This window comes from Hylaeus volcanicus, chromosome 9 (assembly GCF_026283585.1).
Source record: "Hylaeus volcanicus isolate JK05 chromosome 9, UHH_iyHylVolc1.0_haploid, whole genome shotgun sequence".
In the NCBI taxonomy this organism is placed as follows: Eukaryota; Metazoa; Arthropoda; class Insecta; order Hymenoptera; family Colletidae; genus Hylaeus; species Hylaeus volcanicus.
The window spans coordinates 61550-133001 of NC_071984.1; the positions used below are offsets into that span (position 1 = coordinate 61550).

At 36.9% G+C, this 71452-nt stretch overlaps 7 protein-coding genes and 1 long non-coding RNA gene across 24 annotated transcripts in view; 4 read left to right on the top strand and 4 right to left on the bottom strand.

Annotated features, from left to right (window-relative positions):
• The window catches only part of LOC128881866 (uncharacterized), a 26351-nt gene extending 22712 nt beyond the window's left edge, over positions 1-3639 (bottom strand). Inside the window, exons 1-4 of one of the 2 annotated variants that reach the window (XR_008458204.1) lie at positions 3475-3639; positions 2597-2616; positions 2300-2521; positions 1882-2210 (exon numbers count right to left, since the gene is read on the bottom strand). Coding sequence is in view for 1 of the 2 variants with exons in the window: in XM_054133245.1 (XP_053989220.1) it covers positions 2094-2210; positions 2300-2443 (261 nt within the window). In the remaining variant the exon portion in view is untranslated. Of the gene's footprint in view, positions 1-1881; positions 2211-2299; positions 2522-2596; positions 2617-3474 lie in introns of those variants that run through there. The other variant, XM_054133245.1, reaches the window with a different exon arrangement.
• A 5388-nt stretch (positions 3640-9027) lies between these two features.
• Positions 9028-11776, bottom strand: LOC128881867 (uncharacterized). Of its 3 annotated transcripts, none has more exons than XR_008458206.1 (3): positions 11175-11776; positions 10679-10992; positions 9028-10602 (listed from the first exon to the last, which is right to left on the bottom strand). It is a non-coding gene; the product is annotated as an uncharacterized LOC128881867 (long non-coding RNA). The 3 variants fall into 3 exon arrangements; XR_008458207.1 differs by having other exon boundaries at positions 11126-11776; XR_008458205.1 differs by having other exon boundaries at positions 10679-11052; positions 11126-11776.
• Positions 11777-44916: 33140 nt separating this feature from the next.
• On the top strand, positions 44917-45372 carry LOC128881951 (protein lin-28 homolog B-like). The gene has a single exon (XM_054133424.1). It carries the CDS (start codon positions 44917-44919, stop codon positions 45370-45372), a length of 456 nt encoding a protein of 151 aa, XP_053989399.1.
• Positions 45373-49816: 4444 nt separating this feature from the next.
• Positions 49817-51253, top strand: LOC128881741 (cytochrome c oxidase subunit 5B, mitochondrial-like). The gene is made up of 3 exons (XM_054133032.1): positions 49817-49987; positions 50138-50211; positions 50860-51253. Exons 1-3 carry the CDS (start codon positions 49903-49905, stop codon positions 51067-51069), a joined length of 369 nt encoding a protein of 122 aa, XP_053989007.1. The 5' UTR covers positions 49817-49902; the 3' UTR covers positions 51070-51253.
• A 443-nt stretch (positions 51254-51696) lies between these two features.
• Positions 51697-57562, bottom strand: LOC128881877 (cyclin-dependent kinases regulatory subunit-like). Of its 7 annotated transcripts, none has more exons than XM_054133265.1 (4): positions 56994-57484; positions 56483-56612; positions 55993-56120; positions 51697-52455 (listed from the first exon to the last, which is right to left on the bottom strand). In XM_054133265.1, the coding sequence occupies exons 2-4, from the start codon at positions 56539-56541 to the stop codon at positions 52373-52375; spliced, it is 270 nt and encodes an 89-aa protein (XP_053989240.1). In that variant the 5' UTR covers positions 56542-56612; positions 56994-57484; the 3' UTR covers positions 51697-52372. The 7 variants fall into 7 exon arrangements, with proteins under 7 accessions (XP_053989240.1, XP_053989239.1, XP_053989236.1 ...); XM_054133264.1 differs by lacking the exon at positions 56994-57484 and adding an exon at positions 57544-57562 and having other exon boundaries at positions 51698-52455; positions 56483-56702; XM_054133261.1 differs by lacking the exon at positions 56994-57484 and adding an exon at positions 57517-57534 and having other exon boundaries at positions 51698-52455; positions 56483-56988.
• On the top strand, positions 52472-55762 carry LOC128881876 (piggyBac transposable element-derived protein 4-like). The gene is made up of 5 exons (XM_054133258.1): positions 52472-53015; positions 53222-53284; positions 53382-53411; positions 53675-53795; positions 53901-55762. Exons 4-5 carry the CDS (start codon positions 53678-53680, stop codon positions 55352-55354), a joined length of 1572 nt encoding a protein of 523 aa, XP_053989233.1. The 5' UTR covers positions 52472-53015; positions 53222-53284; positions 53382-53411; positions 53675-53677; the 3' UTR covers positions 55355-55762.
• A 5455-nt stretch (positions 57563-63017) lies between the features above and the next one.
• Positions 63018-68636, top strand: LOC128881853 (putative uncharacterized protein DDB_G0289263). Of its 2 annotated transcripts, XM_054133223.1 has the most exons (3): positions 64325-66038; positions 66399-66922; positions 67274-68636. In XM_054133223.1, the coding sequence occupies exon 3, from the start codon at positions 67439-67441 to the stop codon at positions 68582-68584; it is 1146 nt and encodes a 381-aa protein (XP_053989198.1). In that variant the 5' UTR covers positions 64325-66038; positions 66399-66922; positions 67274-67438; the 3' UTR covers positions 68585-68636. The 2 variants fall into 2 exon arrangements, with proteins under 2 accessions (XP_053989197.1, XP_053989198.1); XM_054133222.1 differs by lacking the exons at positions 64325-66038; positions 66399-66922 and adding an exon at positions 63018-64273.
• Positions 68637-69047: 411 nt separating this feature from the next.
• LOC128881854 (PSME3-interacting protein) overlaps positions 69048-71452 on the bottom strand; it is a 3870-nt gene continuing 1465 nt past the window's right edge. For 6 of the 7 annotated variants that reach the window (XM_054133224.1, XM_054133225.1, XM_054133227.1 and 3 more), the window contains 5 exons: positions 71345-71447; positions 70980-71078; positions 70640-70859; positions 70444-70511; positions 69048-70284 (listed from right to left, as the gene is read on the bottom strand). In XM_054133224.1, coding sequence (XP_053989199.1) covers positions 69965-70284; positions 70444-70511; positions 70640-70859; positions 70980-71078; positions 71345-71441 — 804 coding nt within the window. In that variant the 5' untranslated portion in view covers positions 71442-71447 and the 3' untranslated portion in view covers positions 69048-69964. The remainder of the gene's footprint in view (positions 70285-70443; positions 70512-70639; positions 70860-70979; positions 71079-71344; positions 71448-71452) is intronic. The other variant, XM_054133230.1, reaches the window with a different exon arrangement.

The window sequence follows — 71452 nt, forward strand, 5'->3', positions numbered from 1 at the left end:
GATCTGTTTCCTCGATGAGGCGGGCAAGCTCTTTGAGCGTGTGCTCGCTGCCCGCCTGTCGGGGATCCTCTCCGATGGTGGTCCCCGACTGGCGGACTGCCATTACGGTTTCCGCGGGGGCAGGTCGACGCTTGATGCGAAAAGTAGGAAACTCCCGGACAAGGACAGAGAGGGCGATACAACAATTGCAGGAGCGACGAGGACAGGACGATTAGGCTAGCATGATTTTTCCCCAGGATATTGCTTCTTTGCTTCAATATCTTGGAAAAACTTCGTTGCTGTGAAATCTTGATGATTTGTATGGCAATATGGCTGTCTCGCTATCGCGCTTTCCGTTATGGCACTGTCCTCGTCTGTTCTGTTGTTACTATATCGTCAGTCTACACACAGTTTGCCACGTGGTTTAGATCAGCATGGCCAACTGTTTTTGCCCCCGGACCGAATTGAAAAAAAAATATTTTCACTGGCCGGATGAAATATTAAAATTGAAAAATGTGAAGGAAAACACTTATTTCTTTATGTAAACAAAATATTATTATGAAATTTGTTTATGAATAATTGTTAGTTAAGCAATACAACATTCATTTCTAATCGAACTGAATTAAATTAACGTTTCCTATATAAATAGGAGAATGATACAAAAACAGAGTATAATTGGAATTTTTGTACCTTTACTCAATTGTTCCTAACTACGGTATTTGTCCATAGATTTTATTCAACAAAAGCTTGCTTTCTTCGTAAAAGTGCGATCTATACGTAAACAATAAGAAATTGGACATAATTTGACAGTTACTAATTTTGCATGGCGATGGAAGAAATTGTTGTGTTTTAATTTAGCCGAAGAAATTGAAGGTTTCTCATATGTGTTGGCCCGTCACACTTGAACTATTGAACCGATTGGAAAACAATGTCAAACGCACTTGTTGGTAATTCGATTACCTTTGATATGGCAACTTGCGCGACCCAATCGGACGTTTCTAATACGATATATGGCCTAAAATGTGAAGATATCTAAAAAATAATCGAAAAAAAGTTCAAAAATTTGTATAAAAAAAACCTATCCATAGAAAAGTTTTGAACGGTGTTTTGCCGCTGCACAGCCATTGCTCGCTATATTTCGGTCAGTCAAGGCCGTCGCTACGGGATTCGCCTAATCGGCGCCACGCGCTATCGGTTTTTGTATTACATTTACATGTTCTAGATAAGCAATTCTTCATTTTTAATATTTCATTTATACTGGAACTTAACAAAACGGAGACAATTTTCCACTGTTTAAATTTTAATCATTAATTTCCCGTTTTTGTATCTTCAATTTTCGACTTTTGTTAATTTGATATTGAGGAAACTTTATTTAAATCTAACTTGAATTATTTAACAATTAATTCAATCTATAATTGCATATTTTATTGTTAATTTTAAATGAAAACTGCTACCTGACAAATTTCTCTTTAGAGCAGAGTTTAGCCCCCAAACACTAACTTAAATAAAAAAAGATTAAAGCGCGTGGCGACGATTGTGCAGAATGCATGACAACGGCTCTGATTCACCGATATAAAACGAGCGAAACCTGCGCGCCGGCAAACAGAATTCGTGCGTTCTAAATTAATATTTTCTGGATCTGTACGAACTAGAAAACGTTACAACATTCGCGGCGGGTGATTTTCTCTTCAGAAATGTTTGCAGAAACCTATAATGCATAGTAAATTCGACCTAGGTGAATAACTTTTCATTAAAATACAAAAGTATTTCGTGAAAAGTACTTGCGTCGGCAACTTTTTGAACTTCGGCGTTCATTTACAGGCATTCAAAAGAGCAGATAATTCTGAAGGAATATGTCTTCAGATTTGTATTTAGGACGAGGAACCCTATTAGAATCACGTAGTGGATATCGTGGAATTTAAAAAAAGTTTAAATTTGTTGGACACTGTAATCTATACATATACTAAGGGAGCCGCGGGTCTAAAAAGTTGGGGAACTTCTGGACTAGGGTGTATATGGGAAACACAAATTAAGGTAATATACACTTGATAATCTTACCCATATTTTATTTTATTTTTTTTAAAACTTTGCGTTATATAAATATATTTATTTACCGGCCCCTGTCGTCTCTCTTGTTGGGTTCTCGCGGGTGGAGGCCGCGTTAGTAGTACATCTCTTCCCGCGGTCTTTCTGCGGCGTCTATTTTGCCGCTGCCGCCGCCGCCTGTTACTCTGAAATTAGTATGGCGGAATATATTAATTTTAACTACTAATAAAAAATTATTGACATAATTTTGGTTAACGATTATTTTTAAACGTACCACATTCTTGCGTTGCGGCTGCTCCATAGCCGCCACGAAAGTTGGCGGTGGCGGCGGGGCCTGTGGTATGCCCACGACAAATAGTGGGGGTGGCGGCGGGGGCTGCGGCATACCGAGCGTGAAATGTGGCGGTGGTGGTGCCATTAGAAATGTCACTTCATACTGTTGTCCATATCTGGTATACTGGTTATCCCAGAAGGACAACCTATCAATGCCTTATAACTGTTGGAAAAAGAAATAAAGATTAATATAAAGTTTTTACAATATTTTTCAATTACTATAAATAAGTAATCATACCTTCCTCCAGGCTGCTCATTCTGTAATGAAAACAAAAAAGAATATTAGATTGTATTCTATGTAGATATTCAAACAAAGTTTCAATTTTTTAATAACATACGCACGCGAAGTGTGCACCGAATTCTTTAATCAGAATTTTTTCCTATGTAAAGAAGGGTATGTAGAACAATCTCTGAAAGTAGGAACGCGCAACTCTCTCTCGTTTTCAAAAAATAAATATTAAAAAATATCTAAATTTCGATTGACGAGTGTCGACCGTACCCGTGTTGGGGATGTCATAGAAGCATCGTGGCGCAGTCGGTGGAGCGTCAGGTTGCGAAGTGAATATTTTGCCCTGAACGCGGTTCCATCCCGGTAGGAGACACTGATTATTTTACGTTTTGGTATGGAATCTACCTTTCTATTGTATAAAGATTATTTTAATAAAATATCGTGTAATTTTTATGTTTTTTATCGCATTGAAAAGGGAGTCAGGATGTGGAAAAGAGTTTCTACAAGCTTTTATAAAAATTATTTACAGCATAATTACCATTTGTCCTACCCTAAGAATAAAAATGTAAAATTTACGCTGTAAATAATTTTTATAAAATCTTGTAGAAACTCTTCTCCACATCCTGACTCCCTTTTCAATGCGATAAAAAACATAAAAATTACACGATATTTTATTAAAATAATCTTTGTACAATAGAAAGGTAATTTCCATATCAAAACGTAAAATAATAAGTGTCTCCTACCGAGATCGAACCGCGTCCAGGGCAAAATATTCACTTCACAACTTGGCATAGTCACTACATACGTTTCTATACACAGGAAAAACTTCTGATTACAGAATTCGGTGCACACTTCGCCATGTATTGTCAGTATCCTTAAATAATTACCTTAAATATTCAATGTCACTTCGTTTTTAGTTCTTCGCATTTCGACATTTTCAACTGAAGTGACGTACGATCCTGACGTTCGCGACGACACCTCCAGGTCCCCTTTGGCCAGCTCCCTTGAAGCCCGGGTGGGGGGCATGCCTGCGTTTGGGGGTCCTCGAAGACTTGTCGATGCCTCCGAAATTTTCTTTACGATCGAAAGAACCGTTACTTCTAATACTTCTAACTGATTATTCATTAAATAATTTTGTACTAATTTGCTACGATGACAACTACACACAACTTTATACAACTTCAGACCACATACGATTGTGGGTATTTCTGCTTAAGGGGTTAGTCGCAGTCAGGAAGAGGAAAAACGACATTTCTTTGTAATTTTTTTTTAGTTATTCAATAATAATTTGCATAAGTAACAATTAAGTATATAACAAAGCATGTTTTAAAGAACTAAAAAACATTTTTTGTTTTAGATCCGTTTAATTTATATCGTCATAACAGCCGATTACGTAGACGATGATTTAAAAACATAGATTTGCGGTGAGCAAGATTTCTCTACACTAGTTTACCTGAAAACAAAAACAGAGATAGATTTCGAAAATAGATTAGTCTAGCGGGTCCTTGAACAAAGGATTTTGGAAAAAATCAATTTAAAACAAGATGGCCTACATTTGAAGTTGATTTTCAATTTTTTCACTAAAATTAAGCGATTCAATACAGGATAAAAAAAAAGTATACAAGAAAATAAAAAATCCTTTGTTCAGGGACCCGTTAGTATAATATATTTTCTAAATCTACCTTTAGTTTTGTTTTCAGGTGCATTAGTTTGAAGAAATCTTGCTCACCGCAAAGCAATTGGCCACCCACGCCATTGCCTGTTATGACGAAATGAATTAACCTTTTCTTAAAACAAAACTTTTTTTATAATTCCTTAAGACATACTTTGTATTATATTTACACTTCATTAATAAAAATTATTATTTAATACCTTAAAAAAAACACACAAGAAACTGTCCGTTTCCATTTTCCTGACTGCGACTGACCCTTAAACTTCAAACAATCTAGATAAAACTTTTCATTCATTATTTTCCAAACGAATTTTCCAGCATCATCGTTTGTCCCAATACAGGCACGAGATACGTCACAAAAACAACTTTCCTCCAATCGTCAACAGTACAACTAGGCCAATCGTTAGAGAATTAAAACAGCGTTTTGGTGACAAAAGTAGTAACAGCAAACCGATTGTGCAATTACATAAAAGGGATGCGTAGATGAATAGGTATATGTTTTTCACTCTCAACTCTGTTCCGTTTTCTTGTTATAAACAATTTAATTCAAGAAAATCTTGATTTTTGTCGTTTTTTGCTTATAAATTTTAAACTAATATAGCAATATAAATAAAGGAAATATATTACACCCTAACGCTAGAAGCACAGTTATAGATTTTTGATTGCGTATTGTTTGTTTTGTCTTACTATGTGACTGTGCACAGTGTATAAAATATTGTAGAGGCGAAACGGCTAGTCGTAGTCGCGTAGACTGCTAAAATTGTTGTCCAAAGAACTCCAAACGACTAAATGACTTTACTATTCTAAAGGTTGAAATTGCGCGCTGTAAAAACCGTAACTGAAGTTCGAAAGAAAGTTAATCGCGAAAATAAGTTAATTGGCACGTCCATGTAATAAACGATCCGTCGAGGATTTCTACCGTGTCGTTCCGCGTCGGACAGAACATGCCCCCCCCCCCAGCCCGGTAATCGCTACGAGCAATCAATGAATGTGTTACACGACGTCGTATGTGCTCGTATGAGCCTCTATCATGTTTGGTGTTACTGCCACGGAGATTAGCCTTTACTCGTCCAAGATGCCAGGTCAGAGGCGGAAGATTATCGTCCTTTAGCATCACGATAGTCCTCTCTCTGGTGGGTGCCAGTGCTCTACTTAAATGACCCATGTACGATGCGATATGTCGTACGACAGATCGTACGGACACCGCCAGTTTTGTCATTCTGAAATAAAAATACTAACTTCTGCAATTTTTATCAGAACTTTGCGGAAGTAACTTCAATCGATTCCTGATGTTTTTGCGATGAAAATGAAACCGCACATGACATAATTTGGCCAATTATTAACGAAATTACATAAAAGATCTGATTGCATAATTGAAAAGTTGTTTCGTTAAAAATAGTCCGATTTACGCGATGTGAGATATCATTTTAATTGGGAGAACACCAAGAACCCAATGGCACCACGGTCACGTTGATACGATGAAGAATAAAGAATTTGGTTTTATGAAAAATTGATGAGTCGATTGCCCGTTCATCCCGAGACTGTCGAGCGAGCCCAGGTAGGCGCTCGGCGCAGAACAAAAGATACGGGCAGTCAATCGTAAAATGATGTACTGCTGTACATAAAATGTTTATATTTTTCATCAGATTGTCGCGAAAATAGTATCAATGGAATCCTTATGCTTTCCCGATAAAAATAATATCAAACACCACATAATCGCGGTAATAACCTTGTACCAAATGTGAAAGGTTGCATCGTGAAAAGTTCCGGCGTACAACAGATAGTATCGTCTATGGGACGTTTTAGAGTTTCGTTCGTTTTTCAAGCTTTATGCAAGCCTGTGCAACACATGGGTCTCACTTGGCGAAAGTGCCGCCTTTCGCTGGGCTCACGGCACAGGCCATGCTGTTATAACCTGAGTCCTTCAAATCCCGTAATAGTCTTGCCCCTACCATTGACCTCTGTCTCTCTCAGAGTCTGTTTTTTTTAACACAACATAAGAACATCGGGTGGCCCGGCTCTGGACAACTAGTTTGCATCAGGGGGGCCAAGCACAGTTGCGGGAAAGTGAAACCACGTTTTTAGTTGGTGAACCAAAACCACGCGGCGCTAGTAGGCATCACATACATATATCTAGCGTATCGGTGAGTACTACCAACACCAGTATGAAATTTTCAATGTCGGTGTCGGTCGCCGTCGGTTTCCGTCAGTACTCGTCGTCATTTGCAAAGTAACAATAGGTCATTGTCACTGGCACAATGGTACATTCACTCACCTGGCGAGCGTGGCGGTGATCTGATAGCCAGCGTGATTTGATTTTCTTGTGACATTTAACTGTGTTTTTTGTGTGTTCTTTGTGTACTTTTCTGTGTTTGTTTTTCTGTATGTTTTTTTGCAGTTTTGTGAAGTGGCACCTAGAGAGTGCCAAGTGAGAGGATGTACCTCACAGGAAACCCAGCTTCGCCAATTTCCCGATCTGATGAAAGATAGGGAACGCTGCCTTCAGTGGATAGCAGCGTGTGATAATACCTGCCTCCAGAACATGCCATCATTGAAAAATGTGAAAATCTGCGATGTCCATTTTGAGGATGTTTATAAATTAAATGTCCGACTGAGTACTTCAGCAGTTCCAACGCTTCATTTGCCAAGTATGTATACATAAAATAAGCATATTTATAGGGTCGTATTCACAGTCGCGACTTAAGCATTGTTTTAAGAAGTTCTTAACTAAGTTCGCCATTCTTTAAATTGATTTCTTCAGAGAAATGAACTTGTTTTTTGGCAAAAAACAATTTCATTTGCTCGAAAACTTGCATGTTTTATAAAAACAATATGAAAATGTATATTGTTTGCGCATGTTTCTTTTTAATTAAAAGAATGGGTTATGAGTATGTGCGTCATTTTAAAAGTTCAATGTTTTGAAGGAAATGAAATGTTTCTTTTGCATGGTTTTAAACATTTCATTTCCTTACAAAATTAGAACTTTTAAAATGAATATTATAATTACATTGTAATTGCGAGTGTGTATCTTTTTCTTCTTCGAAGAAATGAAATGTTTTTTTTTTGGCAAAAAACAAGTTCATTTGCTCGCAAGGAGAAATTTTTTAAATAAATAGTTTATTAATAAGTACTTTTTATTTCAGTTTCAGGAATTATATCTGGTCTAGCGGAAGGGTCAGCATCAAATATAGGATTTCGAAAAACACTCAGTTGTCCAATGAACTGAGCAGCTTAGCTTATTTCTCTATTATTTCAGGTATGTATATGTTAATCCTCATAAAAAACTTCAAAAAAGTAAAAAAATTACGCCAAGTACATGAAAAAGTGAAGGACTTAAAGAGTAATCATAGAAAAATAGAAGATCCCCCTAAAAAAATTCAAGAAAGTAGAAAAAGAAGTGAAATCGAAATGAGTGAACGAGCCAGTACATGAAGGTGCTTTCCAGCAAAGTGCAAAGGCGACACTGTATAACACAATGATAAATTCGTGCTTTCCAACTATGCGCAGCTTAAATGCTGTGTTCAACAGTGCAGACGTTCAGATCCTAATGACAACTCATGTAAACTGACTGCTCCGCACTTTGGCGGTGACATGAAGAAGTTAAATAGCCTATCATCCACAAACTGAGACTGTTTAGACATTTGCCTAGATATCCGTGGTTTGGAAGTCAAATGCTTGGCGTAGCCAGCTAAGCCATTCTCAGATCATCAAGACCCATACTTTCTCTCTCGCAGGCTTTTACATAATTTGTCAATTTAAGACTTTGACAATATGAGTAAATTTCTATTGCATTGCGTTTTAAATTATTTCTAAGATCATTCATCGACATCGATACCTTTCCTCCCACAGGTTTTCAGATAATTTGTCAGTTTAAAACGCTGACAATATGAGTACATTTTCATTGTTTTACATTTTAAAATAATTCTTATTCATCAAAACCTTGACCTTGCCTGGCCACGTCAAGCTTTTGACTTCCAGGCCGCGGAAATCTAGGCAAATTTTTAAACAGTCTCAGTTTGTGGATGATACGCTATTTAGCTTCTTCATTTCACCGCCAAAGTGCGGAGCAGTCAGTTTACATGAGTTGTCATTAGGGTCTGAACGTCTGCGCTATTGAACACAGCATTTTAGCTGCGCATAGTTGGAAAGCACCGAATTTTTCATTGTGTTATACAGTGTCGCCTTTGCACTTTGCTGGAAAGCACCTTCATGTACTGGCAGCTCATTTCGATTTCACTTCTTTTTCTACTTTCTTGTAGTTTTTTATGGGGATCTTTTATTTTTCTATGATAACTCCTTGAGTCTTCCACTTTTTCATGTACTTGGCGTAATTTTTTTACTTTTTTGAAGTTTTTTATGGGGTACGCGGTAGCGCCAGCGCCAGGTACATATACGGGGAGGCTATTTTTCATGTACTTGGCGTCGATGTATAAGAAAGTCGAGTATATAAAATTTGCAAGGAGCGACTCTCTTTCGTTTCCGAAAAATAAATTTTTAAAAATATCTAAATTACGATTGACGAGTGTCAATCGTACAAGTGTTGGAGATGTAATAGAAACAGCGTTATAAACTACAAATTATAGCTACAATTAGCGACCGGAAACTGGAACTTCAACATGAGCTTTTAATAACCAACAATGAAATAAATATATAGGAATTTTAATAAAAAAAGATAATATAAAGAATTTAAAGAAAAAAATAATGTATAAAATATAAAATAATATCTCGATATTAATCGTATAATTTCTAATCCTCAATAAACAATAATTATAAATGTTAAAATTAATCTTACTCCATAATAAAAATAAAAGTTTATTAAATCTAAAGATACAAAAAGTATCGATAAAACTATTAATATAACATTAAATAATAAAATATAAATATTTTCATATAAATTTAAATTTAAAATATAGATATATAGATATAGATAAATATAGATATATTGCTTATTTTCCATTATTAAATTTATATTTATACTACACTTTTACCATTTATTCTTTCCAATAACACTTATACATCATTATGCGTATGCTTTTGTCTATCTTATTACGTTCATACTAGCTATACCTACTTTTTTCATCATCGAAAAAGACAATTTTTTCAATCTATTGTAATCAATCCAAGTTAGTTTACACGTACATAATATTTCTTACCAATTTCTATATATACACACCTACTTAAAAGAAAAATGTATGACCGCGGACATTTTTTAAACTTACTACGATACTGAACCATGATGAAAAGCGTATTAGACTACTAGCGCAACAACCGCAGCAGAGACGACAGCAGCGCTGCAGTGGACAGCGTGATAGCGGAGCAGCCATATTGCCATACAAATCATCAAGATTTCACAGCAACGAAGCTCATCAAGTTTTTTGAAGCGAGGAAGCAATATTTTCTCACGATTCTTTTTCTAAAATATTTTTTACATCACTCCGCATGCCACTCTAACGCAGGATTTTGCAATTTCACCTTTAAAATATGATAAAAATATGTTTTTAAGGAACAAATTTTTTGTTTACATATTTTCGAAACAAACTCTTGATAGGTCGATAGATTTACTTCCCCTGATTACGAAATGCATAATCATGATGTGTTTGTTTTCATTATTATGCATAAAAAACGCGAAAAACTGTTTCGTAGTTCACCTATTCTCCGTTGCTCTTCGTTGGTGGCGCTAGTTTGGCTCCTGCGCAACTTTAAATATCAGTGTAATCGCAAAAGATGGGTAAGATTTTATTTGAATAATAGACGACGAAAAGAAACACCATACAGTGATTTATAGCTGTTATCGCTTAGGTTCTTTCTTACTTGCTAAACGCTTCTCAGTCTAAAATATAGGGTGACGTTCGAATATACAAATACTACATCTGCCTTTAACTCATTACAAGGGAAAAATATGTCCCTGGTTAGGACGGTCGATATGCGAACGTCACATCTCATAACAATTGTAAATTCCGGTGCATATCAGAATATACAGGGTGTTTCTTTTAAGTGAGTACAGCAGGATATCTCGGAAGATATTGTAGTTATTACAAATCTGTTCCTACAAAAGTTGTTTGGTATGACGGGCTACATCATGTAGTAATAATTGTTCTTTTGTGGGTGGAGTAATAGAGGAGATTTGGAGGTCAATGTAATTTTTTTAAATGGAATGCTATATTTTGTATACAAGAATGTAGTAGAGTATCGAATTCTAAATAAAAAAGTGTTGACCTTTATTAGCCCTAAACCTAATAGGTAACGAGTAATTTTACTTTATTACTTGAAAATTTTCTTAACGTAAGCGGCTGAGAGCTAGCAAACGCTGCTGAGCAGCGTCGGTTGTGTCCGTATCAAATTACTGCAATTATAATATTATAAATACATATTGAATATTTTTGTTAAAGATATTAAGTATCAATTAAATTTTCACTTACTTGTTCAATAATTTTTTATCCTTCTACGTGCTCACCATCGTTGGAAATACACATCTGTAATTTTCTTAAAAATTGTTTCTCAACAGCTTTTAAAATTTCCTCCGATACTGACTTACATGCAGTCATAATTTTTGTTCGTAAATCATTTACGTCTTCTACTGGTGTTTGATACACTAGTCCTTTTAAATAGCCACGCCCAATCCATTTATTTTCAAAATTAATATTCAATCAGTTACGAACTGTTGTAGCGAAATGGGGAGGAGCTCCGTCGTGTTGAAACCAAAGACTTTGTTTTTGTACTATTGGCATTTCATCTAAAACATTAGATAATTCTGTTTCTAGAAATCTTAAATACGAAGCTGCATTCACGTTTCCTTAAAAAAAGTAGGGTCCAATTATTTTGCGATTATGAATACCGCACCACACTATTACAGATTTTCGGTGTACCTTTGCCGCTCGAAGTACATCAAAAACTGTTACGAGGCCTAATACTAACATTTCCTGCGACTCCTCACGTTAGCCATACGTGGGTTCGTCCGCATATCACCTTCCTGAGGCTCCTTACGTTAGCCATACGTGGATTTGTCTTCGATAACCAACCTCCTGGAGCTCCCTACGTTAGCCATACGAAGGTTCGTATCCGCGTCTACTTCCCCAAGGTACCCAGTGTTACCTAACAACACTGGTCAAGCCATTAACAAAAAACCATATTCCAATAGAAAAGCCCCGGCTACGCCGGCAGCCCCCTCTGGCTCGTAACAACCACGTAAGCTTAGATTAAGAAAATTCGAAAATATTGTATTGATACCCACAAACATATGAAAATACAGGGTGTCCCGAAAATATTGTAACACCTTGAAAGGGGTGGTTCGGGAGATGATTTGAAACAACTTTTTCCTTAGCGAAAATATTGTCCGAGGCTTCGTTGAGGAGATATTAACGGAAAACATTGACCAATCACAGCGCGCGTATGCTGTTGGACCGCCCGTGGTAGGCGTGGACTACGAGCTAGGCGACCGCCCTCCGCCGCTATACTCGCGCTCTGATTGGTCGGCGTTTTCCATTAATATCTCCTCAACGAAGCCTCGGACAACATTTTCGCTAAGGAAAAAGTTGTTTCAAATCACCTCCCGAACCACCTCTTTCAAGCTGTTACAACATTTTTGGGACATCTTATATTTTCATATGTCTATGTTTTAACCGACTTCGAAAAGGAGGAGGTTACTCAATTCGACATATATATATATATATATTTTTTTCGTTTTTAATGTATGTTCATACATTTACATATAATGACAGCTGATTTCATGCTGTTCCCAGTTGGAAAAATTTATGAATTTCTTAATATTTATAACTACTGTTACTGCAAAATTCCTATTTTTTTTTATGCAACTCAACAAGAAATTAACCGATCCAGATGGAGCCTTCCCATTAAGTTGCACCTATTTGCAACAACATATTGCACAGAGTGTAAAACAATGTTTGCTTTTGGCAAACAAGGTCAAGGTGTCGATGAATAAGAATTATTTTAAAACCCAATACAATGAAAGTGTACTCATAATATTGTCAGAGTTTCATATTGACAAATTATCTGAAAGTCTGTGAGAGAGAAAGTATAGGTATTGATAATCTAAGAATGCCTTGCCTGGTCACACCAAGCATTTGACTTCCAGGCCACAGAAATCTAGGCAAATTTCTAAACAGTCTCAATTTTTGGCAGATACGCCATTTAGCTTCTTCATTTTACCATCAAAGTGCGGAGCAGTCACTTTACATGAATTGTCATTAGGATCTGAACGTCTACTGATGAGTCTACTGACTCAGGATCAATGAAGGATCCGGCACTTGTGGTACGTTTTCAAAGTGGAGATTTTAAAGTTACGGATCAGTTTCTACATTTGCTCCCTATAATTGATGGCACTGCAAATGTTATGTTTAATGCAATAATTAATTTCTTTGTGAAGCACGACATTCCGTATAAAAAAAAACATGGTTAGATTTGCATGTGATGGTGCGAGTGTTATGATGGGACAGTATAATTCCGTTTCCCAATTATTTCGGAATGTAAACCCTGATTTATTTATATTGAAATGTTCGTGCCGCACATTTGCATTATGTGCATCCTATGCTTGTAAGAAAATACCTGAGGGCATAGAAACATTTTTGCGCCAACTCCACAATTATTTTAAATTTAGTTATAAAAAGGTTTCAGAATATAAAGAGTTTCAGTTGTTTTGCGATGTCAAAATGCATAAATTCCCTTATGCGTCACAAACGCGATGGCTATCCTTAATTTCTGTTGTTAATAGAGTAATAGAACAGTGGCCGGCCTTCAAATTATTTCTTACAGGCGAAGTCATGTTGTCTAACAACGATCAGGCATAAATATTGTATAATCAATTGCATGATTTTTCGACATATTTGTATTTACTATTTTTAAATATGATTCTGCCTTATTTGACCGAATTAAATAAGGCAATGCAATCGGAAAAGCCGCGAATTCAGAATTTACATAGTTATTGTGGTTAAAGAGAAATCTGGGGATATTGCTGTATAGTTGTTAAACTGTAGTAAATATTGGGATAAAATTTGCGCCACAAAATAGAAAAAAAGTCTCCCTTTCAAACGCTGTATAAGTTAATCCATTACGTTTATTTTATTCTTCTTTATTCAACTTTTATACTCTTATTATTATAAAAATGTGAAATTTTCAATTTTCATACTTTTAATGCTATTTTTGGAACACATTTTTGAAACTGTACTTTGCATTTATGCAAAAAGAAATCGATTTTTTTAACCTGTTCCACTGGAATCCCCCCTCAATAAAAGTAAAACATAAAATTGTTTTGTATGTTCTAATTACTCAGTACAATAATAATTGTTTCATCAGAATAAATAGAAAATATTAATGAGAATTTCGATTTTTTTCAATTATCCGATAAACTTCGGATAAAGATGAAAGTGCGAAAGTTATCCGACGCGACGGGTGAAACATCGGATAAAGATAAAAATGAGAAAACGTATTCTGCGGGTGAAACTCTCTGGAGAAAAAACAGGTACCTCTAGCCGTCGGATGAAGATAAAAATGCGAAAACTACCCGACGGGTAAAACTTTCTCCAGATAAAGCAGGTATCTTCAGCCGTCGGATAAAGATTGAAACGCGAAAACTACCCGACGGGTGAAACTTTCTGCAGATAAAGCAGGTAGCTTTAGACGTCGGATAAAGATAATTTAAGATATCTTTATCCTTCGAATAAAATTTACTTCGAATACATTTTTTTATTCGACAGTTATCGAATAAAGATAAAGATATGTATCTTTATTCAACGAGTAATAGATGAACAATTTTCATCTTTATTTAATATTTGAAATTTTTATTTAGATAAAGATTTTGCCCATCTCTGCCTATGACCAGTATTGATAGATACAGATTTACAGTTTATAAAATATCAATCAACAATATATATTCATATAAATTCACAGTATACCATATAATATAGAAGTACAGTTTCAGAAACAAGCAATAAGAAGTTGGAAGAGATTCATAGAAAAACCTTTCCTCTCAGGGACCTTACCGGCGTAACATAAACAAAACGTTTCGACGCAACCGAGGTCACCCTTCCCGAGCGTACCTTTAGACAAAGCGATCGTTCAATTTTCGGACACGTGGCACAGTAATATTTCGTTAATATTTGAATTTATTTCTGTAATTATTAATATTATCTACAAAAATTTTCAATAAATCACTTTACAAATGCAATAAACTAATGTATTAATTAAATTTTCCAGCGAGCCCCACGTTGGACGCCAAATGAGACCATTTATTTTTCTCGAAAATTTGGAAAGTTTAAATTAAATGATAATTTGAAAATTTGAAAAGGGCTGCCGAAACTGCACAAAACTCACTCAAGATGGGTAGTTGGACGATCCATGAGAGGTAAAGAGAGAGAAAGGAAAGAATAAGAATGAAATAGAATAAAGAAATTATAATTCAGGTAAAAGAATTTTCTGACTTACAGTATTTGATGGTAGATACACAGCAATGGCACGAAACACTTATCAATGCGAAGCTAAATTAATACGATGATAATGTAAAACTGGATTAATATGATACAAGATACAGTAAGAATAAAAGGGTCAACGCTCGCTTAATACAACTTTCCAGTGCCGAATCCTGGAACAGAGTGCCCAGGGTCCCCAAGCTCTACTCTTGTGAACATAAAACCCGACTTTCATTCACGCCCGGCGCTATCGGCGGCGCCAGTGTCACTCCTATAAGGGGGTAGACACGGCACGTGACTTCTCCGATTTGGCTGGTCGGTATTACAGCAGATGTTTCTGCATAGAAATGGTAATACCCATAGAGACACGGCTGGTCGATGAAAACGAGGTGGCGCTTTCTGCTGTTTCTGAACGAAGCGAGAAACATAATACGCTCTTAGCGAGCGAAAATGAGATACATATAGTCTCTCCGATTTGTTTCGACCTCACTTTCTCTCCTCTACTGGCTGTCCCTTTATATGTTGGCGCTCGGCGTGTAAACAGAATCGACACCTCGGTTGGGTATACATTGTAAGTACGTATAACCAAATATTCAAGTCCGACCAGCTTCGATGAAGTAGAAAAAGACAGTTTGATGAAGAAGAAAGACAGACTGATAAGGAATGTTTTTTAGGTGTCTGCCTCCGATTGTTTTGATTTTTGAATATGTTTTGAAGGGCCGAAAAATAAGATATACCTACTTTTTATTTTGTCCCGTTTTCATATTTAGGGGGTGAAACGATATAAAGTTTCAGCTGCAATAGGCTATCTCCGACACTATCATAGATAGAAGAAATCTTTTTAAGAAAAAGTTTCATGGTTTTCTATCTGCATATAAAATCGGACCCAAAATTTTGTAAAAAAAATAATTTCTTTATAATAAAGAATTTGTTTATAACATTATTTTAAATGCCCGCAGTTTATAGAATAACCAAAACGAACATATTTTTTTTCTGAATCTATTGATGTATAACATGTACCTGATTATATATGTGTGTTGTTTGCGAAAAACAATAGCTATAACTTATAACAAAGATAATGATCGTACGTCTATATTTGACATGATCGCAACCCGGCGCGGCGTATCTGCGCGATGGATACAATACACCCCCGCTCAGAAGTATGTGTACACTAAATATCTAATAACAGTTGCAAATCTATTAATATCAATTGTATTATTTATCTTTCGATATGTTTCTGTTGTATTAGCGAATATATTTTATTAATAGTCTTTTTTTAATATCACATGAGTAATGATAGAAACCTTTAGAGATAACTAGAAAATATTATCATTTTTTTTTTACCAAACTTGGATACTATTAATTTCTTCATTGTATCCGAAGTAATATTATCTCATTTATTTTGTAATATTTCGCCATAAATGTGTTTGATATGTTGAACATTCTTTCCGAATTTTTCTATCTAAACGATCCCATAGTTCCACTCAAGAATTGAATATGGCAGTCGAAATATTTAATATAATTAAATATTCTTAAATACACATCCAATATAGAATTTAGCAACAAAAGTTGTATAGTAATAATTTACAATGTATATTAATTATTAAAAGTAGTAGGTCACCACATATTTCTAAGCGAGGGTGTACGTGTAATATGTATACGCAAAAATGTAAAAGACAAACATAGTATAAGATATATCAATAGATGCAGAAAAAAAATGTATGTTCTTTGTTATTATACAAACTGCGATTACTTTTAAAATAATGTTATAAACAAATTATTTTTTACAAAATTTAAGGCCAGGTTTTATATGCAGATAGAAAAGCATGGAACTTTTTCTTAAACAGTTTTCTTCTATCTGTGATAGTTTCGGAGATAGCCTATTGCAGCTGAAACTTTAGGAGGTCGTTTCACTCTCTAAATATGAAAACGGGCCAAAATAAAAAAATACGTATATCTTATTGTTCGGTCCTTTAAAACATATCCAAAACTCAAACCAATCGAAGAAGGGCACGTAAAAAACATTCCTTGTGAGAGTCGAGGTGACCGTAAAAAATTAAAGTGCCTACTAATCTGTGAAACAATAATGCGACAAACTACCTTTTTTTATTGTTAATTTTTTTTCAATACAAATTTCATTGACATATTGGTGAGGTTTTTCTGATTAAAATGAGACCAAACACGATATTGTTATGACAATTGGTTATGATACTAGGCTTGTAAATGTTTTCTTTTACTCTTTTTCCGCTGTCTGTTCCTATGCTCTGTCGACGTCGGCAAATGTAAGAATATTTCGACTTCAGTAAAATGGCAACAGCGGAGCGTGAGTAAAGGATAGACGCTATTATGCCAGAATGACAACGTCGCAATGTACTTACGTTATCGTCTTCGATACTTACGTTAGCAGTCGTCCTGAGTAAGCGCCATCTCATACCGATTTCCTGAATTAAATTTGGTACGTGACTTGCTCTACCATTATCCACAAAATGGCGGAACTCGATTTTGGAAATGCCTTTACGATTTTTCGCTTTTCGTCCTTATATTAGCATATTTTGGGCTGAGTGAGGGGTCATTTGAAAGAGAAAGGTTCAATACATCCGGGGCTGGTCATCGTGTGAGTCACAAAACTCTCATAGTGACCTACAAATACTTGGATTCTGCAGATGTATTTTATCGTATTCTTTCTCTACTTTGGACACTCACATTATTAGATATTAACAAGATCTCGTTGAATTATGACCAGCCCCGGATGTATTCAAGCTTCTTCTTTCGAATGAGCTCTCATTCAGCCCAAAATATGCTAATATAAGGACGAAAAGCGAAAAATCACGGACCCCTTTTTACGCCCGGTTTTGCCGGTAATGTCACCTTGCTGCATTAGCACTGTCTATCCCCTTTTTATCAAAAAAATTACGTCAAGTACATGAAAGAGTAGAGGACTCAAGGAGTTATCATAGTAAAATCAAAGATTCACATAAAAAAGTACAAGAAAGTAGAAAAAGATGTGAAATCGAAATGAGCATCCAGTACATGAAGGTGCTTTCCAGCAAAGTGCAAAGGCGATACTGTGTAACATGATATAAAATTCGGTGCTTTCCAACTATGCGCAGCTAGAATGCTGTGTTCAACAGCGCAGACGTTCAGACCCTAATGGCAACTCATGTAAACTGACTGCTCCGCACTTTGGCGGTGAAATGAAGAAGCTAAATAGTGTATCAACCACAAACTGAGACTGTTTAGACATTTGTCTAGATGTCCGTGGTTTGGAAGTCAAATGCTTGACGTGGCCAGGCAAAGCATTCTCAGATCATCAATACCCATACTTTCTCTCTCGCAGACTTTCACATAATTTGTCAATTTAAGACTTTGACAATATGAGTACATTTTCATTTTATTGTGTTTTAAAATATTTCTAAGGACATTCATTGACACAGATACCTTTCCTCTCACAGGCTTTCAGATAATTTGTCAGTTTAAAACGCTGACAATATGAGTACATTTTCATTATTCTACATTTTAAAATAATTCTTATTCATCAAAACCTTGACCTTGCCTGGCCACGTCAAGCTTTTGACTTCCAGGCCGCGGAAATCTAGGCAAATTTTTAAACAGTCTCAGTTTGTGGATGATACGCTATTTAGCTTCTTCATTTCACCGCCAAAGTGCGGAGCAGTCAGTTTACATGAGTTGTCATTAGGGTCTGAACGTCTGCGCTGTTGAACACAGCATTTTAGCTGCGCATAGTTGGAAAGTACCGAATTTGATATTATGTTACACAGTGTCGCCTTTGCACTTTGCTGGAAAGCACCTTCATGTACTGGATGCTCATTTCGATTTCACATCTCTTTCTACTTTCTTGTACTTTTTTATGTGAATCTTTGATTTTACTATGATAACTCCTTGAGTCCTCCACTTTTTCATGTACTTGGCGTAAGTTTTTTACTTTTTTTCAAGTTTTTTATGGTTCTATTGCATTCCTCTTTTTAGTTATGATACGTATTCAGTATCATGTGTGTTATTTAAAAGGTGCTTCTATTAATTCTTCGTTACAATTACAGATTGTGCTGTCCAAAGGGGTCGACTCCAAACAGCCAGCAGGAAATCCTTTAAAGGAATTAAGTATTTTTATAAATAGTAGAATTAGTATGAAATTTCATTAAACAATAAATAAATAAATATAAAGGCGATAAGAATTAAATGGAATATACTTTCATTGAAGTCTGTGCACAGATAGCACAGGGACGTCTTATGTACGTCCATAAGTCGTCCGGTACTGGACGGTCGGGACGTCCTATGGATGTCCAGATAACGTTCAAACGTCCCCTGAACGTCCTGTGAACGTCCTGTGAACGTCCCTGGAACGTCCCTGGAACGTTCCACATACTTCGCGGGACGTCCGGCGTGGACATTCTATGTACGTCCCAGAACGTTCTCTGTAAAATTGAGATTTAAAAAAAAATTAAATTTTAATTTTATATATTTTCTTTTATTTGTTGGTAGATTTTAGTTAACTGTATTTATTTCTTGTAACTGGATTCCATGAAAAACGACGAACAAATCTTTCAATTTTTATTTATCTCCGGCGGAATTCGAACTCACAATTTTCGAACTACAACCGCAACCTGCTTCCTCACTTACTCATAAACGACTTTGCTAAACCGACTCATATTTTAGCCTTATATGGTGACTCGCATTAATATTCGGATACTTTTTAAAATACAATTCCTTCTTTTGAAATTGGTCTCAATGACTTGAATTTTTTTTTTAAAAGTTAGAAGAATTAATTTTCTAGGTAATTCTGAATAGTTCCAAATATTACATACATATCACATCTCATATGTACAATAAATATTGTATTCCTAATATTGAATAAACATTTTGTTTTACATGTTCAAACATATATTCTGTTGCAAATATTGTATAAATATGTGTTTTATCTACAGAAAAAAATATTCTGTTGCGAATATTAAATAATGATTGTATGCCCAGATAGCACAGGAACAGGAAAGCTGTACGTTCTCTGTACGTCCATGGGACGTCCGGTGCTATCTGGGATAATAATATTAATTAATTAATATTAATTTACAATTGTAAATAGTGTATTTTATATTCGGAAAAAAATATTCTGTTCTACATATTGAATAAATATTATATTATAAAGAATATTAATAAATAATATTTATTTTGTTTAAAAAAAAGTGTTTTTCCCTAAATCTAGAAAGTTCAGAGCGGACATCCCTGGGACGTACAAAATTTAGGTCCCATGGACGTTCGTAGGACGTTCCGCGCGGACGTCCCATGGACGTCCTAAGGACGTCCGACAACGGACGTCGGACGTTTGGACGTAAACTGGACATAAAATGGTCGTCCATGGGACGCCCGGTGCTATTTGGGTGTAATGCATCACACAATTTTTCTGAATACCTTCAAAACCTCCTGAATATGTTATGAAATGAGGAAAGTGTGTGTATGTGTGTAGCTATTTTCTTTTTAACGGAAAATTTTTCATATCGTACATCATTCCTTTGTGACGCCTCGCATAAACGCGTCTCGAATCTTCGAAACATGTACCGCATCGCCAACCGTGGGAATCGCGTTCTCACGCAGCGTAACCGCCAGGCGCCAGCGACAAAAACATACCGCGCGCGAAGTAAACACAGCTGTTCGACAAGTCGAAATAATAACACAGCAAATGCGCCTCACCGACAAACATACACAAGTTCGGCAAAGCGGGCGAAATTAGTATATAAGGTGGGACTCCGAAAACGGGAACCAGAAATCCCCGCGGTATCGAGCCGCACAGACTACTAAGTCGAGTTCCTCGCAAGAAATCTGCCTCCAGTCCGATCCAAGTGCACGGAGAGTATCCGTTCTCGTGCTCTTGTCTCCTACCGAAAATCCACTCGCATGGAGAGTATCTGTTGCATACTTTTACTTCTAAAATTTTTTTAAAAGGATATAAACAATCGGATTATCACTCGCCAAATTAATATTGAGTGATTGATTCAAATGGATCGAATTTACGGAGTGCGTGCGTTTCGTCTCGGAATTGTCAGTAGACTCATCGGTAGGGCTGCATCTGACAATTCCTGCCCTAGACGCGTCGTTTTCTTGATGTATGAATTTTGAAATCGTGACGATTGGTTGAGTCTCGATATTACGACTCTTTTCGACCAACGCACGTCAAGAACGATAAATAATTGGTTGAGTTCCGTGTTGAACTCTATTCGACCAATCGTTAATAATTCGATACATCAATTGGCTGAATCTAAAGATTATTCAGCATTATTCGACTGATTGATTATGGAAAACGAAGATGGTTGACGAAGTCTCGATGATCGACCTCAGTCAATCAATCTTACGTTGAATGCTGTATAATCAGAATAAGCCGAATATCAAGGATTCTAACGACCAATTGATACGGGATTTTAATTCAGAACCGTGTCTGATATCGTGTCCGTTTACCTTAACACGAAAACTTTTTGATCAGAACCGTGTCTGATGGACTCGATCGTTTTCAGTCAAAGATCTTTGAAAAACTGAACTATTGCAGCTCGATTCGATTATTTCATTGACCCCTCTTGAGAAAAGAGGAGGAAATCGAGTGATTTGCATTCAAGTATGCGGGGAACCCTATCAATGGGTTAAGACAAATGAATTCAACATGAGTGAAACGAGAAATATATTAATTCTGCCTTTGTCTGGTTAGCCGTGTCAACGTTCAATCGATATATTGATTTTTCGGAACAGCTGATTCGTCGTTATTTGGTTAACGACAGGCTCTCGAAAGATCAAGACGGTTGAACGATTCTGTGTGAAACAGAACAGTATCCGTTCTCGTGCAGTGATTCCAGCCCGATCCCAGCGCACGGCGAATAGCCGCACTCGCGACATCCACACGCCACCCCGCGCACGAAGTTCGCGCGCCCATACAGATAAGGCTTAGAGTTAAGAAATAAGAACTGTACATAACACAAGACGACTCCGCAAGGGAAATAAAACTTTATATTTACAAAATACTACCGAGGACGATTCCTTCCCGCTAACCCAAGGCAACCCGACTGAGTCAGCACGTCCACGCTCCGCGGTGTATAGACATCACACCTTATCACTTTCATGTAAGTTTCATATAACTAAATGGAAAATATGTATATCTTAACTGAGAAATTAACCTGCTTCCTTTGTAAGGAAGAAGGACATCTTGTCAAATATTACAAAAACGAAGGACCTCCTGGCGCTGGAAGACCGTTACTGCGATCTCGAGACTTCCACGGAACAACGGCTCTAGCTCGGGAAGAGCGGCACATGCGATCGCTATCCGCTCGACCTCTTCAAGGCACCGTCCGACTCCGACTCCCGATATCCTCCTGCCTGCCGATCGAATGGAATGGTCCATGAAGCCAAGGCGAGTAGGATAAGAGAGAGTTACCTTGCGAGCAAAACTGACCCTGTTAAAACCGAACCCTGGCGACCGACTTTCTTTTTTTTTATCGAGTGAAAATGCTTTATGCATACCCGGGTTCTCTAGGGAGTCCCCAGGTTATGTAGGACTCTCCTCTGGCGGGGGTCACCGAGCAATAGCTCAGCGTCCGCCACCCAAGGCCTACCCACTAAAAACACTCGCCCACCTAAGCTACAAGGGAAGTGCCTGGTTTTCGCGGAAACTCCACAGGACACCTCCTAGCTACAGATACTACCCGGGGGAAGTGTTAGCCTCCCCCACTCTTTAATTTAATAAGACTCCAAGCGGAGGGACCCGCCCGGAGCCGACGGTTCGGGCTTCCCGAGCCCCAGCTCGGTCCACCTGTGACGGAAAGGTCCCTAGACTGAACCGCAGCACTATATGTTAGTTAGCTAGTAAGTTTTTGTTACTTAGTTGGTAAGTTTAGTTTTAAGTTGTCGTCCTCTCTCCTTTTTTATAACGGTCTTAAGGGTGCGCAAGAGACAGAACCAAACTTCGAGTTGACTTCAGTGACAGTTGCGGAAAAAGTACGAAACTCCGGGACAAGGACAGAGAGGGCGATACAACAATTGCAGGAGAGACGAGGACAGGACGATTAGGCTAGCATGATTCTTGTCAAGGATATTGAAGCAAAGAAGCAATATTTTCTAATAATTCTGGTTTTAAAATATTCCTTATACCTTGGCGCATGCCACCCCAAGGCCCGATTTTGGAAAAAGTGTTTGTAAACAAATTTATTCTATAAGAAAAAAAAACCATACTTTTATTATTTGTAAAGTTTCAAGACCGAAATTGCAAAATCGGGCGTTGGAGTGGCATGCGGAGTGATGTAAAGAATATTTTAAAAAAAGAATCGTGAGAAAATATTGCTTCTTCGCTTCAAAAAACTTGATGAGCTTCGTTGCTGTCAAATCTTAATGATTTGTATGGCAATATGGCTGCCTCGCTATCGCGCTTTCCGTTGTGACGCTGTCGTCGTCTGTTCTGTTGTTACTATATCGTCAGTCTACACACGGTTTTCCACATGGTTTAGACCAGGCATGGCCAACTAGTTTTGCCCCCGGGCCGAATTGGAAAAAAAAAATACTTTTACGACGAGTGCCTCGTCCTCTCTTCCGGAATGGCAAAATAGGCCGAATGCCTCTACGAGCCCGCAATTTATATCGCATGGTTGCTATCCGCGGCCGCGGTTGTCAACAGTCGCGTCGTTAGGCGAGAAGGTTCGCGAGTTCACGGTCCGCGCCTCGCACCGCGCGGCGGCCACCCTCCTATGTTCTAGAAGTTTCGTACGCTCGCTTCTCGTATTTCTTGAATTTCGTATGCTACAAATTTAATTATTCGCGTAATGTAAATTCTACATACCACGCTGTTACACAGCAGAAAATTCTTAAATTAATCGATATTGTATCGTGTTTGGTACCATTTTTAACCGACTTCCAAAAGGAGGAGGTTACTCAATTCGACATGTATATATATATATAATTTTTTTTTAATGTCTGTTCACCGATTACGCCGAGATGGCTTGACCAATCGGAATGAATCCTGTTGCATCTTGTCGAATATTTCTTCCACTTGGTCGCGTAAAAGAAACATTTTGTGATTTGTCATTTTTTATCCGTTTTTTTTTAAAAAACAGAAAAATTTTGTCTTGCTTCTTACTCCGAGACGGATGGACTAATCAGATTGAAACTTCTTGCATCTGGAAAAGCATTTCCATTTAGTCCCTTAACAAAACATTTGTCCTTAGTTTGTTTTTTACTACTTTATGTCACTTTTGATCGCAAAGAGCGTACTATTTCACGTATGTTTGGCCTGAAATCAATGAAATCCCTTACATTTTGCTGCTGTACAGGTTTTCGCGATGATCACATTTCCAAAAATTTATGATTTTTTTAATTGTTTATAACTATTCCTATTGAAAAATTCCTTTTCTTTGCTGAAACTCGGCACGGAATTAACAGATCGAGATGGAATTTTCCGCATTTCATGATAGATGAATTCGTGATGTTCTCATTTGCAAAAATGTATGGACACTTCCATTGTTTGAAACCATTGTTGGTGCAAAATTGCTATGCTCTGGTGTAGCTCAATAAGGAATTTACCAAACGCAATCAATTCTTTCACATGTATTCCTGATAATCCAATTTGCAACAATACAGGGTGTCCCAAAAATGTTGGATGTTCTTGAATGGGGTGTTTTGGGGGAGTGATTTGAAACAATTTTTCCTTAGCGAGAATGGTGTTCGAGGCTTCGTTAAGGAGACATTGAAATGCGAAGCCTACGCTACCGCAGGCGCTCCACCGGCATACTCGCGCTCTGATTGGTCGAGAGTTTCTGTTTCTGGAATATCTCCTTAACAAAGGCTCAAGCAACATTTTCGCTAAGGAAAAATTGTTTCAAATCGCCCCACCCCTCGGAACCACCCTTTTCAAGGACCTCCAACGTTTTTGGGTCATCTTGTATATTGCTCATAATTATTGTTATTGCATGAAACCTATTGGTTATAGATTGCCACTAAAAAGAGTGAAATAAAATAATTTTTTGGAATTAAATTTAACCGACTTCGAAAAAAATGCAATGAAAAGCATGAAATAATTTCTAGTTAATTTATATGAATACGCACTAGGTCTAGATATAATTGCTTAAAAGTATGGGAAAATGCAGTGAAAAGCATGAAATAATTTCTAGTTAATGTATATGAATACGCACTAGCTCTAGATATAATTGCTTAAAAGTATGGGAAAATGCAGTGAAAAGTGTGAAATAATTTCTATTTAAACTTCATTGTTATTCACCGTCGTTTGATGAATTTGGTTAAATTATTCAATACATCATATTAAATGCAATGCACATTTTTCGGAGGCGGCGCATACTGTAAAATTACCGTCCTAGCGAATTATCGAGGACTGTCTGTATTCCAAAAAGATCGATATACGTCAACACGATTCGCCTGTCTCTCTCTCTCTCTTCTGTCTCTCTGACAATGTTGGCCACCACGGAGAGCGACGTGGTGCGGAGAGACGTAAACGCCTGGTAATTTTGGCGTCCAAATTGTTCTCCGAAGATGGGAATACATAGAGCGTCACCGCTGACATACGTCACGTAATCGTCATCGTCGCATGCGAGAAATATGTTACAAAGTTTCGTGCTTCGTCTGTTTCGAACTGCGAGACTTCTTGACTTTCTTGTGATTCATCAGTTTCACATAAAAATCATTGTTTCCTTTAGACATCGGTATTTGTTTCGTCTGCGAACTGGGAAATTTCTTACGTTAATTCTGTCAACTCGACAAAATTCTGTTCGAGCAAAGATACCGAACAACTACCTACAGACAAAAATACCAAATTTAGTTTAACTATCTGTCGAAGGAACAAAAAATATGAACTGTAATTATTGCTATTATACGTATTCATATTCATACAGTATTTGCATGGGGAGAGTTTATACATTAGCAGTAATCAATTTTGCCGCCCCTCCCCGCCAAAAAAGCTCCAAATCTACTTAAACTAGATTTCCGTGTACATACTATATACATTAACTATTAATTCCACATAGACAATAAACATATATACATTGACAGCATTCAATATTGCCGCCTCTACCAAAAGCTAACCCAAACCGGAATTAAAAATTTTTTACATCTGCGCCGCCTCCGAAAAATGTGCATTGCATTTAATATGATGTATTGAATAATTTAACCAAATTCATCAAACGACGGTGAATAACAATGAAGTTTAAATAGAAATTATTTCACACTTTTCACTGCATTTTCCCATACTTTTAAGCAATTATATCTAGAGCTAGTGCGTATTCATATACATTAACTAGAAATTATTTCATGCTTTTCACTGCATTTTCCCATACTTTTAAGCAATTATATCTAGACCTAGTGCGTATTCATATAAATTAACTAGAAATTATTTCATGCTTTTCACTGCACCTTTTTCGAAGTCGGTTAAATTTTTTTCCAAAAAATTATTTTATCATCAGTATAACATCAGGAATTCAGTAGTGCAATTTGTTTCTTTAACTTTTATAAAACACAACAAAAAGTGAACATATCATGACAAACATTTTAATGCACGGACCCTTTGAGGTCCGTCATGAGTTAAAGTCGGCACACGTGCACTTTGGATGGTTTAACTCTTGGTTTATGGTTTTCAGTAATCACCCGATTTCACTTCATATGCATCGTATTATTACGGGAGTAACGCCGATGGATTCCTTACGTTTTCCTGATGAAAACGCTACTAAACACTATGTAAATCGGACTATTTTTAACGAAGACAGGCAAAAAGCGTACAAATCATTTTTTTCGTATAATTTCCTTCTAAATAATCCGAATTGTATCGTGTCTGCTATCGTTTTCATCGGGAGAACATAAGGAATCGATTGGTAATACATCCGTTAAAATCCGATAAGAAATACGGAAAATCATGGTCGGCCTTCTTTGGGTCTAGTTCGTTACGTCTTTTTTATCATACCATTCCCAGATAGCACCGGACGACCCATGGACGTCCATTTCATGTCCAGTTTACGTCCAAACATCCGACGTCCGTTGTCGGACGTCCGGCCGGAACGTCCTGCGAACGTCCATGGGACCTAAATTCTGTACGTCCCAGGGACGTCCGCTCTGAACTTTCTAGATTTAGGGAAAAATACTTTTTTTTAAACAAAATAAATATTATTTATTAATATTCTTTATAATATAATATTTATTCAATATGTAGAACAGAATATTTTTTTCCGAATATAAAATACACTATTTACAATTGTAAATTAATATTAATTAATTAATATTATTATCCCAGATAGCACCGGCCCCCATGGACGTACAGAGAACGTACAGAAAACGTTCTGGGAATGTCCAGCACCGGACGTTCCATGGACGTACATAAGACGTTCCTGTTCCTGTGCTATCTGGGCATACAATCATTATTTAATATTCGCAACAGAATATTTTTTTCTGTAGATAAAACACATATTTATATAATATTTGCAACAGAATATATGTTTGAACATGTAAAACAAAATGTTTATTCAATATTAGGAATACAATATTTTTTGTACATATGAGATGTGATATGTATGTAATATTTGGAACTATTCAGAATTACCTAGAAAATTAATTCTTCTAACTTTTCAAAAAAAAATTCAAGTCATTGAGACCAATTTCAAAAGAAGGAATTGTATTTTAAAAAGTATCCGAATATTAATGCGAGTCACCATATAAGGCTAAAATATGAGTCGGCTTAGCAAAGTCGTTTATGGGTAAGTGAGGAAGCAGGTTGCGATTGTAGTTCGAAAATCGTGAGTTCGAATTCCGCCGAAGATAAATAAAAATTGAAAGATTTGTTCGTCGTTTTTCATGGAATCCAGTTACAAGAAATAAATACAGTTAACTAAAATCTACCAACAAATAAAAGAAAATATATAAAATTAAAATTTTATTTTTTATTTTAATAGGCATAAATGTGAGATTAATACTGATACAAGAAGCACTTAGTAGTGTAACAAGGAATGTATTTAAACCTTAAGCACTGAATAAAGATAAGCAATCAATCAAGGATAGGCATAAGTACATTGTAACGTAGTTTTAGCTTAGTTTAGTTTAGTTTAATTTATGATCAGGCCACTTGGGCCGATATTGTATGCAGGCACGCCCCGGTGAGGCCGCCTGTACTTTAGCGCGTTATCTTTTAACAATTCCCCATATTCCAAAATAATTTTAATGTAAAAATCAAATACAAGTATGTAGCGAGTGAATGTTGAAATGTGTGCGAAATGCGCGCCGAATGAATGTGAACGAATGAGATCGAGCGACAGGTGACAAGCACGAATGATTGGCTAATGTACAGAGTGATAGGTGTCAGAATGTGTGTGTTGAGGATACGTGTACGGGCCCCGAAAAGGAACGAGTCAGATGGATTGTTCGAGTCGAAAAATAAACATCTTTGAAAGTAGTTCCGACAAGTATAACATTTTTATAAATATATTGCTTATTTTCCATTATTAAATTTATATTTATAGATGTAATATAGAATTAGGTAATTCCAGTAGTTCGAGGAGGTTACTCTATTCGACATGTATATATATTTTTTTTTACTACTACACTTTTACCATTTATTCTTCTTCAATAACACTTATACTTCATTATGCGTATGCTTTTGTCTATCTTATTACGTTCATACTAGCTATACCTACTTTTTTCATCATCGCAAAAGACAATTTTTTCAATCTATTGTAATCAATCCAAGTTAGTTTACACGTACATAATGTTGTTTTACCAATTTCTATATATACACACCTACTTAAAAGAAAAATGTATGACCGCGGGCATTTTTTAAACTTACTACGATACTGAACCATGATGAAAAGCGTATTAAACTACTAGCGCAACAACCGCAGCAGAGACGACAGCAGCGCTGCAGTGGACAGCGTGATAGCGGAGCAGCCATATTGCCATACAAATCATCAAGATTTCACAGCAACGAAGCTCATCAAGTTTTTTGAAGCGAAGAAGCAATATTTTCTCACGATTCATTTTCTGAAATATTCTTTACATCACTCCGCATGTCACTCCAATGCCCGATTTTGCAATTTCACCTTTAAAGTATGATAAAAATATGTTTTTAGGGAACAAATTTTTTTTTTATCAAAATTTTCGAATCAAACGCTTGATAGGTCGATAGATTTACTTCCCCTGATTACGAAATGCGTAATCATTATGTGTTTGTTTTCATTATTGTGCATAAAAAACGCGAAAAACTGTTTCGTAGTTCACCTATTCTCCGTTGCTCTTCGCTGGTGGCGCTAGTTTAGCTCCTGCACAGCCTTAACCCTTTCGTTACGAATGCCGACTATAGTCGGCGGCCACGTGACGACCTGTGTGGACGGGTGCCGACTATAGTCGGCGGCCGCGCGACGTCCTGTGTGTACGAGTCCAACTATAGCTGACCGCGGGGCCCGCGGGATGACCTGTGTGTATGGGTGCGGCACATTTCGCGGCGCGATGCCCTGTTCAGTGGCGTCACTCCCGCGGCGCATACTGCCGTAAGCAAAGGGTTAAGGGTGCGCAGGAGGTAAACTAGCGCCACTAACGGAGAGGAGGTGAACTACTATATAGTAAGCTGGCACCACCAACGGACAGTAGGAGAACTACTAGATAGCTGGCAAAAAATTTGTATGACAATATGGCTGCTTCGCTATCGCGCTGTCCACTGCAGCGCTGCTGTCGTCTTTGCTGCGGTGTTGTGCCAGTAGTCTAAAGACGCTTTTCAGTATGGTTCAGTATCGTAGTAAGTTTAAAAAATGCCCGCGGTCATACATTTTTCTTTTAACTCTTTCAGTGCTGGGGGCCGATATATCGGCCCTTCCTGCACTGACGAGAAGTGCCAGAGCCGATATATCGGACCGAACCTTGTAGCGTTTTACTATTCGCATTGCGAGAGAACTCTATATTGTCTGTATATTGTATCTATAAATATAAATTTAATAATGGGAAATAAGCAACATATTTTTAAAACTATGTTATACTTGTATTTCATTTTTACATTAAAATTATTTTGGAATATGGGGAATTGTTAGAAGATAACATGCTAAAATACATATGTATAGGGAAACGATGATAAAATGATTATTACACAGAATTAGTTCCGTTTTCTTGTTATTTACAATTTAACCCCCGGACACCGGGCGGTCGCACGAACGACGGAGCCGGGTCACTATTCAGGCATCGAAATCCAAGTCCATACGCTCTACAAAAGAAGGCTTAAGATCAAATTTTTATATGCAAACATTATAATCATATTAATAATGCCTCGTAACCAATTGTTTTTGTTAATATTTTGTCCTGAAAACTACTTCTTTTGCAATCTTTTGCAAGTTCGAAACATTTCTGTCGCTAACAGTTAGAATAGTGGGGAGAGCTGATTGCTACGGATCGAGTTACAATGTAAACGCATGGCTCGACACTCTCGATCACAGAGGAATGGAACTTCGGAAAACGACGGAAAAATGACCCAGGCCCGGTGCCGGAGGGTTAATGCTAAAAAATTGTGATTTTTGTCGTTTTTTGCTTTTTAAAGAACAAAGTCCATCTATAAAAATTGGTTTTAGTAAATTTGCTCAGCTTCGTCCAAAAGAATATGTAATAGTCGGAACCTGTGGAACACATTCTGTGTGTGTATGTGTAATGCATCAAAATGTAAAGTTAATGCTTCATGGTGCCAAACTGCAAAAATTAATTCCTACATCTTGTAATTTTCCATGAATATATAAAGAAATGTTATCAAATATGCTCTGTGATGTTTCAAATGAAGCAATTTTAATCCCATTCGTAAACAATTGCAAGGTATATTTGAAAATCATTCGATTGTACCTATTTCATGCAACAAATGGACAAGTACCGATAGATCTAATTTAGAGCCTATAGAATATTCAATACCAGCATTTCTTAATGAATTAGAAAACAACATGTTGCAATTGCAAGTCCATAATTTCATAGCAAAAAATGGAAGTAGTTATTTGAAATATTCAAAAGGAAGTTTAAATCCCGATGAGTTTGTTGGCATCAGAAATTTTGCCGAAAATTATTCATTTATTATACAAGATGCAATACAAAATTATCATTGATCCAATAAACAGGCTACAATATATACGTTCGTTGCCTATTTTCTACCAAATAATTGTTTAAAACATGAAAGTTTTGTCATTCTTTCAGATTGTTATGAACATGATAGCATTTCTGTTAATTTCCTTCCATTTCATTTCATTTCATGTTGTATCATTGAAATCAGAAAAATCTCACGAATACGTCGGTAAAAATTTAATTAAAGAAAAGTCTAAAATAAGAAAGTTTTATCGATGAATTATTATTTGTATGAGTATCTCGCCGATATCTTGGATAGAATCATATTATGGTGTAACATTCGGCTCACAACTAGGGCTGTTCAAGTACGCGAAAAAATCAAGCCGAGTCGAGTACTTGAAAAAACCGAGTAGCTTGAAAGATACAAACGACACGTTTGAAACCAAGTAACATGAATTTTTCAAGCTACCCAAATAGAATCGAGCGGTCCGAAAAAACCAAGCGGCTCGAAAGAACGGGGCAACTCGAATGGTTTCAAGCTTTTCCGAGTACACATCTTAGTCCGCCGCCGGGCAACAATGGTATCATAAAAAGGACGTAGCAAACTAGACCCAAAGAAGGTCAACTGCCATTTTCCGTATTTCTTATCGGATCTTAACGGATGTATTACCAATCGATTCCTTATGTTATCTCAATGAAAATGGTACCAGACACGATACAATTCGGATTATTTAGAAGGAAATTATACGAAAAAAATGATTTGTACGCTTTTTGCCTATCTTCGTTAAAAATAGTCCGATTTACATAGTGTTTAGTAGCTTTCATCAGGAAAACGTAAAGAATCCATCTGCGTTACTCCCGTAATGATACGAAGCATATGAAGTGAAATTGGGTGATTACTGAAAGCCATAAACCAAGGGTGGAACCATCCAAAGCGTACGTGTGTCGACTTTATCCCACGATGAACCTTAAAAGGTCCGAGCAATAAAGTGTGAAATGTTTGTCATGATATGTTCACTTTTTGTTGTGTTTTATAAAAGTTAAAGAAACAAATTGCACTACTGAATTTCTGATGTTATACTGATGAAAATGGTACCAAACACGATATAATATCGACTAATTTAAGATTTTTCTGCTGTGTAACAGCGTGATATGTAGAATTTACATTACACGAATAATTAAAATTAATCGACTGACTCGGCTCGGAAATCGGGTGCCGGTTTGACTCGGCTTGAAAGCCGCTTGAATATTCGGTCTTTATTCGGTCTCCGACAGCTCTACTCACAACCCACTTGAAAGTGTCATCTCCCCGCGTAGGAGGGGTCGGAGGGACCTAGCGAACTGACACTGCGAGGCCAGGGAACGGGCACGGCACCACGAGCCGAACTTTATCGCATCATTGAAGAGTATCTTCGTTAATTGTTATTGCAACTCTTCTAAGCATTAAATTAGCTAAATTATTAGTTATTCGAGGTTGGATCTTCTTCCATTCCTCTATTACAGCCTTTTTTAAAAGTACTTTCCTGGAAATTTGATGTTTTCTAATTCGTACGGAGAAATAAACTAATGTGTTTACGTTACAAACTCTATTGTAAATGGTTCGTCATAAGAATCGTACAAATACTAGTACATGTTGTTTGGACTATATCTATCTTACAGCAGAAACTGTTGTAGCTGCGGGCGTTACGTCGCTGGTTCATGTTCTAGAGTTCGTGGGTTCAAGACTCGGTAATGAAAATTTTTTTTTCAACTGCATTTCTATTTCTTATTTCTCTTTTTACTCACTGCTACATAAATAATATGTAAGAATTATAAAGTATAGGATGTGGACTACAATTTTTTATTAATAATAATATTAATATTGTAGCGCGTCGCCCCTGCACGGAACCCGTAACGACATCACCCTGGGGGGGGGAAACCCCGTACGTACGCTCGAAGCTAGACGCGGTGCAGAGTGTCTTGTCAGGTAGCGCCGAAGAACCATAAAACTTGTACTCTCCATGGTCCGTGCTCGCCTACAAAAAGGGCAACGTTTTTGCAGTCAAGCAGTCTGAGAGTAAGACAGACCAAGGCTAGTGAACCAGGTAGTGGCGTAGAACACAGCGGACAAAACTGACTCTTCACCCTACTCGGCAAAACCAGCAGTCTCCGGCCCGATAAGGGGAACTCTGTAGGAAAAGTCTATGCACAAGTGTGGCACAGCCGACAACGCTGACCACCTAAACTCTGCACGGTGAAACCTGGAGTAGCCACCCTTGCGAGCCTATCTCTGAACCGTCGCGTTTTCAAATCGCTGCCTAGCAAGGCGCTCTGCCCGCGGATTCGGCGTCTCAAGTCCTGCCGCGAACCAACACACAACCCCGCCGACAATCTCGACCGTTACAATATTAATATTGATAATAATTTATTAATAGTAAATACGCCACATCCCATACATTTGTATGTTTACTTCTACTATTGCTATATTATGTATTGCATGTACTCATTATAATATTATGTTCACATCAATATTATTTGCAATTATTATATATTATTTATATAGCAGTGAGTAAAAAGTGAAATAAGAAATAGAAATGCAGTTGAAAAAAAAAGTTTTCTATTACTGAGTCTCGAGAACCCACGAACTCTGAACATGAACCAGCGGCGTAACGCCCGCAGCTACAACAGCTTTTGTTAAGAACTTCAATGTTTTCGTATATCTAGATTCTAGTGGTCTGTAAATGTTTAAAGCCATTTTTTATAAAAACGGCTGGCCAGATACCCCTAATGTTTTGCGCTTTTTTTATGCTCATCAGCCCCCATCATTTGAGCCCGGTCTCGTTCAAAAAGCGCTCGTCCGGATCGCTTGTTCCGGACCTTCCCTTGTTAGAGACTTCCGAGAATATGTAAAATATCATTGATTATAAAAAATGAAGTTAAGAAACTACAATTTCACACAAATGTTTTTTGGGAAATTGGTCGGTGTACGAATACATTCTACACCCACTGTATATACAGGGTGTCCCTAATTTAAATGTCTAAACTGCGGGGCGTATTGGGCACCGAAAAACTAAGAAAAAAAACGTTATGTGATTTGCTCGTTTATGCTCAGTTTTCGAGAAAATCGTGAAAAAAGAAACAAAAGAGTTTCCGCCTTTCCTCTCATTTATTTACATTTACATATGTTGTTAACACTTATTTATTGCAAACACTTTTCAAAATGATTTCCTCTTGCTGCAATGCATGCATTTCATTTATTGGTTACCGCTTGAATCGTCACGTGAATCAGTTATTAAATAATTAAAAATCTACCAATTTTTATCCAATAGCTCTGGACGAAAGTTGCGATGTAAAAGATACTGCTTATTGTTAGTTCCTTATTTCGGAAGACCTTATACTAACCGATTTAATTACAATTATTCATAAACAACTTTAATAATAAAATTTTGTTTACTTAAAGAAATAAGTGTTTTGCTTAACATTTTTCAATTTTAATATTTCGTCCAGACCGTGAAAATAATTTTTTTCCAACCGGCCCAGGGGCAAAAACAGTTGGCTATCCCTGGTCTAAACCATGTAGAACACCGTGTATAGACTAACGATATAATAACAGCAAACAAGACGGCGGCAGCGCCGCAACGGGAAGCGCGATAGCGAAGCAGCCATATTGCCATACAAATCATCAAGATTTCACTGCAACAAAGTTTTTCCAAGATATTGAAGCAAAGAAGCAATATCCTGGGGAAAAAATCATGCTAGCCTAATCGTCCTGTCCTCGTCTCTCCTGCAATTGTTGTATCGCCCTCTCTGTCCTTGTCTGAGTTAGAGAAAACTCTCTAATAATGTTAGCGCAGCGACACTCCTGTAGCGGAACTACACACGAGGGGTAAGGCAGAGTTCTGTGGAAGTTCGCGGGTATAAATAAAAACTCTTATTTATTGCGCTTGCGTCTATTCTCTATGAATACTCTTTTGCTTCTGAGCGCGCGTTCTTTTAGAAGCTACGCAGGAGCGCGTCTAACATAAGGCTTACCAACTACTATGTACAAAGAATTACAACTAGTGACTAAAAATACTTAACCTAACTAAAACTAGATGGCGCTTGCTATTTACACTATGTGCGACATCACTCCCCCCCCCGGGGGGGGGGGGGGGGGGGGTCCACAAATTCTTAACACTCTCGCAAAAGTTACTTTTCGCGCCGGATACGTTTTCTATTTTGGAACGTCACTATCGAACGACTCTTGGAAAGCTGGTTTTAGCCTTTCGATTGATATATTTGTTGGCTATCTGATAATAGCAGGTTGATATATTTGGTTCTTCTTATTGCAAATATAATGCAGAGATGGGATGTGTAAAAGATGTTAGCCTTTTTTCACTTCTTCAAACGACGTAGTAAGATTTATTCAAACAGAACATAAACTCATACACGCGCCAGTATCGCCAACCTCACCCTACGACAATGATGCCAACTTGAAACACGAAAACACACCTGTTTGCATTACTAAGACCTCCCCTCAAACAGGTATTTCTCTTCTATCTCTTCAAAACTCGTTTCATATCAATACTATTTGTTAACACCATGAAGGATTATGGTATTATGGTTAAATGGCTTAAACGATATATATAAAATTTTAACGTTAAAACAAAACAGTAAAAATAAAATAAAAATGAGTTAAATGATTACAACTACTTTAATCCTACTTCTCGTCTGCGAACAAACAAAAAAACAAAAAATGTATCCACCACATCAGTTTACGCAAATACTCCCATGGAGCTTGCAAGGGATCTAGTCTTTGCCCCTGTCAGCGACTTTGTTAACAAATCTGCTTGATTTGCGTTGGATTGAACATGGACCAGCTCAATTACACCTTGCTTGGCTAGCTGTCGGATGTAGTGAAACTTCACATTGATATTCTTCGTCCTCTCTGAGTGATCTTCCTTCATAGCAATCTTAATAGCTCCTATGTTATCGACGTGAATCTTCCCCGACTTTTTCACAAATTTCTCCTGACCCAACTCCGTCATCGATTGGATTAGCCATTCAATTTCGATAGTTAGTTCATAGAGAGCATAATACTCTGAATGTGTGGTTGAGGTTGCGACGAGTGCTAACTCCTCCCCTCCCGTATTGGAACTCTTTGGCATAGTTTGCTCCGCCAACTTATGGCACCATTTGATAATTTTACAACGTATCCACTTACTGACACAGCATCTGTGGGGTCACCAGTCCAGTCAGCGTCCACATATACTTCAATAGGATTTCCACTTTTCGAATAATGAATCCCATATTCATTTGTAGTTTTCATATACCCCAGTATATGCTCCACATTCTTCCAATCTCGTTTAGTTGGACGCTCACAATACTGGCTTTGCTTTGACACAGCAAATGCCAGGTCAGGTCTCGTACCACCAGCAGCATACAAAATGCAACCAATAGAGCTTGCCTGTACGTTGTATCATCAAACTTATTCACTTCATCTTGGGGTTCTCGCTTCTCCACCTTACTTGGCAAAGGAGCAGGATGGCCATAAGACCTTTCCATTTCGAACTCTTCTAAAACTTTATTTACATAGTTATTTTTATCAATCTTGATACTTCCGTCATCGTTTCTTGACAATCTCACCGACAGAATTAGCGAGGCTGGACCCAGATCCTTTATCATGATTTCTGCTGAAATCAACGACTTAAACTTGATAATATAATGATAATATAATGATAATGCTGATAATAGACACATGGATCACTTTCACGTTGAATCAACCCTATCTTATGAAGGTAAACATGCAGATAACTGTTCCAATTCCTGCCTGATTGTTTTAATCCGTATAAGCTCTTCTTTAATTTGCAGACAAATGACTTCTTATTCTTCTCTTCATATTGGAAAGGCTGCTCCAAGTATACTGGTATGTCAAGGGGACTGTTAAGATAAGCAGCTACAACATCTACCTGATGTATTTCCCAACTATTCTCCACAGCAATGACAATGAGAATTCTGAGGCAACGTCTCCTCATAACAGGGCTATAGGTTTCCTCAAAATCCACACCAGCAATCTGTCTAAACCCTTGGGCTACCAACCTTGCTTTATATTTGACCACTTTTCCAAGATGATCCCTTTGACAGCAAAGACCCATTTGGACCCTATTACATTCATCTCTGGGGTTCTCTTGACTATTTCCCAGGTTTCGTATTCTTTCACAACACTCATTTCTTCGTTCATAAGATCCTTCCACTCTTGGGCTTGTGGACTACTCAAAGCTTCTTTTACTGTAGTTGGAATGCAAACTTCTTCTAGCACTGCCTTCACTAACTTGCAACACCCTAATTTGCATGGAGCTTTTTCTTTCCTTTCTCTTTCCGAACGCCTTGGTCCATCATCCGCTTCTCTTCTTTCTTCTTGACCCTCTCCTGCTTCCGGAATATTACTTATCTCTGTCAAATTGTCCGACACACTGGTTACAGATTCAGCACTACTGATCTCCTCCCCAGAATAATATTCTTCTTCGTCGATGTTATTAGCGTTTTCTTCCTCTTCAAGGTCATCTTCCTCGTATTCTTCTTCTCTTCCTTCTTGATGGAAGTTGTATTGAATTTCCTCATCAGAGCTTGAATCTTCTACCCAATTGTCTCTGACTATTTTCTTCTTTATTTTAAGGCTTTCATTTCTTTGAAAGGGAATTTCTTCTCATTAAAGTGTACATCTCGACTAACTATCACCTTTTTCCTCTGCAGGCTCCATAGTTTGTACCCTTTTTGACCCTTCGGATAGCCTAACATAATACATTCTTCAGCTCTGTCTTCTAACTTTTCTCCATTTATTACAGCAGCCCATGCCTGACACCCAAAAACTCTGAGATGTCTCAGGTCATTTAAAGTCAATGGTCTGCTATTCCAGATTTCAAAAGGAATTTTATTTCCGATGCTGGATGACGGACAGTAATTTCTCAGATAACTTGCTGTGTCTAATGCTTCTGCTCAAAAACTTGGCGGACATCCTGATTTAATTAACAAACATCTGACTGAGTTTATCAATGTTAAATTTAATCTTTCAGCCTTTCCATTTTGGGATGGTGTTCCTGGAATTGTCCTCCTGTGTAAAATTCCACAAGCATCAAGATGTTCAGATAAAGCTTCATTCACATATTCTGTCCCATTCTCTGATTGAAATTCAACTATTTTCGTACTTAGTTGTAATTCAACTCTCTTCTGATACTTTTTGAAAAGCTCAAATACTTCATTCTTCCTCTTCATAACAAAAGCAGTGATGAAATTTGAGTAGTCATCAGTAAAAGTCACAAAGTACCTTCTTCCTCCTAGAAACTGTGGTTTTATTGAGGCCTGCTACGTCTGAATGAATTCTTTCAAGTAGTCCTGTTATTCTGCTTTCTCTTTCTTTTGGAAAAGTACTTCTTCTCATTTTTCCTCTGATGCACGTTTCACAATCTTTTCCCATTTTGACATTTCCCTTCTCAGCAATTGATGGAATCTTCAAAAGAGCCTCTTGATGCAGGTGACCCAATCGGTTATGTCATACATCTGTGGAAACGTAAGATAACTTCCTTTCTTCCGAAACATATCGCTTTTTTAGCTCATCAATAGATTCACTGCCCGCTGTGGTGATGAATGTCAATGTACCTATTAGATACCCTTTGAGAAATACTTCAGCATTATCATAGATGTTAGTATTTTCACCATAGCTAACAATTTTCATTCCCTTTCGCTGAAATACACCTTGTGGCATCAGATTATCCTGCAGACCAGGAATATATGAAACATCTGGAATGTCTAAATCATACCCACCACATTCTGAAGAAATATTCACCTTTCATTGGTATGAAACTCTTAAGTAAATCTCTTCTTGGAGTCATGAAATCTGAGGCACCACCATCCAGTAACCAAATACCTTGATCTCTCTTCATATCATTATTTGATGTTCTAGCACACAAAGCTTTATAAGGTCTTGTTACTACTTTTGCTTCACTTTTCTTCTCAGTCTTCTTTGCTCTGTTTTTGTTCAGTTCCTCTTCTGTTAATTTGGAACATTCCTTTGCCATATGGCCCTTTCCGCCACAAACATAACAAAAAATTATTCTTTGGTATTTGATTTCAGGCTTCTTTGATTCTTCCTTCTTGTCTTCGTCATCCTTTCTCACTTCGTTCTTCTTATGGAAATTTTTCTTCTTATTACATTTGTGCTTGGTCTGTACCTTTAAGGTTATAGCAGTTTCCTCTTCTTTCTCTTTAACAGATTTCTCACGCATTTCTTCCAGAATTAATTTACTTCTAATCTTGGTTGTCGTGAATTCACTTTCACCTAATTCGATGGAATGGAGAAAAGCTTCATATCTCTTGTTATGCCTTAGACCTCTTAGATACAAACCTGCTATGGCAGAGTCAGGTAAAATTATCTGCTTTGATTCCTTTAACTTATTGTGAGAATTAATCTGATTGATGTATTCTTGCATAGTTACATTATCTGTCTTCTTTACCCTTACCAAATCATCTGAAAATTCTGCTATGTGTTGTATAGTTGGTGCACTCTTTAGTCAATTTATCATAAGCCTCTTTTGCTGTAATACAGTCTTCAATTATATCATGATAAGCATCACTTACTGACCTGATAAGCAAACCCAGACACTTGTTCTCTATAGAAATTCGTAGAAATTTGTCCCATCGAGTTTCGGGCACGCAACTACATCTTCATTGTTTTCTTCAGCCATCTTTCCCACGTGTTCGCGTAAAATGAAAAGTTCAGTCCTAACCTCAAACATCACACACTAATGGTTACTCAGTCTTCGAGTTTCGAGCACTATATATTTTTTAGTTTACACTACCCCGCATCCCTGGGCCCATAACCTGATAATAGCAGATTGATATATTTGGTTCTTCTAATTGCAAATATAATGCACGGATGGGATGTGTAAAAGATGTTAGCCTTTTTTCACTTCTTCAAACGACGTACTAAGATTTATTCAAACAGAACATAACCCATACACGCGCCAGTATCACCAACGTCACCCTACGACAATGATGTCAACTTGAAACACGAAAGACCCTATTTGCTTGATTAAATAATAAGATACATATACACTACGCAGTAAAATATAAACAGCATAGCAAGCATACCTATAAAAATGGAAATATGTATTAATGAATCGCTGTTAAATTCGAGGTTCCTGTGCATTTGCCTGTTTCGGACAATTCTTTATATGCATATTATCATAAAAGCAAATAAAACAAAAGCCGCAGAAACACCACGTGCATTTAATAAAACACGGATTATTACAACTACATATCATCTCTTTTAGATTAATGGGAAAACAAACCTGATTAACATTACAAAATACTTTCCTTTTGCTGGATAATTTTGACGCATACCATGCATATAATAGCATGTCCTTAAATATAGGCGCAGACAACTGGTTGTGAATAATGGCGTGTGTTTTGATAATATTCGCTCGATCTGATATGTCTCTATTTTCGGAAATTAGTGTCTGGACATTTTGTAATTTGGCAATGAAATTTTTAACTTGACGGAAAAAGTATACATCGCAGGGTTGGCATAACGGTGTGCATTTAGGCGGTATTACTTTCAAAGTGCATGTAGGAGTATTATTTAATGTTGGGTCACGGAATTTGCTGTCATATAAGGATGGATTAGTTTGACCACTCCAAGAATCTAAAATAAGTAAAAACTTCTTTCGACCAACGTACGGTTTAATAATAGTGTCCAAAAATTGTTCATATGTGTCCGATTGTAATTTCCCCGATTTTGTACACATTACGAAAACGTTACCAAAAATTTCCATTTGCTCCCGTACACTCGCTTCCACGCGCGGACCAAAGCTGCCACCCGCTTCTTGTAAACAAATGAAAACTGTTGGTAATATTTCTCCAGAAAATGTAATCGCGTACTGTGCGGTACATGAATGAGTCATCTTATTTAAACTACTCGTAGCAACCTCTGTAATTTTCTCTCCCTTGAATGACAACGTGCGCTTTAACTCTATTTTATATTTACAACCAGTTTGATCCGTATTTATAACTAGCCTATCGTCGAATGTATTACATCGCGTACCTGATCCTGAAAAACTTGCGCTGCCTGAAGAGTATCCTGAAATGTTAGCGTATCTTTTTTGCTCACAAAACGGGTAACTTTGCGTTGAGTAATTCTATTTCGGAGTTTGAATTTAGTGACCCATGTATGTGAGGCTGAAAAATGAAGAAAATCTGATAAGAATTGATTAGCCGCTTGCATTGCCCATTGTTGTAAACAACGTCTAGCGACTTGATGCTTTAAAAAACGTGCATCTACGAATCTGTCATACGTCCAATTATTAATAAAGATATACTTATCTCTAACGCTGCCATTGTTCTCCACTACTTTCTTCCACTTTTTTAACAAGCTGGAGGACGTCAATTGTTTGGTGACCTTACTCCGCACCGTTTTCCAATTCCAAGTCGGATATAATTGTAATGCCGTCACAGCCTTCACTTTAATGTCAAACGGCACTTCTACGCGCATGGTTTTCTCAGGTGATTCGTATGATTCTTCATCATCATTGGGTTCCATCAATTCTTCGATATTATTGTCCTCTTCCCTGTCGTCCGTTTCGTTGTGGTGAACATGCTCCTCTTCTTCAATTAGAACCATTTCTTCTATCATGCTGCGTATCTTGCGGTATATTTCATTTCCAATTTCCCTTGATTCAGGTGGCGGTGATTCGGTCAGTAGTCGCGGAATTACACTATTGTCTTTTAAACGCTTTGTCGCATACTCTATCGCGTGTCCTAATATTAACTTATAATTATTGGTTGGTTCGGCAGAAGCATCCGATGAAATTCGCTTCATTTTAAAAATCGTCCGTTGGCTCTTCGTCCGTATCGTTCGATTAAACAAGCGGAAGAATACTAACCGTTCGTCCCAAATAAAAATTCGCAAGTCGTTCTGTTTCCCTTTCCACGACATTTTAAACAAAAGGGAAACACAGTAAAATACCCTATTTAATAAAAACCTTCGAACGACTACGTCCCGTTCACTTTTGCAGCGGACCTTTGCTTGTCGACCAATTTTATGAATCCTTTTAACACGTCACTAATTACTCATCGCGTAAAACGGGGTTGGGGCACCAGTTTGGAAAATACGCTAATAAACCCTTTTAGAAAGACAAGGCTTTTCGAGGTAGAAAGAGTTGTCTCCTTGCAGTCGAACCTCTAATAAAGAGATTTCAAATATCCTGTAGAGGACCTTAACGGCTTGCTGGTCCGAAAACGTTTTTCTAATATGTATAATATTTTTCAATATTTCATGAATATTAAAATACGGTGTATTATTGCATGCTTGTATAGACACATACAAACACATGATGCGCAAAGACCGACCGACAACCTCCCCGTGTTGCACATCGGTTAATACTAATGACGGCGGTATTTCATTATTTTCCAGTATCATGGAATGTCCTATATGTTGTGCTATTTACATTATAATATATTGAAAAAATATCTATTGCTGTATCATGTATTGCATGTACTCATTATAATATTATGTTCACATTTATATTATTTGCAATTTCTGCGCGTATGTATATATTCAGTAGCCAAATACATAATTATTAAAGAACGAATTTTATTTTAATAAACGCTTTAGTCACATTTGTTATTAATCAAAAATAAGTTAATTAATAAAATACGTGTTACGAGCCAGGGCGATAGCAACGCGTATGTGAGCCTTGCGAGTGGGTTGAATTCAAGAATCGAAGAAGATACGATTAGTCCTGTTTATTTCAATGGACCCAAAGATTGAGGATGGAGTAGAAATCGCAGACGACTCTGACGCGAAGTCTGATAGCTGCTGGGAATTGATATCTCCCGGTAAAGGGTAACAGTAGGGTCGATATCTCCGGGAGCATGAGGCTAGACGCACGCTTTCCTGGCACTGGGGCAGTTGGTCGAGGTCACCATGCCTCTTCCACAAACCTCCAGGTCGGGTCAAAAACCACGACCTAGCTGATATTCCCTTACACCAGGGTGGCGCTTCGGCGTCCTCCTGGGCGGGGAATTTCGGCGAAGTCGGCGGGCTGCGTCCGGTCAAGTCTACTCACCGCACCTCCTCGTGGTGCTCCTGGGTCTCCGCTCGCTTGCGAGAACCGACTTGCTGGATGCGGAGGGCGAACGCGGTGAGCTGGCATCTGGCGGATCCTCTGTTGACGACATGGCAAGTTTGGAGGCATGGGTACGGCGCCCACCCGCAATGGGGTGCTTTGACAATGACCATGGACAACCGAGGATTAAGCGTTTACGGTGCAGAGGGCGTCGGATCCCTCAGTACCGGCGCGGTGAGGAGTAGTCGACCAGGCTCCCCCGCGTCGTTATCTTACGACTGGGGGAACCCCGGGGTGGACCACCAGGCCCCCGGGTTCAGCAATGCGCCTGGTGAAGAGACGTCTGTAGCGGGGACCTCCTCCTCTGCGGCGTCTTCCGGTGTCAGGGTGCGCGACGTGCTTCTCGCGCAGCCCGTCGTCCGGTTGGAGAGGGTGGAGAGGCGGGAGCTCCGCTCCGGCCGCCTCCTGGCGGCTGCAGACGCGTCCGACACTGGCGCTGACTCCGACGGGTCAGTCAGCTCGGTGTGATCGGCGCGCTCCCTGCAGTCGCCGCTAAGGAGGAAGCGAGGTCGACCCGCTACTGCTGGGGATTGTGTCGGCCCCGCCGACGCTAAGCGAAAGCCCAGCGAGAGGAAGCAGTGCCTGGCGATGGACGTCGCGGAACATTTAGTGTCCTCCGTCCGGATCGCCAGGTCCTGCAAGCCCCTTAAGGGCGAAGAGGAGCTGGCGGCGGAGATGCGCCACGCGCCGACCGCCGAACTGGGCTCTCGGATTTTCGAGAGCTCAGAGGCGGTCCTGAGGGTTACGAAATGCTCCAACAACCTTAAGGGGCCGATGGTGCGCCAGCTGCGGATTGCAGCGGCCACCATCAGACACGCTGCCGTCGAACAGGCGAAGCGTGTCAAGACCTCGGCCCGGGAGGTGGAGCTGGAGCAGACGGTCGCCGAGCTCAGGGCCCGTCGACCGAGCTGGAAGCCCGGCTTGCGCGCGGCCCGCTCGCGCCTGCCGCGGTGCCGTCGGTGCCGCCGCCCGTCGATCCGGCGGTATCGGTGCCGGTGCCCCCTTCGCGGCCGAGTGCGTCCTCGACGGCGAGGTCGAGTCAGCCTGCTGCCTCGAGGCCTGCGCCCGCCGGTCCGTCGCGGAAGCCTGCGATGGGCGGCGCGACCCTTGCGCCGGGCGTGGACGTCGAGGGCCTCATCCGTCGCCTCTGCGGTGAGATGGAGGTGCGCCTCGCGGCGCGCCTGGGGGCGGTCTCGCTGGTGGCCGCCGCGAGCGAGGCTCCGCAGCGGGTGCCGCGGGCCGCGCCGCGCCCTCCTGCGGGTCCCTCCCAACCTGGCCCCTCGGCGGTGGGGAGCCGCCCCGGGACAGTCAGCGGGGAGCCCGCGAAAAAGAAGAGAGGCAGGAAGAGGAGCGGGAAGAAGCAAGCGGGTGGCGCCGCTGCCCATCCTGCTCCGGGCTTGCCAGGCCGAGACCGGCCCCGTGCCGCGCCTGCCCCGAGCTGCGTCCCGGGCGAGGCCTCCGCCCGCGCCTGTCGCGCCCTCCCTGACCCGTCCGGCACCTGAGACATGGTCGAAGGTGCTCGGACGCGAGGAGTGGCGTGCGGGGGCGGCACGCTCTCGCTCTCGCGGGGCGCTGCCAGCTGGAGCTCCGACCGGGCCGCGGGTTCGTCCGGCGCGTGCGCCGAAGAGGGCGGCGGTATCCCTCACCGTCGCCCCGGGCAGCGCCATGACCTATTCAGAGGTCATGGCAAAGGCGGTCGCTGGCGTGCGGTTACGGGATGTCGGGGTAACCGGCATCCGGTACCGCAAGGGGCAGACCGGGTCCTCCATTTTGGAGATCCCGGGCCCGGACAGCGCTGCCGGGGCGGACCGCCTGGCCGGTCGCCTGGCGGAGCTGTTCGCCGGCACGGACGTGAGGGTGTCCAGGCCGATTAAATCCGCCGAGACGCGGGTTAGCGGCCTGTACGAATCCGTCACGGCCGACGGCGTGGCGGCGGCAGTTGCCGCGGTAACCGGGTGCCGGGTGGACGAGGTCCAAACCGACATCATCCAGCGTTCCGGGTCCGGGCTGGGCACCGTCTAGCTCCGCTGCCCGGCGGCTGCCATGAGGGCCCTCCTGGCGGCTGGCCGCCTGCTCGTCGGCTGGTCGTCCGCCCGAGTGGAGGCCTTGCCCGCGCGAGCCCTCCGATACTTCAGGTGCCTGGAGCTCGGGCACGTGCGGCAGAAATGCCCCCTCGAGGCGGACCGCGGGGACCGGTGCTACAGGTGCGCCGGTGCGGGCCACTGGGCACGAGAGTGCACGGCGCCCCTGCGCTGCCCGGTCTGTGCTGACCTGGGCAGGCCAGCCGACCACCGGCTCGGGGCCAAAAAATGTGCCCCTCCACTGCCAAAGCAGGGGAGGAAGGTGCGCGTGACGACCCCGAGTTCGGGCGAATCTACGCCGGTCAATCGACCGGCGGCAGATGTGCCGGCACTGGCGCCGGCTGAGGCGCTGCGGGCGAGATCGCCCGCTGCGATGGAGGGAGGATCCGGCCCGGGGGAGGCCATGGATATGGCCTAAAGTTCATGCCCCCGGTCCGGATCCTCCAAGCCAACCTCAACCACTCGGCCAGGGCGCAGGACTTATTTGTCCACTGCCTGGCCGAGTTAGGTGTGGGGTTGGCGGTCGCCGCGGAGCCATACCGCGTCGCCGACCGCCCGAACTGGGTGGCCGACGCGTTGGGCTCCGTGGTGATAGTGGGCGGCGACACCGCGGCCATCCGCGTGTTCCCTGGTCCAGCATGACCTGGAATTCAGTCCTTGCAATCTTCAACCGATCTGGCGGTAAACTTCTGGGCCTCTTCACTATCGGTGGCCCAGCAGTAATTATATGGTGACGGACAGGATGTTTCACCGTACAGAACTGTGCTTTCCCTAGAACGCGCGGGAACTCGTTAAGTAACGACAAGTATTTACTTCCCTGATCCACTATGGAAACGCCGGTGAATGTTACCACTCTGTACTCAGCAGGTCCTTCGAGCCCAGAGATTTTGTCCTCGATGCTCCTGTTCCGGATGTTTATGCTGAGGTTATGCTCTGCCAGAATATCCACTCCGATGATGGCATATGGGACATCGGCCACATGGAAGTGTCCTCAAATGGGTCTTCGTAGACCAAGATTGAGAACTAGGTTACGTCTTCCATAAGTTTGGATTTTGCCTGCATTTTGAGCGAACAGGACCAATTTTGATGGATACTTCCTGTCTAGGTGGCTTACAGGCAGAACTGACACCTCTGCGCCAGTGTCAATCAAAAAACGAGTACCTGTATTCTTATCCACAATGAAAAGACGGCGGGATTCGGTGATACCATCAAAACTTGCCGTCACGTTGGATGGTACTACTGGTTTCCCTTCCACCCACAGGGAGCGATGCACTTGGTTGCCCTAGACTTAAACCGAGCATGATAAAAGCACATTCCGCTAGCTCTGGCATTTCTTTCCATGCCACGATCCTTGGATTTTTTCCGCTTTCCAATGCTAGACTCTCCTCTCATAGGCGAACGTCCTCTGAACCTTAGTTGCTGGTGCATTAAACGGGTCAGCTCACTAACCTGTCTCGCTAACTCATCCACTCGGTCACCCTGATCACTGCTTGCAGTCTGATGCCTGTCAACTGCTGCGATGGCCTGTCCAGTGGTGTGATGACGGATCGTTGCTATGCTATCAGCTAGCTTGCCCAAATGCTCATTATCCAACGCTCCTCCAGCTGCCAATGCCAACTGCATCTCCCTGGGTAACCGGTCAAACCATAGCGTTTTCACATATTCAGGGTCTAACTTATCATCAGCTAGCGCAGACATTTCCACTAGCAGTCTTGATGGCTTTTTGCTGCCTAATTCCAAGCCCGACGTCAACTTCCGAAACTTATCTTCCTGTGACACTGCGTAATGCCCCAAAAGCACTGATTTGATTTTGTCCAACTTGACAGTGGCTGGAGGGTTTTTTATTACGCTCTCTACCACAGCGAGCGTATCTTCAGTCAGGCGGCTGATTAACGTATAATAACGCGAACAGTCCGATTTTATGTTACGCGAATGGAGTTGGGCTTCCAGCGAAATAAACCATAAGTCTGGCCTATCTGGCCAAAAATTAGGGTATCTCCCCTTGCGATCGCGTTCACTTGTGTGTCGTTATTCTCTTCCATTGCTTCCATTGCTTTTTGTCCGACCACGTGTTACAACAACACGTAAAAAAAAATGGCGTGGGCACGAAATAAAACTATCGCGTGAATGCCGGGGTCACCAATTGTAGGTATTTATGTACCAAATCTAACCTACAGAACTTATTACGAAATAACAACACGGTTTAATTAACAAAGTTTTAATAACAGAACAAGAATAGAAATAACAATTTAGGGACTTTACGATTCGCGGTAGACGTGTACGCCTACTTAGTCCGGGAAGAAGTGCTAACAAAACAACTACGCTTCCTTCTCCTTAAAACTGCGGGAACATCTAGGTATCAAAATCCCTAGATGTTCCTCAGTTAGCGAAGGTGTGAGGGGAAAACTATTTTTCTTTCTTTTGACTTTGTTCATATTGTTGCGGAACGCATCGTGCGGTGATAGGAAATTTTCTGACGTGGGTAAGATGCCCGTGGAGCGCTGAACCACTCTGCCCTGAGAGGCGCGTGAAATAAAAATTCGAAATACTTTTAGGAAATAGCAAAGACGTTTATTCAGTCGACTCGTTTGGTTTAAATCGTTTCGTAGTTCGTTACCAGAGGTTCGATTACGATTGAACTCTCCGGAAAATCCTCGCTCAATCTGTTGCGTCTCTCCCTTCTCCGGAAGATTCCCGATCCTCCCTTCGGGTTGTCCTGGTCCAATCGGGGGTTGTGCCCTACTCCTTCTATTAGTGACCTTCATCGATCTCGGATCCACCCCCAAGTCGGGTGGAGGTGGGAGTCGCGCGGCCATGTTTGTGCAGGGCTACCCTCTTATTACCCTCTTGAAGAAGTCGCCGGAAACGCGAACCGAGGTACAGCGCGAGTATGTTATTTTCAAGGATCTTACGAGCTGGAACAAAAGCTAACTCGACTCAAATTCTAAAAAAATGCATTCCAACGGAAACGGCGATTCGACACGGCCTATAATGAATCTATTAAGTATTTTCAGCGAACGTTCCCTTTTCTCTCCTGACTTTCGACTTTCCCACGCTTGATCACCCACGTTGAATGTTTTAACAATGTACGTGGCGGTTCGTTGATTCAATGCGTTAATCCATTTGAATTCCGCTCCTAATTTGAATATAAATATATTCTACATGCGGTAGTGTTTAAGCTATTCCGTGTTGTGGCGCTACATGCCATGAAGCTATGCCATGTGCTAAACGGCCGCGCTTGAACGCGAACAAGCGACTCGACGTGCATCGAAGGACATTGGATGCGGCCGCTTAGCTCGTAGCCTTCGCTATCACGGCCGCTCCAACGGTATACGCGCGCTCTGATTGGTCGGGGTTTTCTGTTAATATCTCCTCAACGAAGCCTCGAACAACATTTTCGCTAAGGAAAAAATTGTTTCAAATTACCTCCCGAACCACCTTTTTCAAGGTATTACAACATTTTTGGGACACCCTGTATAATGAAAAATATAAGAAATAACTGGTTAAATTTAAGAAATGTTTTTAAAACTTTTATTTTCCCTGTTACGTATACAGAAACTCTCCGTTTTTAGAAGCTCGCGTTCATTAATCTTATTTTATCTACTCTTCTGGAATTTGGAGCTCGGTCTCACTGGAGTGCATCCTGCACCTGCATCCTCTTAATATCATCTTTGACTCGCGTTGCGTGGGATACTTTCTAATCTACCCTTTTCCCAGGGCACACAGCTGCCGACCTCAGAGCAACGAAAATCCTAACCGTCAAATTTCCTAATATGGAAATCACTGGCGGTTCCCCACCAACATTTAGGGGTATATAAACACACGATTTTCGTTGCTCGGGGGCTAGTACGAAAGAGTTATTCGTTAGAGACACATTGATCGTCGGTAGAGTACTCTAGTGAGATCGGGCTTCAGTTCCTTTCGATCATCGTTACCATATAGATCCGCGAAAACGGTTTTACGATCCAGTGTAACGATCCCACAACATAATAACTTTACCGCTCGAGTTATTATTCTATTAAATTAACAAGTTGCGAGGCTTTATTAACGACGCGTGTTACATTTTAACGATACGATTTAGTCATTGTGTACTCAACCCGAACTCCTAAACTTAACCTATCCTGCGGTTACCCTTTACTGGGAGATACCAATTCCTAGCAGCTACCTGACTTCGCGTCAGAGGCGTCTGCGTTTGTCTTCAATAACCAAGCCAACCAAACACCTTAACTTACGGTTACCCTTCACTGGGAGATACCGATTCCTGCAACTATCTGACTTCGCGTCAGAGTCGTCTGCATTATTTACTCTATCCTCAAATCTTCGGCTCCATTGACACATACTAATTAATCGTATCGGTCCAATTCTCGAATCCACTCCACTCGCAGGGCTCACACGCGCGTCGCTATCGCCCTGGCTCGTAACATCCCCGACTTTTATACAAATGAACTACGTACTACGAAATGTAATATGAACTTTATTATAACTGTTTAAATATAACTAATTTAACACAAAAGTTGAATTTCTTTACTTTAAATACAAGCTTTTACAATAGACGTCTATACTAGTTAACGGTCGCTATGCGAGTGAGTATTAACAAATTGTTTTAAATAAAATGCAATAAAAAAAAAAACGAAATACCATAAATTCAAGAAAATTGTAGTTGGCGCTAAACTAACTTCAAATAGAATTGTCAAACGCAAAGGCTCATTCACATTCCATAACAACGGGCAAACGGGTCTCCGCTGCCATCTAGGAGTGACACGGGAATTAATTTATCTCTATCAAAAGTAGCGATACGCAACATTGTATGGTTTTCATGAAAATGCGCCACTTGATAAATCGATTGTGAAGTGTTATCAGGGTTGACACTCTTTAGTCACTTTTCGTGAGACTTGTTCGTGCCGTGAACACCTTTTTGGTTCGGTAAAGTAACGGTGTAATCTGAAAAATGGCATGGTTATGCGGTCGTGCTGTTTTCCAGACATGTCGACGTACATTCTCCCTGAACGCTGTTGCGTGTTCAAAGGACAAAAGTAAATTACAGATATTCTCCTTAATTTAAGAAATCGAGCTAAAGTTTTTGCGTCTTCGTATTACGTAATATAATAGTACAATTTATTATTTCTGTAACATTTGTATTAAGTACAAATAAAATTCTTATTTATAATCATTTTTCGCTACAGCATTCGCTGATCCATTGGATCTTGCTACGGGTTTGGAGAAACGGGAATTACTTGCTGCTGCTGCTGGCAATTTTGTAAGTTTTTACACTACGTAAAAATCAAGATAATGTCACACTTTGCGCTCATGAAATGCACGTTACTTTCAACACGGTAGCGAGTATAATAATATAATATATCATTTCATTCATTAAGTACTATATCATGGATCGAGTAAACTATTTAAATTGTGATACATTCTTTTTATCGTACTTCTTTTATTAGTTATGAAATATCGTAATTTTCTATCAATTCTGTATATAAATTAATAAAGGGTTTTCCACTGTCCTTGAATTCGTTTGAAAATTCACTATTCATTAATATAAAAAAATCTTAATTTGAAAACTTTAATATATATATTGCATGAATCTTCGTACCAGAAAAGTATGTTCATTTTTCTTATATTATTATTACACATTGGATAATATTTTTGATCAGAAGATATTAAATCCTTTTTCTTTAAAAGCAAGTAGTTAAATAAGCATGTATGTTTATGATTTCCTTTTTCATTCTCATATTTCTTAAGTATATTTCAAATCTTTGCAAAGTAAATCGCATTTCAAAATGCATATATAAATGAATTTATCATTACTTAAATGAACAATGGAATCTTAAATTTTATTGAAGTTTATTTAAGTTGAATACATTAAATTATAAAGTTCAATTTATATAATTTTCTATTGCAGGATCCATACAACATGAAAGCAATACAAATACAAAAGACTAGCTCAAAACAAAATCCAAATCTAGTACCTAGTGCATTCAAAAGTCGTATTGTTGGATGTGTTTGTGAACCAGATGCTTCTCACGTTAATTGGATGTGGTTACACCAAGGCAAACCTCGCCGTTGTGAATGTGGTTATTGGTTTAAACTTATTGAAAAAGCACCTCTTTAATGTCATTTCAAGTTAATTAGTGGATTATTTAAAACATAGAATTAATGTTATACAATACCAAAGGACTGCTTTTCATTTATTACCCTTCCTTGTCCCATCATTGTGCTTTATAAATTAATAAGGAACTAACATGTTAGCATATAAAATTCAGTAATAGAATTTCAAATAAATTGTATAAGTATTACATGCATTTTCATTTCATAGCAGATCCAATGTGAATATTTCACCTGTTATTTATTACAAATATTAACAAGATACTGGTAAGTTATAAATATTTCTATTACGTAAATTGTATTTTGTTCATATAAATTTTAAGAACTAATACAACAACACTAGATTACTTCATATTTCAATTAATTATATGAATTTTTATTATACAATTATTATGGAAACTGTAAAGATAATTAATAATGATATAAATAAATGTTAAAAAAATCGAGAAAATACATTGTTCTGAAGTAAATTCTCTCTGAATGATTTTTCTTTTAGAATAAATAGTGGTATCAATATAGTATGTATTATCAAAAATAATACGAATTTTTTAAAAGATTATACTCACGTTAATTACTTATCCATTTTTTATTGACATTTTATTTTAACTTTCATATTATCAAAAAAAATATAAAATTTATTATAAAGGATTATAATTTTGGTAACAAGTATTTTATTAGTACACTATATTAATAAATACATTAAACTTAATCTAAATAAGTAAGCTATATGTATACAGAGCTTAACATACGCTTATATTGAATTAAATTAGCTTGATTAATTACATGCCGATGGTAACTATGTTGTGCTATTAATTTTATAATTTCAAAATAATTTGATTACATCAGTGTGTAATGACACGTACTTACATTGTATTAAGTTTTTTGAAACAAATTACAAATTCCAAGATATTGTATCATTTTTAATCAATAATATTTACACAGATTTGTTTTGTTTTATACAATGATTAGCAAAACATTGTTACAAATTTCGCAAAATTGTACAAATTAAAATAATTAGATATTTATACATATTTGATGAAAAAATGTTGGCAGAAGATTATTAGATCTCAAATACTAATTAGTTATACATGAACGAACTTTATCCATTTAAACATTGTGCTTCAAAACTTACAAAGCAACAATTATCATATTAAGTGTAACAAGAACATGATTATAACAATCGATCACTACAATAGTGTCATTCAAACTATAAATTCTTCTAATTTGTCTTAAATCATTATGTTTCATATACACATTTCACTAAATAATATTTCAGTTATTAGACACAGATAATAAACTTGATGTACACTTTAGTATTCCCTTTGAAAAGATGTGGATCTTGTAGTTATTAAACAATCAGTCCTTGGTCTACGAAACAGTAGCACATGAGGTTCTAGAAATAAGTTACATTTAATATAATTACCATTATTTTATGTGGATTTATAATTTAATTATAATAAACATTCATTGTCTGTATCGTTATCATATTAATATATATATTTTTATACTTTTTATATTTGTTAAAACTTAACAAATAAAAACCTAATATTTTTTTAACTGCAAAAACATAATTAAAGGATTTTTAATCGTTGTATTTTTTTGTCTTGAGTATTCTCTTAGGTACAATATCTTTCTTATAGATCGGAAAATAAAAAAAAGCTTGAAACGAAAAATCGTTATTCTTAATATTCGTCTTATTTTGTTCATACAATCGCCTCCATTATCATCAATAAATAAATGTTTTTAAGTAACAGTGTTTATATAGTGATCCCATTAAGTTTTTGAACAAAAAAATTATTTTATTCTTTGTTAAATTCATACAACATATTTCTAGGAAAATTTGATAACTCCATTGGGCGGACAACGCCCTAGAGGCGTTGAGCATTACCCTTATTATCAATCAAAGAGAGGGGGTACCGCCTGCCATGAAAACAGCCTGCATAGTAGTTACATGTATGTATATAGTAACCGTAATGTTCCATTTATGAACAGAAACATTTCATTGATAATTTCAGTTTTAAGTTCAATACCAACGAGATTGTTTACGATATAAATCATTGATTCTTCAGGGGAAATATATGATTAGAAAAACCCTTCTTTCTTGTACTTACTCGTGTGTAGACATGTTTATAAATAAATATTATTTATGCCAATTACAGTTTCAAACGAAAGAAGGAACCTTAACAACAGTTTTTTGGTGTACAATCGTAATTTTACTGTTGGTAAGGAAATCATTGTTTTGATCTCCTTTTTATTTGAATATTATTCTGTGAAGGTTTAAATTGAATACATAATTATATTTCTGTAATTCATTTTCAGATTTACCATTTTATGTTATTTACAGCGTAGGTATGTTAAATTATATTTCCTCTTATGATTCACATAATTTAAATCATAAATATAGTTTTCTACGCAATTTAATTATAGTTTATAATTAAGCAATATTTGATGAAATAATTTTAGTTTTATTGTTTCTTAATTATAGATACTCTGTTTATTCTATTAATTGTTAAAATTAAATTTTACTACTTTATATAGCATAATGTGTAAAATTATTAAAGAAATAACAATTGTATACGTTATCATTTATTTGTTATGTATTAATATTTCAGAAGATGTCTTTTGATGGCAGACATTTTTTGTGTATCTCTCAACCAAATGTAAAAAGAAGAAAGAAATTAAATGACTGTAAAGGCAATTCTCAAGAAGAAATTAAAAGAGAATTAGAAGAAGGTAACTTGTCCAAAAACGAAAATGCATTAATTTCTGAAGATTCGATCAAGGATGATGATAATTCGGATAAAGATGGATTTAATTTTCTTGCTAAAATTCCATTAGGTGTTGAAGAGTGGTTGGACGATCCTCCAGAAAGAAGTAATATACAATTTATTGGAAATTCTGGATTGAAGGAATTAGTACAAGACCAAACACCTTTCTCTTACTTCTCCCTGTTTTTCACATCAACATTTTTAGAACTTTTAGTAGCAGAAACTAATGCGTATGCTGAAATTGTATTTTTACAAGATTGCGGTGAAAGAGCAAGAATTTCTGACTGGAAAGACACTACCGTAGATGAAATAAAAATCTTTCTGGGAATACTATTTTTGATGGGACTCATCAGAATAAATCGCATGAATGATTGTTGGAGGAAACATTATTTGTTCAATCTACCTTTTGGAAAATTTATAGGTCGTGATCGCTTTTTATTGATTTTAAGGTGTCTCCACTTTGATCGATTACAACACTCTGATGATAGTTTACGTAAAATAAATACTATAATTACTTATTTCAATCAAAACATGGATAAAATTTATAGTCCTTTCAAAGAACTTTTGATAGAAGAAAGCATGGTTCTATGGGGAGGGCAATTAAATTCTAAGAATCATCCATCTAATAAAAAACATAAATGTGGTATAAAATTGCACGCCTTATGTGAACCATCTGGTATAATTAATAAATTACACGTACAAGGGAATTCCAGTACTGAAAACGTAGGGGATAAGGATTGTATCAGAACAATTGTTGATAAGTTATTAAATGGGAGAACAGGCCAGGGTCATGCAGTTTTTATGGACAGTTACTATAGTAGCGTGTCACTAGTTAGTGATCTTCTTGCAAATAAAACTTATTGCACTGGAAGTTTACAACCAAAGAAAATAGGTAACCCATCCGAAGTAATACAGAAAAAATTACAAATGGGTGAATTCGTATATAAGTATAACAAACAGGGAGTTTGTTGCTGTAAGTGGAAAGACAGAAAGAATATTTATAGCATTTCAAGTGAATATGGAGGGGAACTTGTAAATGTTAAGAACAAACAAGGAGAAGAGAAGAAAAAACCACAACTCATTGTAGAATATAACAAACATATGCAGAAAGTTGATAGACAAGATCAGATGCTATCATATTATCCTTTAACCCATAAAACTCTCCAGTGGTACAAGAAACTGGGCATACGTGTAATGCATATAATGCTCAATAATGCTCACATACTTTATAATAAATATAGTGGAGCCATAAAAAAAGATTTACATGATTTCCAGTTTGAAATTGTCTCAACATTATTGCCTCCACCAGATCAAAATATTCCATCATTTTCACCACAATTTAAAGTACATTTACCAGAATTACTTCCAAAAGGGGCGAATAATAGAATTATGAGGAGACGATGTAAATTATGTAATGATAAAAAAAATATTAGGTTAGATACAATTTATCACTGTTCAGATTGTCCATCAAAACCTGGCTTATGTTTAACCCCATGTTTCAGAGAGTTTCATAAATATAAATAAATTAATTTAGTATTGTACTATAATGTGCTGGACAATTTTTAAATGTTCGGAATATTAAAATAGATCATTTTAATATTTATATTTGTTACGGGACACTGAGACTGATTACTTAAATACATTATTTTTTATTTTCCTTGTATTACTTTACGAATCATATATTTAATACATAAATATTGTAAAAACTTCTCTTTTTGTAGTGTATTTCTCATCTATGCTTTTACTTTTTTACTTTATTTCTGTCACACTTTTAATCAAAATTTTAAGTACATTAGTCTACTAGTGAACAATTATACAATTATTTTATGAATCAATTAAACTCTTTAATGAAAAGCTATTACCAGAATTGTATATCAATTTATACATGATTATTAAAAAAAAAAACTTTTTTATATAAACAGTAAATGTGTTACAACTTTTTCAAACCAGCGATTTATATGTCAATATAAAGTCAGATATTGTATAATAATATAATAAATTTTCTAATATTATTTATTGCGATCAAATCAAGACATATGATGAAACAAAACATTAAACTTAAATATTATTATTCTGTGACTACAATACGTAGAATAATATTTCCATAATTTTATTCATTTAACTTCTCCATACTTTGATAAAAATATTGTTAAATTACATACCTGGCACATGCATCATATAATGGACCCAACCAGGACTTTGTTGAACTCCCAAATTTCTCCATTCAGTTTCTGACATAAGATGAGTTTTTGGAACATGCCTCGCTAAATCAAGTGGCAAAATAACATGCCTATGAACAAGCAGTAATTTACACAAAATTTTAATTCTTGTTGTTACAATACAAAATTCTGATTCCTATGTCCAACGATATAACAATAATACCTACACCATTACATTACACAAATTATTCATAATATTTATAGATTATTGCTGAAATAATCTAAGCTACTAAAAACTAATTGCTTCCAATCAAATTTGATAAAGTAGCCACTTTATAATTTCTTCATTTCGATATAGAACATAGGAAAATGAGATGCACACAAATTAAACCCCGATACTCACAAAAAGTTACTAATATACTACAATATTCGAATAATATGTCAATTATTTGTGTAACATTTTAATGTATATTAACTGTATTTTTATACAAACCTATATTCATATTTATCATCACTGTATTTTTCAGAATATTGTATTTGATCAACTGGCATTTTGAATCCCACAATGTAAACATTTGTTACCTTTCTTTCTTTTTTTTTTTTTACAATTGTCTTCTTAGCAACTGTATACAAATGTACACTAACAAACTTCACCTTATTTTTGGATGTATTAGCAATATTTCGATGTCGGTGTACATGTTTGGTACAGGGTACTAGATTTTTCAGAAAGTAATAACACGTAGTAGCAGGTATTCGCGCCAATTCGTGCTTGTTCGCGCCCTTTGAGAAACCGATGCGCCCTCTTACAATGTATTTTATATTAAATTTCGAGCAATTTCGAAAAATCAAATACTTTATAGTCTGTATAACCATTGTACAGCGTGTCCCAAAAATGTTGTAACACCATGAAAGGGGTGGTTCGGGAGGTGATTTGAAACAACTTTTTCCTTAGCGAAAATGTTGTCTGATGCTTCGTTGAGGAGATATTAACGGAAAACACTGACCAATCAGAGCGCGAGGATGCCGGATGCCATGTAAAGTGACTGCTCCGCACTTTGGCGGTGAAATGAAGAAGCTAAATAGCGTATCATCCACAAACTGAGACTGTTTAGAAATTTGCCTAGATTTCCGCGGCCTGGAAGTCAAATGCTTGACGTGGCCAGGCAAGGCATTCTTATGTCATCAATACCCACACTTTCTCTCTCATAGAGTTTCAGGTAATTTGTCAATCTAAAACTCTGTCAACATTATGAGTACACTTTCATTGTATTGGGTTTTAAAATATTTCTAAGGTCGATCGATGCCAATACCTTTACTCTCACAAGCTTTCAGATAATTTGTCAGTTTAAAACTCTGACAATATGAGTACACTTTCATTATTTTGCGTTTTAAAATAATTCTTATTCATCGACACCTTAACCTTGCCTGGCCACGCCAAGCATTTGACTTCCAGGCCGCGGAAATCTAGGCAAATTTCTAAACAGTCTCAGTTTGTGGATGATACGCTATTTAGCTTCTTCATTTCACCGCCAAAGTGCGGAGCAGTCACTTTACATGAATTGTCATTAGGATCTGAACGTTCGGACTGTTGAACACATCATTTTAGCTGCGCATAGATGGAAAGCACTGAATTTTACATTGTGTTACCCAGTGTCGCCATTGCACTGTGCTGGAAAGCACCTCTATGTACTGGGAGTTCATTTCGATTTCATATATTTTTCTATTTTCTTGAAGTTTTTTATGGGGATCTTCTATTTTTCAATGATGACTCCTTGAGACCTCTACTTTTTCATGTACTTGGCGTAATTTTTTTACTTTTTTGAAGTTTTTTATCGGATCTCATTTTTTTTTACAAATCATTTATTATATAGAATCTATTTTAAATTTATAAAAATAAAATTGATATTTCTGTAAACTCTGCATAAGAAGTCTAAATTATAATTTTTTTTTAATTGAATAAAGTAAAATAAAGAGAGAGGGGATAACAAAATCGAATATATATATATTTCATATAATTTATTAATTATAAACATTTATTCGTTCAATTTGTTAATAATTATAAATACCTGCAATTTTTTTTCTTGCTGCAAGAAATTTTAATGTTAATGATGAAATAAGAAAATGACTCCATTTCTATAAGCTCTACATAAGAAGTCTAAATTCAAAACACTTTAGTGGATGGATCTATATTAAAAGCAGTTTTCTGTATGAATAAAGGTATCTCGCAATTCAGATTTTGACAACTTACCTTGTAGTCAAGATCGATCAACACTTTACAACACTGGCTGCAATGTGTTATTAAATCCTACATAAAAAGTCTAAATTGAAAACATTTTGCTGATATAAATATAATTAATAATGCAATAGTGTAAAAACTTTTGACACTATATGCGGTTTACATCAGAAAAATGTCTTTAAATTTAGAAAATATTGCAGGCGTATTGAGATATTCATGAAAGAAATGTCAGGTTAGGTTGGAATGGACCATCTCTCCTGTAAAAGATACGTGGTAGCTCCAACGCCAGTATATACGCGGTGACGGATAATTTTTCATGTACTTGGCGCCGAGACGCTACCGCGTCTCTAGATATTTGTGTTGAATTGTGCCGTAAACCGCAACTTTGTAAGTCAAAGCGTACTCAAGAAAATTGAACAAAACAAAATTTTTGATAACCCCGCACTTTTCGAATTTTGAGTTTTTCTTTCTTTTCTTTTCTTTGAGTATCACCATCAAAGAATATGCGTGTGCGGGGGGAAGCATAACAAGTCCTAAGGCACTGAGATACATCTCCAGAATTTCTAACGGAAGAATCTGTATCTACCTTGACAAAAAGGAAACAGTAGCCAGCCTCACCGATAAACACAAGGTAATAACTATCAACAACATTAAAATAGACATAAGACCATTGATAAAACCGGCACAACGCATCATCCTTTCAAATGTTTCCCCAATTATACCGAACAAGTCAATAGAAGAAATCTTCAAGGAAAATAACGTAAGACTCTGCTCCAAAACTACATCACTGAAAGCAGGTATGACAGATCCCGAATATTCTCATATTCTAAGCTTCAGAAGGCAGGTCTATGTTAATCCGGAAGACGCTCAAAAAATCCCTGGTTCATTTACCGTTACATATGAAGATACAATATACAGAATCTTCACAACAACAGACAGTTTAAACTGCTTCGTATGTAAACAGGAGGGCCACATAGCTAAACAATGCCCCCACTATCCCGCACCGAACAAAAGTACCATGCTAACGGATGACACCAATACTACCGCAGATCAAACGTCAACGTCTTACACACCTATTCTCTCCACGAATTCACCAACACACAAACAAACCACCTCAGAATCTGAAGCAGTAAACGTAACTACAACAGCACACGTACTCACCCAAGGCACAAAAGCATCAACAAATACAGACAGGATAATGGAACCGAGCAAATTGCAACAACACCGACCATAACCCGATTTAAAAGACCACTCTCAGAAACCTCATCAGACCATCCACTTAAATCGATGCACACCGACGAAACCAATTTTAGAACACCAAAACCACCTACTACGTCTAAAACACAAAACACAACTAACACTAAGAAAAGACTAATAAGGCCAGTATCACCCAGTCCCCCATCCAAGACAATAGAGGAAATACTCTCTCCAGCAAAAAGCGAAATCGAAGACCCGGAAAAAAATCATGTCCTCAACTACCATTAACTAGCAAGCTTCCTAGAAAACGCATTCGGTGCCCCAAACCCACTCGAGATTGCACAAGATTATACAGGAAATATACTTGGCCTAATCCAAATGCTGAACACAATACACCCCCTATTAAAAGACCGTAGCATTAAAAACAGGATCCGTAGATTGTACAAGAAACTACTTAGGCAACCAACTACCGAAATTTCACCAAATTGGACCTCAGACTCAGACACATCACAGGTAAGTCTCATTCACGACTTGATACCTATATACAATATTAGCTATGAATAATATACTCCAATGGAATATTAATGGTTTTTACGCCCGACTTGAAAGATTACAACTACTAATTAAAAACTTCAAACCCATCGCCCTTTGCATTCAGGAAACTAACTTCAAAAATGACACTAACGGACAAATTAAAAACTATCAATGCTTTGCTAAAAATCGCATCTCAAATCACGCTAGCGGAGGAGCCGCTATTTACGTCAAAAACGAAATAGCTGCCAATGAAATCCAACTACAAACTAATATCGAAGCAGTTGCCGTGCAAATATGTTACCCAGATAAATTATGTCTTTGCAATATCTATCTCCCGAGGAGCTACGATTTCCAAATAAACGAAATTAAAGATCTCATCACACAATTACCTAAACCATTTATCCTATTCGGAGACTTCAATAGTCATAACACCTTATGGGGCTCTATCAAAAACGACATACGACGATAAAAGATTGGCACGATACTAGAAAATGACGACCTAACCCTCCTTAATACTAAACAACACACTTACTTCAATATTGCAAACGGTACCTTCAGTTGCATTGATCTAACAATCGCCAACACCAGCTATCCCCATAACCTAGAATGGACCGTACTTGATGACTTACACGATAGCGACCATTTCCCAATTAGTATACAATTAAGTAACAAACCCAAGGAACCAAATACTCACTCATTTGTCCCAAGGTGGAAATACAACAAAGCTAATTGGGAGTTATACAAAGATCGCTTGTCCACGTATTTATTCGATGCTGAAATTCTAGGCAAAATGAATAGGATTGATACAGCTATAGAAATGTTCTCCGATTGCATTAGTAAAGCAGCTAATGATGCCATTGAGACAAGTTCCCTGCCAAAAAAGCACAACCCTGTTCCCGGGTGGAACTCTCAATGCAAAGATACCGTACGCAACTCTAAACAAGCATTTAACCAGTTTAAAAAACATAACTCAGAAGAAAACAAAATTCAATTTAAAAGATTACGTGCAATAGCCAGAAGAACTATTAAAGAGAGCAAAAGAAACAGCTGGTTCAACTTTGTCGCAACTTTAACCAATAACACCAAGGTTAATGAGATGTGGAATAAAATCAACACAATCAGGGGTAATCGGAAGACTAGTCACACTCCATTTATAATCAACAATCTCAATAAGGTCATATCAAACCCACAAGAAATTGCAGATATCCTAGCATCGACGTTCGCGAAAAACTCTAGCACTACGAACTATCCAGAAGAATTCAGACAACAGTTAATAAATCAAGAGGAAAATGTAACCACTAAAACCAACAATTCCGACTGCACATATCTCAATGCCCCTATCTCAGAAAAGGAACTCAACGATGTACTTACAATCGTCAAAAACTCTAGCCCAGGTCCCGACAATATCCCAAACCATCTAATTAAAAACCTACCCACTATCGGAACTAAAACACTCCTCGAACTATTCAACACCATATGGTCAAACAACACCTTCCCAAAAAAATGGAACGAAGCTACTGTTATCCCGATCCCCAAACCCGGCAAGGACCCCACTAAACCAGACAGCTATAGCAATACCAATTGCCCTCACGTGCAACATATGGAAAATTATGGAAAAAATCATCAATGCACGATTAAGGTGGTTCCTGAAATCTTATAAACTAATTGCACACAACCAATTCGGATTTCGCATAGGGCACTCCACCATATCACACCTGACCAGCCTGGAAACTCACATCCGAGAAGCATTCGCCAACAACCAACATACCCTAGCTGTGAGTCTGGATATAGGAAAAGCCTACGACATGGTTTGGAGGCATCGAATTCTAAACGAACTTCAAGAGGTGGGAATCTGCGGCAACATGTGGCACTTCATTAGAAACTTTCTCCACAATAGAAGTATTGAAGTTCGTTTCAAAAGCTATTTATCACACAAAATGCCCATCGAAAACGGCGTACCACAAGGCTCAGTACCCAGTGTTACGCTATTTCTAATAGCCATCAACGACGCCTGCAAAATCACTAAACCTCCTGTCATTACAAGAGTGTTCGCTGACGATATCACCATCTTATGTAAAGGGAAAAATATAAACACACTACAATTTTTTATACAACAGGCCCTCAAGCAGCTCCACGAGTGGGCCAAACGGAACGGCTTTAAATTTTCCCCTACCAAAACTGAATACATCCTATTCTCTAAACACTACCAAACCTACACGCCTACTCTGAAACTTGGAACAAATACGCTTTGATCTGTCTCAAGCACAAAAATCTTAGGTCTCATCTTCGACTCCAGATTAATCTGGAACCAACATATAGACAAATTAGTCGATAACTGCAAACACAGAATCAAAATAATCAAAGCGCTTGCACACAATAATTGGGGAGCGGACAAAATAGTCCTCTCATTAACATACAAAGCGATAATCCGGTCCAAATTGGATTATGCGTCAGTAATATATAACTCCGCTACACCGACAATATTAAAAAAACTCAACGCAGTACATAATGCGGGATATTAAGACTAATAACAGGAGCATTCCACACAAGCCCAATAGGAAGTATAATGATTGAAGCAGCTGAAACATCCCTAGAATATAGAAGAAAACTTTGCAGTAAGGGCATCAATGTCCACCAACCCGATCATATACGACATCTTCCCGAGGAATACACAGAAAACTAAACGTCAAACTGATAACACTCCCCTGTACCAAAGAATCAAAAGATACCTCGACGAGTTCGAACTTAAATTACCAACCACGGAAAAAAATAGATTTTACAAAATTCCCCCATGGACACTAGTGACACCTAACATTGATCTATCACTCCAGGAAAAGAAAAAGGTAGAATCGACTCCTCAGGAATAGGGATGGCGTGAAAAATCACTAACATTGATTTTTCACGGTGATCACACAATCACGATCACAGTCGTGATTAAACTTCGATCACGACCGTAATCCGGAAGATGACGTTTCAGAAGCGGTTAATGTTAATTGTATCGTTAGTATCTCGCTGTCTCCCCTTAGCGGAAATGCAAGAAACTGCAAACGAATTAAATTTAAATTGCTTTTAGACCATATTATAATATATATACATATAATCTAAGAACAACATAATTCGTGAAAAGTGAAAAGAATGTTCTCTACCAATCAGAATCACGAGTGATTCAATCACGTTCATTCTCAATCACGATGATTTTTCACAGTGACTCGTGATTCTTCGTGATCGTTTCTGATTGGTAGTAGAGATGACTAGAACTGCTACTTGTGAATCACTCGTGATTCGATCACGTTCGTTGCCAATCACGGTGATTTTTTACAGTGATTCGTGATCGCTTCTGATTAGTGAAGAACATAACCGTTCCTTGCACGCTGTTAGAATCTTCAGCCTAGATGCAAATGCACCGTAATGAAAAACACCCTACCTGTATATTTTACATATATTCTACATAAGTATGTAATTAACGTCATCGAAACAAAAATGCGAATTACCTACACCGCATAAAATAAAGTAAACTAAAGAATAGTAAATAAAGGAATGCTTTAATGAGGAATAGTGAAGAGTAATGAATATAAGTCAATAATTATGAATTGCAAGTCTTAGTTTAGTTGTAAGTGTCTTTAGACTTTTACACAATGTAACATTTTAGAAAATAATATAATTAATATATAAAACATAATACGAATACTATAAATAAAATACAAAGAACAAAATAACAATGGAATAAAATATATATAATAACAAATAAGTAACTATGTATTGCTGTTCAAGAATAATAGCATAGATAATGTCTCTGTTTGCAATCCGTTTCTTTTTTCCGTTAAAAGTAATCCTGCTTTAGAAAATATTCTTTCGCATGGGACTGAAGTAGCCACCGCACAAAATAAATGATCTACTAATTTACTTAATAAAAGAAATTGAAATTGATATTACATGCGGATTTTTTATGCAAACTATGTATATTGAAACATTTTATAAAAATTAATTTAATTAAGATCGAGAATTGTGATCACGCAATTCTAGCAAGATAAAAGAACCACGATCACGCTCGTGTATGAAATTAAATCACGATCACCCTCGTGAATGAAATTAAATCACCATCGTGATCGTGATTTTGCGATCACTGTGATAAATAACGGTTAGTGATTTTGCACGGCATCTCTATCTCTAATTCATACGTGATAAAACAATTGATAATTGGAAATATGTAAAATGCAAGACTTATGCCCGATGTGTTTGAAAAATGGCGTAAAGAAGAAAGTAAAATTGTTGCAAATTAATTTACAAGAAGGTGTATGGGTATGTGAAGATGAAAAGGTAAAGTTTTGTATACATGATGTTCATATTCTCTCTTACGTTAGAACATGTTTTGCTGTTAATATTTTCATATTTGAATAGGAAATTCTGCTTTTCTTAGTGTTATTTACTAATATAATACATACAGTGAGTCAAAAAAGTATTGGCACACCCAGTTTACTTTGAATATCTTTAAACAATAACATAATCTATTAATATTAACTGTGTCTTTTGACACACATAAATAGTATGCTTACTGAGAATTCTAAGCTATTTGTTATAAGGAAGTAAAGTTAAAAAAAGGACCAAACATCGATAGTCAAAAAAGTATTGGCACATGTACGATCCTGCTATAAGGACAAGTGTTACTTGCTTTCGTATGCAACAAATTTAGTTTTAAGAACATAAACATAAGCAGAGGAAAGCACAGATGTGAAAATCACTTTTAGAACAATACCCTATGGAGGTTGTAGGTCGCATATAAGCCTAAAGCAAGGTTCGTTAAGTACTTTGGTGGAATATCAGGTTGTAATGTTGCTGACTCAAGTTCGAATCCTAATTAATGTTTCTTTTTTCAATTTTGTATCATAGAAATATACTTTTTATATATTACGTATTACATACTGTATAGTATGTATTACGTTATGCATATTTTAAGGTTGAAATACATTTTTAACGTAACATATCATAGCGGAATACATACTTGCTGTGGGTGAGTAAATCTTTACAACGATTTCAGTTTTTACATTTTATATTTCACAATGTTTCAAAAATTCTAAACAAAATTTAGAGTAATATAAGTTATAAGAACAGAAAAACATAAGAGATTTGGGGATCATGTACATTTTATTAATGCTGCTTTGTTAAACTTACAATACATCAAAGTGGTTGGAAAACATATTTCACTGACGTTTTTAAAATGTGGTTTTTTCATGTCAGATAATCCTGCCACGTACCAGACATAGAGGCAGGCATGAGACTTACTCACCCACAGCATATGTTACATTAAAAATTAATTTCAACCTTAAAATATGCGTAAGGTACTACGTAATATACAGTATATAATATGTAATATATAAGAAGTATATTTCTATGATACAAAATAAAAGAAAAAACATCAATCCGGATTGAACCTGGGCCAACAGCGTTACAACCTGATACCTCTACCAATGTACCCAACGAAACTTGCTATATCCTTCTATTATACATCTCTTAAGAACACATATGAAAAACTTTAAACCAAAATATCTTGAAAACGAAGGCCCATTCTGGAAAAAGCCAAAATGGTTTTACAGTAGTACATGCATATTACAACCTTCATAGGGGTCATTTCAAAAGTGATTTCCACATCTGTGCCCTTTGTCAGTTAACACAATATGTGTTTACACTTTGAACAATAATCAAGATTATGAAGAAAAGCGAGTTATCATTGTGCATGCAAAATAAAATTATTTCATTATACAAAAGTGGTGAAAATTACTGAAGAATCGGCGATTCATTAACTTTAAGTTTCTTGACAGTGAAAAATATAGTACAAAAATTTAAGGAAACTGGTAGCTTCGAAAATAAATCGCGATCTGGTCGTCCAAAAGTATTTACAACTAGAGAACAAAGAGATATCGTCAAAGAAGCAATGAAAAATTCTTTTGTAATTCTTTTGACTGCCCAAACAGTCTGAAATGTTTTACAATCTGTGGAAATTTATAATAGAGCAACGAGAAGAAAACCGTCCATTAATGAGAAGAAGAAAAGAGAGAAATGGCTCGGGTTTTAAAAAATCAGAGTTGTGAGGAATTAATTACTTTTTTAATTAATTTCTGTTTTTACTTGACAATTAATAACAAACAATGTAATTCAAAACTATATAATTAAAATTGGATTAAGTCAATTAAATAGCTTTGAATTAATTTCTCTTAAATCAATCGTTAATCGAACGATTTTCGACTAATTCTACTTAAATTAATTGTCAATTGAATGATCTTCAATTAAATTGCTTAATTCAATTTTAATTAAATAATTTTCAATTATATTTATTTAAAATATTTATTAATGAAGTTGATTGAATTAAATTTGCTTAAATTAATTATTTAATTTAAAAATTGTAATTGATTATAATTCAAACCCTGGCAAAAATATATATGTATAGGTAAGACAATGGAATTTTTGGAAGACAGTTAATTTCTCAGATGATCGCAAAATTAATCTTTTCGGCTCTTATGGAAAAAGATTTGTATAGAGGAAACCGAACACCGAATTAAATCAAAAGAATATTATCTCTACAGTGAAAGACAGTGGTGGTCATATCGTGATGTGGGGCTGTAGTCATACCATTTGGTATACTAAATTTGGTTTTTATGGACAGTACAATAAATGCATGCGTCAACGAGTGCACCAAAAATGGGCATAAATGAAATGTTCCTTTTCTAACACGACAACGACTCGAAGCACATGGCAAGGAAAACAAAGGAATGGTTATTGTATAATGTACCTAAACAACTCCTTAGACTACTCCATTCGCCGGATATTAACCCAATAGAAAATCATTGGCATATTTTAGATTTAAAAAAGTGGTCTAACATTTCATCGGAACTTATGCAAAAACTTGTCGAATCGATTCCTAATCGATTACAGGCCGTAATTAAGGCCAAAGGCATGTACACCAAATATTAAGTAGGTTCAATATTCTTCATATTGTTTATTATTGTACTTTCCTTAATAACATTGTACATGTGCCAATACTTTTTTGACTATGGATTTTTAGTTTATTTTACTTCCTTATAACAAATAATTGAGAATTCTCAGTAAACATACTATTTATGTATGTCAAAAGATACTGATAAACATAGTTAATATTAATAGATTACATTATAGTTTAAAGATATTCAAAGAGAACTGGGTGTGCCAATACTTTTTTAACCCGCTGTAGGAATAATGAATCTTTGATGTGATCTTGTGTCACACATTTCTCTTAATATCTCAAGTGACAACTAAATAATTCAATTAATTTATTTTGTATTTCAGTGTGTATGGCCTTTCGGCTATGAAGATTTTGTATTTTATCATAGAGTAGTAGGAAAAATATGGTCTTGTTATTGGGATGATTGTAAATCAACATCAAAATTAAAAGAAGCTATTGCAATACCAACGAAATCAGCATTATGCAGTGCATCTACAACATCTGAGAATATGTCAAATGAATGTATTTCTAGTACTATTTTAGGTATGAATCATTCAGAAAGTATTGATAGAGTAAATAATAGTTCAAACACGATGGAAACAAGTACTAATCATGTACAAAATTCTGATGATAAAGAATCAAATATATTATTACACGTTAATAAGACAGAGCCATGTAATGTGAATAATAGTTTAAGCAAAATATCTACCACTGGTTTAAATTTAGATGACAGCAGTTTACAATTAGTTAATAACAGCACAAAGAATATGAAAATTGAAAATGAATTTGTAAATTCATTGGATGTACATGTTAAAGAAGAAAAAGTTTCTTGTACACAAAATATTAACAATTTAAGAGGAATTCCTAAGATAACAAACATTGAAAAAACAAATATTGATATTTCTAATATTGTAATAGGGAATAAAAATTCTGTTAACAAAGATTTAGATACAAAGATTTCAAGTATTAATAAGACTGCAGATAATATAGGAGGAAAATTAACCTTAACAAATAGTGAACTATTTTCCAATGATTTATTAGAATCTGAAAAAGTAGTAAATTCGATACCACTTGAAAATAATCAACTTAATAATGAAGTAACAGCAACAAAATCGAATTTAAATGTAACTATGATGGAAATAGATGGTTTGCCACCAATAACATTATCTTTTGAAATTCCTGCAAGTACAATTCCTGAAACTGTAACGTCTAGCACACAACAAACAAATAATTGTATAATTAATGCAAAATCAAATATTTCAAATGTGGAAAGTATGTCTTTAATACGAAATGTAGCTAGTGGTAAACAGTATGCAAAATTCAGTTTTAATGCTCTTAAGAAAAAAACCGAGCTAAATAATTCTGTTCATACTATTAATACTGATTCGTTGAATACAAAATCAAATACTAAAATCCGAGATGTAGAAAATGAAGTAGAAAATTGTACAAAGAACGAAAATACAAATGAATATTTTATTTCAAATCAAAGTAGCAATTCTATAACAACAAATAATTTTCTAAGTCAAGAAAATATAACATCTTCAGGAAATACTAGTGTCAATATAAATACTGTCTTAGAAGATTTTTTAAGGGGTGATTATAGTGTTTCTGAAGATATAAACGATGAATGGCTAAATTCATTATTGACTGAATAACTCGAAATGTAAATCACAATTTGTGTCTTTACTAAAGCATTATTAAACATTATTACTGTCGCTTTATTTGTTTATGAAAAATATTCCTATATTATAAACATAGAAGTTAATTAATTTATTATGTTTAAATCTACGAAGAAGACGTAATATTTACAGATGTATTACATACATATATATTCAATACGAAAATATTTCTGCAAATGATTACATTACTTTAAAGAATTTCGTTTGTGATATTTTTATAATGTAATACAATGAATATAAATTATCAGTTATACTCAATTATGTATGTTAAATTTAATATTATAAATTTGTAATACATAAAGTATAAATTATTATACAATATTACAACACATTGTTACTATGTGATATTTTATATATTTAAATTTGCATGTTGCAATCTTATTTTTATTATTGTAGTGAATACGATTCCTAGGATCCATTGGAAAACACAACTCAAACATATGTAAGTATAGTCATTTTATTTAGATACCTCACAGATACGAATATAAGAATAATCTGATTTGTATACAGTTCTAAAGTAAAGGTAAATATCTGTTATTTATTATCTTCCTACCTTTTTAGAGAAATAAGTAAAATCGAAAAATTTGGAAGGCTTGTATTCTAAATTATAATTTATACTACTGTATTAAAGTTTCATTCTAATTCCTTAAACTATAAATTAATACAAATTTTGTGATTTTATTAACATATCTTGCGATAAAATAATGTGTTTATAATTTATAAGAAATTTATATCATATACATATATTACAATATTATACAACTTATAAATAAATTATCATGACAACAGATATCATTTTTATAATATTAACAGGACTATGATCGTGGTTCATTCAAGATATTGTAATTGTATATATTTTCAAAATACTTATAAACTTTTACTTGCAAAACATGTTTTTAGAGTATTCATAATTTAAGAGATGAATGTAATAATTGAATAAACTGTTTAAAATTCAAAACAATCCCTATTAAATCCGCATTTCAACAATACTCCCAAAAATATATAAACATAGCCAGCTGCCAGCTGTTTATAAAACTAATAAAGAATTATTTTTAAAGTTGTACTTGGTAAATTCTATGAACTTTTACGTAAAATAAAAAAAAAAATGAATCATAATAAATAGTCAAAATTCTTATAGCATACAAGAAAAGTGTTATACAATATAAAATACTTTACCTAAATGATTTCATTAAGAGATATGCTTAATCAATTGAATAATGACTTAAAATACGAAATAAACATAAAATATTAAAAAATAGTTGCAAAAAATATATTTATATATTACAATTATAGTGAATTGTAAAACAAAATGCTAATTTACGATTCAATTAAAAGGTGTTTACAGCTTTCATGCATTCAGCTCTTTTCTTTTACAATTTTTATTTTTCGACCTAAAAGATCATATTTGGAATGATTTGGCTCTGGATCTTGATCTGTGTCAGAACTACAATCACTATCGCTAGAATCTTCATAAGAACCAAGACCAGGAAGAATTCCAATACATTTCATGCCTCCTATATCAGGCATTATGTTTTTACTTTCTAAAGAGACGTCTTCTAGCGTACTGATATCAGACTTTTCAATTACTTTCTGCTCATTAACCGGACAGTCTTCATTTTCGGGTACATCTTTGTTTTCATCGGATGGTAACTTTCGCTTAACACCCCGTGAAACTTCTGGATATATAACAAAATTACATTAAAATAAAAAAAAAAACATTCAAATTTTGACTACTTAAAATTGTAGTTTCATTATTAATATTATTATTATTACTATTATTACTACTACTACTATGGATTATAATTTATAATAATAAAAATTTAATATGATCTTACCCTGCTTTTGCTTTTCAGAACGCTTCACTACAACACCAGCCAATAATTTTAACTGTGATGTGCGACTGCTGAAATTAAGTCATGAAATTAATGAAAGATTAAAAATATTTATTAAAACAACATACTATAAATTTAATCTTCATTACTATATAATCACAAGAAAGCTAATTATTAAAAATGTATGCCAAAATATTACCTTCCAGAAGAAACACTTTTATTTACAATTTGTGGATTTTTTAATTCTTGCTTCAATTTTTCATTTAATGATTTTTCTTGTAGCGATGCAACAGCTGCTTTAAAATCGCGCATTTCTTTTTCTTCTTCAAGATTTTTTTTACGTTCTTCTTCTAATTTAGTTCTATCTACTAGATCCAAGAATTCTACCTCATCGTCATCTAAACCTTTTATCATATTTTCTAAAATTAAAGATATGATTGTTTAAAGCAAAAGAAGATATGATCCACATTTTTTATAAAATATTAAAAATGTAGTTCAATATATTTATGTATAACTACATTTTTGTATTGTTAACCTACTTAATTTATGTGCCTCTTCATATTCTGCATCTCTTTTAGTTTTTTGTTCTTGTAGCCGTTCATATAAAGATCTTGGATCATACGATTCTTCTGGAGCTTCTATAAATTATGTTAATTATATGAAATTATATTCTTGAATAAGTGTAATTTATATATTTTGTAAATAAATTTATTACACTATTATTATAATTCCCAAATAGCAAAGTTGTTGCAGCAATAATAATGTAAACTTTCATATAAAAAATCTTAAAAATTAGAAATGTTTTAAATATATTGCTTAGGAGAACCACGAACATAGATGAATTTATTCATTATATGAAAACACTTAAGAAAACACAATTAAGAATAAAATAAATAATAAGAACCTATTGGCTGATCTGCAGTTCGTACACGTTCCCACTCTTGCTGCCTTATCCTTCGTTGTTCAGCAATTTCAGCTTCTGATATAAATCCTGAGCTCATTTTGAACTAGA

Bases quoted from the DNA above. Each gene is read 5' to 3' on its own strand.
- LOC128881951 (XM_054133424.1), top strand. From the start codon at position 44,917: ATGAGGGCCCTCCTGGCGGCTGGCCGCCTGCTCGTCGGCTGGTCGTCC.
- LOC128881853 (XM_054133222.1), top strand. From the start codon at position 64,169: ATGCAAGACTTATGCCCGATGTGTTTGAAAAATGGCGTAAAGAAGAAA. The intron at 64,274-67,273 runs GTAAAGTTTTGT...TTTGTATTTCAG, and splicing joins GGGTATGTGAAGATGAAAAG to TGTGTATGGCCTTTCGGCTA.
- LOC128881877 (XM_054133261.1), bottom strand. From the start codon at position 56,862: ATGGTTATACAGACTATAAAGTATTTGATTTTTCGAAATTGCTCGAAA. The intron at 56,121-56,482 runs GTTTGTATAAAA...GCTTGTTCATAG, and splicing joins GATGATAAATATGAATATAG to GCATGTTATTTTGCCACTTG. The intron at 52,456-55,992 runs GTATGTAATTTA...ACTTATTTCTAG, and splicing joins TTATATGATGCATGTGCCAG to AACCTCATGTGCTACTGTTT.
- LOC128881876 (XM_054133258.1), top strand. From the start codon at position 53,678: ATGTCTTTTGATGGCAGACATTTTTTGTGTATCTCTCAACCAAATGTA. The intron at 53,796-53,900 runs GTAACTTGTCCA...AAATTCCATTAG, and splicing joins TAAAAGAGAATTAGAAGAAG to GTGTTGAAGAGTGGTTGGAC.
- LOC128881741 (XM_054133032.1), top strand. From the start codon at position 49,903: ATGGCATGGTTATGCGGTCGTGCTGTTTTCCAGACATGTCGACGTACA. The intron at 49,988-50,137 runs GTAAATTACAGA...TTTTCGCTACAG, and splicing joins TGCGTGTTCAAAGGACAAAA to CATTCGCTGATCCATTGGAT. The intron at 50,212-50,859 runs GTAAGTTTTTAC...TTTCTATTGCAG, and splicing joins CTGCTGCTGCTGGCAATTTT to GATCCATACAACATGAAAGC.